The sequence below is a fragment of the Bos mutus genome, chromosome 18, assembly GCF_027580195.1.
Source record: "Bos mutus isolate GX-2022 chromosome 18, NWIPB_WYAK_1.1, whole genome shotgun sequence".
NCBI lineage: Eukaryota > Metazoa > Chordata > Mammalia > Artiodactyla > Bovidae > Bos > Bos mutus.
This window is the reverse complement of record NC_091634.1, coordinates 4,392,526-4,453,473: the sequence shown is the minus strand read 5'-3', so window position 1 is coordinate 4,453,473 and position 60,948 is coordinate 4,392,526. Positions and strand designations below refer to the sequence as shown.

Below are 60,948 nucleotides of genomic sequence, written 5' to 3'. Positions count from 1 at the left end.
AAACTGCAATCCTTTGGCCACCTGATGCAAAGAGCTGACTCATTTGAAAAGACCCTGATTCTGGGAAAGATTGAGGGCAGGAGGAGAAGGGGGTGACAGAGGATAAATGGTTGGATGGCATCACCAACTCAATGGACACGAGGTTGAGCAAGCTCCAGGAATTGGTGATGGACAGGGAGGCCTGGCATGCTGCAGTCCATGGGGTCGTAAAGAGTTGGACACGACTGAGCGACTGAACTGAACTGAAGCCACACCTGCCCACAGATCCAGCCTCACTCTCTCTAAACTCCCAGTGGGACTGATGTTGCCTAGGAGGCTGCTCAGAAGAAAGGTTAAAATTAAGGCTAACCAAGTAGGGATGTTCTAAACTCTGGCCTCCACCTGCTGGCCTCACATATCTTTGAAAAGCGGGGAGGGTGTAAATGATACCACCTGCTTCAGAGGGCTGAAGACAATCAGATCTTGCCTTAAATGCTCTTACCTGGAGGGCTTTTGCATTATTAGCATCCAGTGAATGTTAAAGCTGGTGGAGACTCTTGTGATTGTCCATGGTGGGTGATGGTGGTAAGAGTGATGCTGGGGCAAAGTCCCCACAAGTCTCAATGATGACCGTAATGGGGTATCCAGAGACACCTGTGGCGGAACCCTCACCTTTGAAAAAGAAGGAAATTCTGCCATATGCAAAAACATGGATGGGCCTGGAAGATGTGGTGCTCAAGGAAATAAACCAGCCACAGAAGGAAAAATACTGCATGATTCCACTGCTATGAAGTACCTAAAATAGTCAGACTCATAGAACCAGAATAGAACGGGTGTTTCCAAGGGCTGGGGCAGAGGGAGGAGGAAGTTGGGGGTAAACGTTCAGTGGGTATAAACTCTTGGTTATGCGAGATGAGTTCCAGTGTTCTGCTATTCAAAACATGCCTATAGTTAACCATACTGTGTCAGACACTTGAATATTTAAGAGTGGGACTTCCCTGGTGGTCTATTGGTTAAGACTCCACCTTCTGATGCAGAGGTTGTGGGTTCAATCCCTGGTCAGGGAACTAAGATCCCACATGCTGAGGGATGTGGCCAAAATTCAATAAGCAGTACATAAATTAAAAAAAAAACACATTTAAGATTGTAGGTCTCACATGAAGCGTTCTTATCACAATAGAAAAAGACATTTGCTAATTCTAATTTCTGCCCTTTCCATCTAGAGCTAGTTTACTCGGGAATATTCGTAGATTTCCTAATATATGAATGCTTCATCTAGGTGCTGCTATGAAAGTTGAGAGGACACACGCCATAGGCTCCCTTGGGAAGCACACATCTGAGAAGTTAGACACTCAGAGGATGAGCGGAAGGTTCCTGACACCAGTCTCCACACTTTCCATCAACGGTAGTGAGAGAAGACTGTTCAGTTCAGCCCAGTGATGAGATGGTAGAAAGAGAGCTGTGAACAGCTTCATGGGAATGAATATCCAGGAGCCAGCAACTCCTGAAGCAAGATCATTCACACCTGAGGTGGAAAAACAAGCCCAGTTTCCCATCACCTTCGGAGACTCGTCAATCAAGAGCCACGCCAGCCAATGGGAAGAGAGAGATTTTGTGACCAATCAGGAGCAGGCACAGCCTTTACGTCTCAGTCTCTACAGCTGCTCCTTGATGGCCAGTCAGGAGGATCAGGGACCAGACTGGGTGAGGAGGTCTTATCGCTGATCTTTCTTTTCCTTCATTTTCCACTCTCAGAGCTTACTGTAGGTCGGGGGGTGCTTAAAGGACAAGAGAGAGGGGTACCAGAAATGGCCAGGTCTCCCCCGCTTTGTTTTGGCAAGGGTGTACTAAAGTGAAAAGCATTTAAATTCACAGAGAGGTTGTGTATCCAGCACTTTCCCTCTTTAAATCTCCATGTTTCTCAACTTTTTTTTGCTGGTATTTACCTGTTCCCCGCCACCCCCACGCCCGCCCCAGGTAGTTCCGATTTTTATTTTAACAACACATCTTTAGGCTGACCCTTGCCTACATGAAACAAACAATGCTAACAAAGCAACACAGATTTCCATTTGTATTCTTATTTCTATTTTTAATTTGAGGATAATTACTTTACAATGTTGTGTTGGCTTCTGCCGTACAACAGTCCTCTCTCCCATGGACTGCAGCACACTAGGCTTCCCTGTCCTTCACTATCTCCGGAGTTTGCTCTAATTCATGTCCACTGAGTTGGTGATGCCATCCGACCATCTCATCCTCTATTGCCCCCTTTTCCTCCTGCCCTCGATCTTTCCCAACATCAAGGTCTTTTACAATGAGTTGGCTATTTGAGTCAGGTGGCCAAAGTATTGGAGCTTCAGCATCAGTCCTTCCAGTGAATATTCAGGATTGATTTCCTTTAGGACCGACGGGTTTGGTCTCCTTGCAGTCCAGGGTATTTGGTTTAGTATAAGCCACATTTTCAGTTGCTAGCACTGAATTCACATACGTGATTTTGGGATGTTGAGAAAGGATGGGGTACTCCCCCCCCCCCAACTGAAGCTGGGAAGATAGATTTTAAACAAGAAATGCATGATATGATATCCACATCTGTTGAGATTTAACTTCATCATGACACCCTTCTTCCCAGGTATCATATCACTTATTGCTTCTTTTTGAGAATTTCCCCCTCCCCCTACCGGCTGGAGAAGTCCGGCTCCGCAATCCCGTGACAAGATGGCCGAATCTTTTTTTTCTGACTTTGGCTTGTTGTGGTACCTGGAGGAGCTCAAAAAGGAAGAGTTCTGGAAATTTAAGGAGCTCCTCAAGCAAGAACCTCTGAAATTGAAACTCAAGCCCATCCCGTGGACCGAACTAAAGAAGGCTTCACGAGAAAATGTGTCAAAGCTGTTGAGCAAGCATTACCCGGGAAAACTAGCCTGGGACGTGACCCTGAATCTGTTTCTTCAGATCAGTCGGGATGATCTCTGGAGGAAGGCTCGGAATGAGATCCGACGTAAGTGTCCTGGGAGGGACGGGGAGCAGGGACCCCGGGGGTGGCTGGTTTACTGGGAGCTTCTAATGAAGGTCACTTCATTACTGAGCTAGTGGCCATGCCTCCATTTGTTGAGAATGTGTTACGGGTCAGTAGGACCCTTGGAAATAGTAGAATTTCAAGCCAGCTCTGGTCATTCATGGGCCAGAGTGGATGAATAATGTCCTCAGACCATTCATCTAAGTGTCTTCTCCTCGTTTTTTTGTTCCAAGCTGAGTCAATGCTAGTTTAAAAGATCCGCTGGAGAAGGAAATGGCAACCCACTCCAGTATTCTTGCCTGGAGAATCCCATGGACAGAGAGGAGCCTGGCGGGCTCATGGGGTTGCAAAGAGTCGGACACGACTGAGCACCTGGGGCTTAGTATCTGTGTCACCAGGACTGCTGAGATGGAATTTCATGAAGCTTCTAACCCACTCTTTTTTTTTTAATAATTTTTAAAAAATTTTATTTTTTAATTGAAGGATAATTGCTCGACAGTACTGTGTTGGTTTCTGCCATACATCAACGTGCATCAGCCATAGGTATACCCATGTCCCCTTCTTCTTGAGCCTCCCTACCACCTCCCACCTCATCCCACCCCTCTGGGTTGTCACACAGACCCAGTTTGAGTTCCCTGCATCACACAGCAAATTCCCACTGGCTATCTGTTTTACACCTGGAATGTTTTCATGCTACTCTCTCCATTTGTGCCACCCTCTCCACCTTTCTTTTGATTAAATATTTTTTTATTGGAGTAGAGTTGACTTGCAGTGTTGTGTTATTGTCTGCTGTACAGCAAAGTGACTCAGTTATACAAGTACATGTGTCCACTTTTTTAAAGGTTCTTTTCCCATTCAGGTCACATCTTTTTCACCAGACTTGCACAAGAAACTAGGCAGAATCCTAAGATGAGGAGATAGCAGATGCCCCCGCTCCCACAGGAAGCGCTTTTCATGTGTGATGTCGTTTCATTTTTACCATGACTCTGAGGTTTGCAAATGAGAAAAATGCAGACCTAACAGTGTCCCCGCATGTTAGATGACGTTTCCAAAAGGGACACATCTGATTCAGGACCAGTTATTTTTGACTCACTGAAGGGCTTTACATCCTCCTTTGGGAAAGTACGCTATTTTTTTCCCCCTCAGAGAATAAGATCAGTTGAATTGTAAATCCTGGCAAACAAAGTGACAAAATACCAGACAAATCACTCATTAATTTTTTTCTCTTATATATATATAGACACATATATTTAAATTTATTTTTGAGTGTTTGATCTTAAATTGGAGTTCATGAACATGGAAACTCTTCCAATATTTCTTTAGATTTTATTTTTCTGCTCTCAAGGTTCTCTTTTATCTGTTTTCATGGCTTTATTATGATTTCTTAAAAGGAATTATTGTTGATTTATAATGTTAGAATGTTGTGTTAGTTTCAGATGTATAGCCATGTAATATGTAATTTATATTATACATTAAATATGTTAGTAATAATTTGTTGTTGTTTAGTCGCCAAATTGTGTCTGATTCTTTGCAACCCCATAGACTGTAGCCCTTCAGGCTCCTCTGAACATGGGATTTCCCAGCCAACAAAAACTGGAGTGGGTTGCCATTTCTTTCTCCAGGGGATCTTTCTGACATATAATTTATATATTATGTATTATAATGCACAATATACATAAATATTATATGTACATAAATTATATAAGGTATATATATTTCATATTCTTTTCCTTTATAAGTTATTACAAAGTAATGAGTAAAGTTTCCTGTGCTATGCAGTAGGTCCTTGCTGGTTATCTGTTTTATACATGTTCAGTTGTGTCTGACTCTTAGTGACCCCATGTACCATAGCCTACCAGGCTCCTCTGTCCATGGAATTCTCCAGGCAAGAATACTGAAGTGGGTTGCCATTTCCTTCTCCAGAGTGTCTTTCTGACCCAGGGATTGACCATGTCTCCTGCATTGGCAGGTGGGTTCTTTGCTGCTAAGCCATCATGGAATCCCTAAATAGCAGTGCTTATGAATTCTTGACTGTGCAGATAGTGTTCTTCTAGTTTGAAATGTAATCCTCAGATGTTCATATTCTGTGTAAAATCTGGGGTAGATTTTTTGGGGGGGATTATGTTTTTGTCTAGGTCTATGCCCAGCAGTGGGATTTCTGGGCCGTGTGATAGTTTTATTCCTAGGTTCTTAGGACACATTGGGAGAAGGTGAGGGCGGGATGAATTGAAAGAGTAGTACTGACATATACACACCACCATGTGTAAAACAGACAGCTAGTGGGAAGCTGCTGTGTAGCGCGAGGAGCTCAGCTTGGTGCTCTGTGATGACCCACGTATTTAGGGATTCCATGATGGCTCCACAGCAAAGAACCCACCTGCCAAAGCAGGAGACATAGAACATATAACTAATTCACATTGTTGTACAGCATGAAATAACACAACATTATAAAGTAATTACCCTCTAATTAAAAAAATCCTATAAGCCATAATGGAAAAGAATATTAAAAAAGAATGAATATATAAGTATAACTGAATCAGTTTGCTGTACAATAGAAATGAACAACATTGTACATCAACTATACTTTAATAAAAATAAATAAGAAAAAACCCCAAAGTTTATGAGCCTGGTCCCCCATGGGCATACATCAGTCTTTGCGCATATGTTTGAGTAAATCCATAGGGTTTGTTCTCAGTACCAAATATGGGGTGTATTTTTTTTAATTGTCTTCTCTTCTGTCCCTGTTAATTCAGAGAAGATAAACCCATATAGAAGCCACATGAAGCAGAAATTCCAAGTCCTATGGGAGAAGGAGCCCTGCCTTCTGGTTCCTGAAGATTTCTACGAAGAGACCACAAAGATTGAGTACGAACTCCTGAGCACTGTCTACCTTGATGCCTTCAAGCCTGGAGAGTCCTCACCCACTGTGGTCTTGCACGGTCCTGAAGGGATTGGAAAAACAACCTTTCTGAGAAAAGTGATGCTGGAGTGGGCCAAGGGAAACCTATGGAGGGACAGGTTCTCGTTCGTCTTCTTCCTCACAGGCCGTGAAATGAATGGTGTGACGGACATGAGCCTGGTGGAGCTGCTCTCCAGGGACTGGCCTGAGTCTTCAGAGCCCATTGAAGACATCTTTTCCCAGCCAGAGAGAATCCTCTTTATCTTGGATGGCATGGAGGAACTGAAGTTTGACTTGGATTGCAACACTGACCTCTGTGAAGACTGGGAGCAGCCACAGTCCATGCAGGTTGTCCTGCAGAGCCTGCTGCAGAAACAGATGCTCCCAGAATGCTCTCTGCTCCTTGCACTCAGCAAGATGGGGATGAGAAAAAACTACTCCTTATTGAAGCACATGAAATGCATCTTTCTCTTGGGGTTCTCTGAGCACCAAAGGAAACTGTATTTCTCTCATTACTTCCAGGAGAAGGATGCATCCTCGAGAGCCTTCAGTTTTGTGAGGGAGAAGAGCTCACTCTTCGTCTTGTGCCAGAGCCCCTTTCTCTGTTGGCTGGTCTGTACCAGCTTGAAGTGTCAGCTGGAGAAAGGAGAAGACCTGGAGCTGGACTCTGAAACCATCACTGGTTTGTACGTGTCTTTCTTCACAAAAGTATTCAGATCAGGAAGTGAGACCTGTCCACTGAAGCAGAGAAGAGCCCGTCTGAAAAGCCTGTGTACCTTGGCTGCCGAGGGTATGTGGACTTGCACGTTCCTGTTTTGCCCTGAGGACCTCAGGAGGAACGGGGTGTCCGAATCGGACACCTCGATGTGGTTAGATATGAAACTTCTTCACAGGAGTGGTGACTGCCTTGCCTTCATCCATACCTGTATCCAAGAATTTTGCGCCGCCATGTTCTACATGTTCACACGACCCAAGGACCCACCTCACTCGGTCATTGGAAATGTGACCCAGCTCATCACCAGGGCCGTGAGCGAACACTACTCCCGCTTGTCCTGGACAGCAGTATTCCTGTTTGTGTTCTCAACTGAAAGGATGACCCACAGGCTGGAGACGTCCTTTGGTTTTCCACTGTCTAAAGAGATAAAGCAGGAAATAACGCAAAGTCTTGACACTTTAAGTCAGTGTGACCCCAATAATGTCATGATGAGTTTCCAGGCATTATTCAATTGTTTGTTTGAGACCCAGGACCCAGAATTTGTAGCCCAAGTGGTGAATTTCTTCAAAGACATTGACATTTATATTGGTACCAAAGAGGAACTGATAATATGTGCAGCCTGTCTGAGACATTGCCATAGTCTGCAGAAATTTCACCTGTGTATGGAACATGTCTTCCCAGATGAGTCTGGATGCATCTCAGAGTAAGTCCATGTATTAATTCCCTCTCTCCTACGTGCCAGATTTGTGCCAGTCCCAGATAGGCTTCCCTGGTAGCTCAGATGGTAAAGAATCCACCTGTAGTGCAGGAGACCGGAGTTCAATCCCTGGGTGGGACAATCCCCTGGAGAAGGGAATGGCAACCAACTGTAATATTCTTGCCTGGGAAATTCCATGGACAGAGGAACCTGGTGGGCTACAGTCCATGGGGTTGCAGAGTCAGACACAGCTGAGTGACTAACAGTCTCACTTTTCATTTTCTTTCCAGCCCCCAATGGGTATTTCATAAAACACTGTACTTCTGTACTTAAAAAACGTGACTTTTGTAGTCAAAGAGACATTGGTTAGAGTCCTTGCACTGCTATTTGCTAGTGTTGTGACCATGAACTGTAAGTCTTCAGTTTTTCCATCTGTTTAAATAGGGGTCAGCATCTTCATAGGGCCAATGTCAGGTTGAAAGGTAAGCAGTTTTTATTGTTGCCAGAACAATGCTTCTCCCTACCCCGCCCCATAGCATTTTAGCATATCCTGATAATTCCACTGGGAAGGCACACTTAGAAGATTGTGCCTGATTTCCTCCAGATTTTGCCAATGTGTCTTTTCTCTTTGCTGATTTTATTTATTTTTTAAAAATTGATTTATTGATTTTAATTGGAGGCTAATTACTTTACAATATTGTAGTGGTTTTTGCCATACACTGACATGAATCAGCCATGGGTGTACATGTGTTCCCCATCCTGAACCCCCCTCCCGTCTCCCTCCCCATCCATCCCTCAGGGTCATCCCAGTGCACCAGCCTTGAGCACCCTGTCTCATGCATCCAACCTGGACTGGCAATCTGTTTCACATATGATAATATACATGTTTCAATGCTATTCTTTCATCAACCCACCCTCGCCTTCTCCCACAGAGTCTGAAAGTCTGTTCTTTACATCTGTGTCTCTTTTGCTGTCTTGCATATAGGGTCATCATTACCATCTTTCTAAATTCAATATATATGTATCAGTACACTGTATTGGTGTTTTTCTTTCTGGTTTACTTCACTCTGTATAATAGGCTCGGGTTTCATCCACCTCATTAGAACTGATTCAAATGCATTCTTTTTAATAGCTGAGTAACACTCCATTGTGTATATGTGCCACAGCTTTCTTATCCATTCATCTGCCAATGGACATCTAGGTTGCTTCCATGTCCTGGCTATTATAACCAGTGCTGCAATGAACATTGGGGTACACATGTCTCTTTCACTTCTGGTTTCCTCAGTGTGTATGACCAGCAGTGGGATTGCTGGGTCATATGGGAGTTCTATTTCCAGTTTTTTAAGGAATCTCCACACTGTTCTCCATAGTGGCTGTACTAGTTTGCATTCCCACCAACAGTGTAAGAGGGTTCCCTTTTCTCCACACCCTCTCCAGCATTTATTGTTTGTAGACTTTTGGATCGTAGCCATTCTGACTGGTGTGAAGTAGTACCTCATTGTGGTTTTGATTTGCATTTCTCTGACAATGAGTGATGTTAAGCATCTTTTCATGTGTTTGTTAGCCATCTGTATGTCTTCTTTGGAGAACTGTCTGTCTAGTTCTTTGGCCCATTTTTTGATTGGGTCATTTATTTTTCTGGAATTGAGCTGCAGGAGCTGCTCATATATTTTTGAGATTAATTCTTTGTCAGCTGCTTCATTTGCTATTATTTTCTCCCATTCTGAAGGCTGTCTTTTCACCTTGCTTATAGTGTCCTTCGTTGTGCAAAAGCTTTTAAATCTAATTGGGTCCCATTTGTTTATTTTTGCTTTTATTTCCATTACTCTGGGAGGTGGGTCATAGAGGATCCTACTGTGATTTATGTCAGAGAGGGTTTTGCCTATGTTTTCCTCTAGGAGTTTTATAGTTTCTGGTCTTACGTTTAGATCTTTAATCCATTTTGAGTTTATTTTTGTGTATGGTGTTAGAAAGTGTTCTAGTTTCATTCTTTTACAGTGGTTGACCAGTTTTCCCAGCACCACTTGTTAAAGAGATTGTCTTTTCTCCATTGTATATTCTTGCCTCCTTTGTCAAAGATACAGTGTCTATAGGTATGTGGATTTATCTCTGGGCTTTCTATTTTGTTCCATTGACCTGTATTTCTGTCTTTGTGCCAGTACCATACTGTCTTGATGACTGTAGCTTTGTAATATAGCCTGAAGTCAGGCAGGTTGATTCCTCCAGTTCCATTCTTCTTTCTCAAGATTGCTTTGGCTATTCAAGGTTTTTAATATTTCTATACAAATTGTGAAAGTATTTGTTCTAGTTCTGTGAAAAATATCGTTGGTAGCTTGATAGGGGTTGCATTGAATCTATAGATTGCTTTGGGTAGTATACTCACTTTCACTATATTGATTCTTCTGATCCAAGAACATGGTATATTTCTCCATCTATTTGTGTCATCTTTGATTTCTTTCATCAGTGTTTTATAGTTTTCTATATATAGGTCTTTTGTTTCTTTAGGTAGATTTATTCCTAGGTATTTTATTCTTTTCGTTGCAATGGTAAAAGGAATTGTTTCCTTAATTTCTCTTTGTTTTCTCATTGTTAGTGTATAGGAATTTCTGTGTATTAATTTTATACCCTGAAACTTTACTATATTCATTGATTAGCTCTAGTAATTTTCTGATGGTGTCCTTAGGGTTTTCTATGTAGAGGATCATGTCATCTGAAAACAGAGTTTTACTTTTTCTTTTCTAATCTGGATTCCTTTTATTTCTTTTTCTTCTTTGATTGCTGTGGCTAAAACTTCCAAAACTATGTTGAATAGTAGTGGTGAGAGTGGGCACCCTTGTCTTGTTCCTGACTTTAGGGAAAATGCTTTCAGTTTTTCACCATTGAGGATAATGTTTGCTGTGGGCTTATCATATATGGCTTTTATTATATCGAGGTATGTTCCTTCTATGGCTGCTTTCTGGAAGGTTTTTAATCATAAATGGATGTTGAATTTTGTCAAAGGCTTTCTCTGCATCTATTGCTAATCATATGGTTTTTCTCTTTCAATTTGTTAATGTGGTGTATTACATTGATTGATTTGTGAATATTGAAGAATCCTTGCATCCCTGGGCTGATTTTAACTTGCATTCTTTCATTAGGCTCAGGCTCCCAGCTCACACTTTAGCTCTCAAACACATACCGTCTTTCATTGTCATTAAAAAAAATTAATGTATAGTTGAGGGACTTCCCTAGTGGTCTGGTGGTTAAGACTCCATGCTTCCATTGCAGGGGACATGGGTTTGATCCCTGACTGGGGAACTAAGATCCCATGTGCTGTGTGGCACGGCCAAAAAAATGTATAATTGACACGCAACATTATATTGGATTCAAGTATGCAGCATAATTTTTAATATTTGTATATATAGTGAAATGGTCACCACAGTAAGTCTAGTTAATATCTTTTACCATACATGAAAAGTGAAAGTGTTAGTCACTCAGTTGTGTCCAGTTCTTTGCAATCCCATGGACTGCAGCGTGCCAGGCTCCTCTGGCCCATGGAATTTTCCAAGCAAAAATACAGGGGTGGGTTGCCATTCCCTTCTCCAGGGGAACTTCCTGACCCATGGATTGAACCCAGGTGTCCCGCATTGCAGACAGATTCTTTACCATCTGAGGACCAGTTAACATCTGTCATCATACATAGTTACAGATTATTTTGCCCATAATGAGGACTTTTGTATCTACCCTAATGTTCGTAGCAGCCTTATTAAGGTATGGAAAGAACTTAGGTGTCCATCAACAGACGAATGAATAAAGAAGATGTGATATGTATACGTATGTATACTAACACATATATATGGAATCTAGAAAGACGGTACCAAAGAATTTATTTGCAGGACAGCAATGGAGAAACAGACAATAAGGGACAGACTTATGGACACGGGGGTGGGGAGGAGAGGGTGAGATGTATGGAGAGAGTTACATGGAAACTTATATTACCATATGTAAAATAGATAGCCAATTTGTGAATTTTCTGTAGGTCTCAGGGAACTCAAACAGGGTCTCTGTACCAACCTAGAGCGGGGAGATGGGGAGGGAGATGGGACGGAGGTTCAAGAGGGAGGGGACCTATGGCTGATTCATGTTGAGGTTTGACGGAAAACAACCAAATTCTGTAATGCAATTATCTTTTACTTAAAAAATAAATTTAAAAAGATGTGATATAGATAGATAGAATATTACTCAGCCATAAAGTCGATATCTTGCCAATTATGACAGCATGGATGGATCTGTAGGATATTATGCTTAGTGAAATAAATCAGAGAAAGATAAGAACTGTACAATTTCACTTATATGTGGAATCAAAAAGATAAAACAAATGAACAAACATATGTAGTAGTGTATATGTGTCAATCCCAAATTCCTTATTTATCTCCCCCCCTACATTTCCCCTTTGGTAGCAGTAAGTTTGTTTTTGAAATCTGTTTCTGTTTTGTAAATAAGTTCATTTGTATTATTTTAGATTCTGCATACAAGCAATATCCCATGATATTTGCCCTCCTCTTGCCTGACTTACTTCACTTACTTTGGTAATCTCCATGTCTGTCCATGTTGCTGCAAACGGCCTTATTTCATTCTTTTTTAATGGCTGAGTAATATTCCATTGTGTGTATCTGTGTATATGTATATACACTACATCTTTTATCCATTCATCTGTTGATGGACATTTTCGTTGCTTCCATGTCTTGGCTATTGTTAACAGTGCTGTGGTGAACATAGGAGTGCATGTATCCTTTTGAGTATATCTGGTTTTCTCCAGATATGTGCCCAGGAGTGAAATTGCTGGACTGTATGGCAACTCTATTTTTGGCTTTATAAAAAAATTAATTTGTTTATTTTTGGCTTTGCTGGGTCCTTGTTTGCTGCCCGCAGGCTTTCTCTCATTGTAGTAAGCAGGGGCTCCTCTCTAGTTGAAGTGTACGGGCTTCTCATTGCAGTGGCTTCTCTTGTTGCAGAGCACAGGCTCTAGAGCACGTGGGCTCAGTAGCTCAGACTTAGTAGTCATGGCACACGGGCTTAGTTGCCCCAAGGCACGTGATCTTCCCAGATCTGGGATCAAACTTGTGTCTCTTGCATTGGTGATTCTTTACCACTGAGCCATCAGGGATGGAAGCCCTATTTTTAGCGGTTTAAGGAGTGAGTTGAGTGGAGCCATGGAAGAATCATGGTATTTGTCTTCCCACAGCACCATCGAGAAGCTCACCCTCTGGCGGGATGTGTGCTCAGCATTCACTGCCAGCGAGGACTTCGAGATACTAAATCTGGAGAACTGTCAGTTCGATGAGGCCTCTCTGGCTGTTCTCTGCAGGACGCTATCTCAACCCGTCTGTAAACTCCGCAAGTTCGTGTAAGTTGGATCTTCACCTGTTCTTTAAGTCAGTAGCAGGGTGTCATTTTTTTCCCACTCTGTTTTCTTTTGAAAACCCGAGCTACAATCCCATGTGTCAAAAGCAAATTCTGAGCGCTTTTCTTGATTTAAGATGTTTCACTGAGTGAGACACAAACTGGGCAAACAGGAAGACTTGAAGACATTCGCTCAAGAAGCTTGGTTGCCAGGTTACAGAGCCTGGGTGAGAAAGGACAGATTTTCCTTTTTTCTGCTGTGAGTGGTCCCTAGAATTAGACCTTCCTTCCCACGGCATCACCTCACTTGTGTGCAGACGATTAGCTGTGGAGTTCATGCTGACTTGGAAAAATCTTGTTGTTGCTGTTTAGTCACTCAGTTGTGTCTGACTCTGCGAGCCCGCGGACTGTAGCCTGCTGCCAGGCTCCTCTGTCCATGAGATTCTCCAGGCAACCCACTGGAGTGGGTTGCTGTGCCCTCCTTCAGGGGTCTTCCCGACCCAGGGATTGAACCTGCGTCTCCTGCATTGGCAGGCAGGTTCTTTACCACTGAGCCACATGGGAAGCCCAGAGAAATCTTGTTTTGTTTCAGAAGCAGAATTGGCATTTTGGGGAACTTGGTGTTACCTCTGGGTGACACAACTGTGTGTTTTGGTCTAGTGGTGTGTTTGCACTGAGGCCCCCATTTCAGTTTCTCTGTCACACATGTTTTAACTGTGACATAAAACTTGCTTGGGGAGCCCAAGAGCAGATAGTCCTGATAGCTGGTGTTTGCTTGGATGCCAATGGATTGAGAATAGATGTTTCCCAGGAAATGGTGGAGGAAGGTGCTGAGGACAGGTGGTAAAAGAGCCTTAAGTTCATAAGAGAGAGAAATAATAAGAATAGCATAGAATGGGTAGTGTGTATAGAACAATTCTTAGGCCCGGAGCTGGTTGCTTTATATGCACCATCTCTGTCTTGTAATCCTTATAACAATTTCGTTATGACCTTTTTACAAAACAAATACCAGAAGCATAGTGAAGATCACAGTAATTCCCTGATGCTTTTCTTTCTATGGTGGAAAGACTGCTTTTTATGACAGCTAAGAAGTCAAGGAGAGGAGATGTTTCTCTAATGGAGAGCCTGCCTTTATGTACAGAATTGTACTTTTTTCTGTGTAATTTTTCAAATTTAACTTTTATATTATATTGAACTGTAGTTGATTCACATTGTTGTGTTAGTTTAGGTGCACAGCAAAATTAGTTAAATACACACACACACACACACACACACACATATACGTACATGCACACATACATGCATATACATATATCTTGGCTTCCCAGGTGCTGCTAGTGGTAAAGAACCTGTGTGCCAATGCAGGAGACGTAAGAGACTCAGGTTCGATCCCTGGGTTGGGAAGATCCTTTGAGGAGGGCATGGCACCCCACTCCAGTATTCTTGCCTGGAGAATCCCATGGGCAGAGGAGCCTGGCGGGCTACAGCCCCTGGGGCCACAAAGAGTTGGACCGGAGTGAAGCAACTTAGCACACAGGCACACATACATGTATCCACTCTTTTCAGATGCTTTTCCCATACAGATCATCACAGAGTACTGAGTAGAGTTCCCTGTGCTACACAGAGGGTCCTTGTTGGTTATCTATTTTGTAAACAGGAGTGCGTTTGTGTTAATCTCAAACTCCTAATTTATCCCCACCCCCCCCCGACCTTTCCCCTTTGGTAACCATAAGTTTGTTTTTGAAGTCTGTGAGCCTATTCCTGCTTTGCTAATAAGTTTCTTTGTATCATTTTTTTTTAAAGATTCCACATATGAGTGATGTCACGTGGTATTTGTCTTTCTCTGTCTCACTACTTAGTATGATCATCTCTAGGTCCGTCCATGTTGCTGCAAAGGCATGGTTTCCTTCTTTTTACGGCTGAGTAGTATTCCATTGTATATATGGACCACGTCGTCTTTATCCGTTCATCTGTCGATGGACATTTAGGTTGCTTTCATGTCTTGGCTATTGTGAATACTGCTGCTATGAACACTGGGGTACTTGTGCCTTTTCAAATTATGGTTTTCTGTGGATGCATACCCAGGAGTGGAATTGCTGGATCACATGGTAGCTCTGTTTTTAGGTTAAAACCTAAAATCTCCATTCTGTTCTCCTTCGTTCAGTTCAGTTCAGTCACTCAATCGTGTCCGACTCTTTGCAACCCCATGAACTGCAGCACGCCAGGCCTCCCTGTCCATCACCAACTCCCAGAGTTCACTCAAACTCACGTCCATTGAGTCGGTGATGCCATCCAGCCATCTCATCCTCTGTCGTCCCCTTTTTCTCCTGCCCCCAATCCTTCCCAGCATCAGAGTCTTTTCCAGTGAGTCAACTCTTCGCATGAGGTGGCCGAGGACTCCCTTCTCTCCACAGCCTCTCCAGCATTGATTATTTGCAGATTTTTTGATGATGGCCTTCTCTGATACTTTGAGTAACTTGGTTTGCCCTATGCCATCCTGTTGTCTTCAACCCCGCAAACTTATCACTTTCAAGCTAAATTTAACTCCTCCTTCAGCTTAAGTGTCGCTTCTTGCTATATACCAAAACTTGTGAGTCTAGGAACCCACCACAGCTGGGGGTGGTCTTGAGACACAGTGTTTCTCTGACTAATTCACCATGAAGAGGGAAAAGATCTCTCTCTTGTTTACCCTGATGTCTCCAGCAGCCAGCAAAATACCGAGTTTTCCAGGCGCTCTTTAAACTGAGGTCGAATGAATGTATGGATCCTTGCATTCTGGAAGTGGTTTATTCATTTCACAGAAAGAAATGGACTTATAAATGAATTGCTCTAGATCCTGCATGGATAGTAAAAAATGGACCTCATCGCAGTGTTGTTGTTTTATTTCTTCTGGAAGCTCTGCCAAAAATAAAGTAGGGGACTGACTTGCTCATACTTCAGTTCAGTTGTTGTTGTTCAGTCACAAAGTCGCGTCCAACTCTTTGAGACCCCATGGACTGCAGCATGCCAGGCTCCCCTGTCCTTCACTATCTCCCGGAGTTTGCTCAAACTCATGTCCATTGAGTCGGTGATGCCATCCAATCATCTCATCCTCTGTCGTCCCCTTCTCCTCCTGCCTTCCATCTTTCCCAGCATCAAGGTCTTTTCCAGTGAATCGGCTTTTCACATCAGGTGGCCAAAGTATTGGAGCTTCAGCTTCAGCATCAGTCCTTCCAGTGAATATTCAGGACTGATTTCCTTTAGCACTGACTGGTTTGATCTCCTTGGACTCTCGAGAGTCTTCTCCAGTATATACAGTTTATTGAAAAACGAGGACTAGTGGTCTTATACGGAGAAGGCAATGGCACCCCACTCCAGTACTCTTGCCTGGAAAATCCCATGGACGGAGGAGCCTGGTAGGCTGAAGTCCATGGGGTCGCTAAGAGTCCGACACGACTGAGCGACTTCATTTTCACTTTTCACTTTCATGTGTTAGAGAAGGAAATGGCAACCCACTCCAGTGTTCTTGCCTGGAGAATCCCAGGGACGGGGGAGCCTGGTGAGATGCTCTCTATGGGGTCGCACAGAGTCAGAAACAACTGGAAACGACTTAGCAGCAGCAGCAGCAGTGGTCTTCTAATTGAGAGATTGGTTGTTGATTTTAAACGGGGCAGATGACTCTGTAAAGGAGGAGACCAGGTTATCTGAAACCGCCTGAGTGAAGGTGTGAAAGAAAATGTGCATGTCCTTCCAAGGACCCTGGGGTTCCAAAATGAGGAAAACAGTTCCTCTTCAGCGTACACAGAAATGAATTATCATCATACCTAGAGTTTTTTTTTTTTTTTTTTTTTTAAGAACTTTTTATTTTGTGTTGGGGTAGAGACGATTAACAATGTTGAGGTAGTTTTAGGTGAACAGCAAAGGGACTTAGCCATACAGATACAGGTATCCATTCTCCCCCAAGCCCCTTCCCCTCCAGGCTCCCACATAACACTGAACAGAGTTCCTTGTGCTCTACAGTAGGTTCTTGTTGGTTATCCATTTTAAATATAGCAGTGTGTACCTGTCCACCCCAAAGTCCGTAACTATCCCTTCCCCTCTGGCAACCATAAGTCCATTCTCTTAAGTCTGTGACTCTCTTTCTATTTTGTAAGTAAGTTCATTTGTATCATTTCTTTAAGTCTGTGACTCTCTTTCTATTTTGTAAGTAAGTTCATTTGTATCATTTCTTTTTAGATTCCACATGTAAGGGATGTCATACAGTATCTCTCATTCTCTGTCTGACTGACTTCACTCATTATGACATGCCCTGGCTCCATCCATGTTGCTGCAGATGGTATTATTTCATTTCTTTTTAATGGCTGAGTAATATTCCATTATGTATATGGAATGTAACACATCTTCTTTATCCATTCCTCTATCAGAGGGGAGAATAAATGGTAATTTCTGAACCATCATGATCTACTTGTTTTGTGATGAACCTTCACCATTAAGTTAATTTACCCAACCTTCAGAATATCCAGGAGAAAAACAAATATTTGAATCCAGTTTTCTCAACCTCAGGAGCCTGGGTCTCCAACCAGGGCATATACCATCTTTCTTTAATTTGTTTTATTTTTTTAAAGAAAACTTTAAAAAATTGTTTCCTTTTTAAAAAACCCTTAAAAAATTTTAGACCAAAATGATCTTTTCCTTGGGGAAGACAATCTTGTTTGGACATGGGAGGTATTGCCAGATATAGGAGTGCAGAGAGGCACAGACATGGTGCCTGGAATTTAACATGGGCTCAGTCTGGCTTCCTTATAATATCTGTGGTGGAATGCAGAAGTGGAGGGACTAGGCAGAAACAGGAGACCTCTAAGCACCTGATGTCCGAAGATCCCAGAAAGAATTCATAGGCGGGAATAACCAGAAGAAGGCTTCCCAGATGGTGCAACTGGTAAGGAACCCGACTGCCAGTGCAGGAGACATAAGAGACACGGGTTCAATCCCTGGGACAGGAAGGTCATGGCAACCCACCCCAGTATTCTTGCCTGGAGAATCCTACGGACAGAGGATCCTGGTGGGCTACAGTCTGTGGAGTCGAAAAGAGTCAGACATAGTGAAGTGACTTAACGCACGCACACACACATTCACAACCAGAAGAGCCAAATTATTGGAAAAAATTCTGAAGCTGGGAAAGATTGAAGACAAAAGGAGAAGAGGGCGGCAGAGGATGAGATGGTTCGATAGCATCACCTACTCAATGGACATGAATTTGAGCAAACTCTGGGAGATAGTAAAGGACAGGAGAACCTGGTGTGCTGCATTCCATGGGGTTGCAAAGCGTTGGACATGACTTAGTGACTGAACAATAACAAACCAGATATTAAAAAAAACGTATTAGGAGCCTAAGCATGACAAGTAGGAAGAATTGTGTAAGAGGTATCTTGCTTTGGACTTCATTGCATGAGTTACTGTGTCTCTTCCTCTTTTGTAGGTGTAACTTTGCTTCGAATCTGGCAAATAGCCTAGAATTATTTAAGGCCATTCTTCATAACCCTCATTTGAAGCACCTGAACTTCTATGGCAGCAGCCTCTCCCGTATGGATGCCAGGCAGCTGTGTGAGGCGCTGAAACACCCAATGTGCAACATAGAGGAACTCATGTAAGTCTTGGGGTTGTCCTCTGTGATGTAGATTTTTCCCTGTGTGAACTCGGCAGATTGAACACGCCTATCTCCCTTCCTGCCGTGGTCTCTCGCATGTTTCACCACGTCCATCTCAGTATCAGTAGACCTCCTACTAAGATGAGCATGGATGGGTTCTCAAGGGCAAAGCTTCCTCTCAGAAGGTCTGTCCCATCTTTTCTTTTGTGCTCACTTGAATGACCTCACAGATGCCTTATCTGATGCTCCTTGACTCTCCTCTCAACCAACCCTACCAAAGCCATAACTCCCATTTCTTTTCCCTTGAAGACAGTCACAGAGACTTAAAATGAGAAAGGTTTGTGGATGATCACAAATGTCATCTTGGAATCTGGCAGATAATAGAGGATAGAGGGAAAGTAATTTCCCCCAAATCATTGCTTTCTCCTGAAAATTATCTGGGATGCCTTTAGTCTCATTGGGGGATTTCTCAACAGACTCAGTCTTTTTTTCAGCAGGAAGAACAAAGAGAAGTAGTAGAAATAGCAATAAACAAAAGCAACTTGTTAAATCCACCAAGAAGACACACTCTTCTCTCCACCAGTAATATGACTGACAGATCACGTGCACTTGGTTAATTTCACCTATCAAGATTCATCAGGAGGGAGAGGAAGGGTCCATGCATAAGGGTTGTTTGAACATACAGGCTTGCTTTGTTGTTGTTGTTCAGTGGCTAACTTGTGTCCGACTCTTTGCGACCCCATGAACTACAGCACCCCAAGCTTCCCTGTCCTTCACTATCTCCCAGATCCATTCTTCACTATCTCTCTCATGTCCATTGAGTCGGTGATGCCATCCAACCATCTCATCCTCTGTTGCCCCCTTCTCTTCCTGCCTTCCATCTTTCCCAGCATCAAGGTCTTTTCCAATGAGTTGGCTCTTCACATCAGGTGGCCAAAGTATTGGATCTTCAGCTTCAGAATCAGTCCTTCCAATAACTATTCAGGATTGATTTCCTTTAGGACTGACTGGTTTGATCTCCTTGCTGTCCAAGGGACTCTCCAGAGTCTTCTCCAGCACCACAATTTGAAAGCATTTGTAATTTGAGTGGAAAGCAACAGGGATTCATGCAGAGAATCGTGTAATTACCTCTGCTTTTTAAAGAGTCTGGAGTTGGCAGGTGTGGATTGGGGGCCCTGATGTGGTCCAGGGCCAGTTGCCCAGACACCCTGTAAACATCCCGGCCGCCCCCCACCACCCGTCTCTCCCGCAGGCTGGGGAAGTGTGATATCACGGGTGAAGCCTGCGAAGACATCGCCTCTGTTCTCGTCCACAACAAGAAGCTGAAGCTTCTCTCCTTGTGCGAGAACGCCCTGAAGGACGATGGGGTGCTGGTGCTGTGTGAGGCCCTGAAGAACCCAGACTGTGCCCTGGAGGCGCTGCTGTGAGTCGGTGTCGGGGAGGGGAGCCTGCAGGGGACGGCCGCGGACCGCCCTCACACCACGGTCCAGCGAAGCGGGCTTGCCCCGCAGGGGAGCCTGGGGTTGAACTGATGAATTCTAGAGACGCAAGACGAGCCCTTAGCATCCAGCTTGGTGCCCTGGTTATCAAAGACGGTTGGTGCTTCTGTAGGTATACTGGGTGCTTGGTGGGGGGGATTCATCTGATTACTTGCAGGTGTGGGGCTTCACACGTCCTCGGTTATCACTGGACCCCTCCCCACCCCCAGTGTCCCCACCTCTTTCTTGCCTGGAGTTTCTATAAACCACACTGATTCTTTGTCGGTGGCAATAGAAAGGGTTGTCTATTTACCCAGGGGGGCCACAGGAGAAACTTAGTGTTAATTTCAAAAGAATACCTTAAAGTGGGGGAAGGGAGCAAGCACGCCCAAGTGTATGGAAGTGAATAGTAGGCTAGAAACAAAGCTTTTGTGTGTGTGCGTGGTGTACACAGGTGTGTGTATAGACATAAGTATTACATGCACACACAAAGTGGCATTTACAATAGAAGGCTAGAATATTGTTACTGAGATGATTTTTTTTTAGATTATAAAAAAGTCAATACTAAAATAAGTTCCAGGAACATTAAACATTAAAACCAAACTATTAAAAAAAAATAAGGGAAAACTCTGAACTATAACGATTTAGACCAAGAAATATTTAGAGGCACAAAAGAAATTACATATTGGAAGATGAAAGGACTTGGCTATTAAATCTTGCCTGGTATTATTCAGTAAATTAAAGCGTATTCAATAGCTGGTAATTTAAGTGGGATATATTTATCTAAGAGTTCTTTAAAATACATCATTTAACTTTTTTTGTTTTTAAAGTTGAATCTTTATTCCATAAAAATGAAAGACTACTGAAGATGCAAGAAAGTCACTAGTAATTTTAAAAGAAAAAATGTTCAACCTATTTCTATACTTTTTATTTTGAACTAGTTTTAGGCTTGGAACAAAGTTGGAAAAATAGCACAAAAATTCTCTTATAGCCCTTACCCCATCTCCCTAATGTTAAACCTTTTTTTTTCCCCCAAATAGTTAATATTTTTAATATTTAAATGTATAATACCATTTTAAACAAATGTGCAGATTTTAAAAATATATTCCACTAGGTCAGAATTCTGCAAAATGGGCAAATTTATAGTCTAATAGAAAGCATTGAGTTTTTTGTAAAGTCAATTGGCTAATAAATAAAAAAAAATATGAAAAGTCTATTTATAACAAACCTTAGAACTTAAAATTTTTGATGCAAGGTATTAATTCAGTATAACGTAAAATGGCAGAAAGTGGAGATATTTAGGGAAGGCATAATTGTAGAGTCATGGAACATTTGGAGATTATATTAAGTGACCGTTAAAGTCTTACATTTTCTTTTTTTAACTTTTTATTTTGTATTGGATTATTGCTGATTAGCAATGTTCTGATAGTTTCAGGTGGACAGCAAAGGGACTCAGCCATACATATACATGTATCCGTTCTCTGCCCAAACCCCCCTCCCTTCCAGGCTGCCACAGTGTTCCCTGTGCTCTACAGTAGGCCCTTGTTGGTTCTCCATTTTAAATACAGCAGTGTGTACATGTTTGTCCCAAACTCCCTGATTATCCCTTCCCACCTGACCATAGTTCTTTCTCTAAGTCTGTGAGTCTCTTTCTGTTTTGTACCTAAGTTCATTTGTATCATTTCTTTTTAGATTCCCCTTGCTACACATTAAAAAAAATTTTTTTAATTTATTTTTGGTCATGCTGGGTCTTCACGGCCCTAGTGACGGTGAGCAGTGGCTTCTCTTGTTGCGAGCACAGGCTCAGGAGTTGTGGCTCACAGGCTTCATTGCTCCGAGGCATATGGGATCTTCCCGGACCAGGGATCAAACCTATCTCCCCTTCATTGGCAGGTGGATTCCTGTGCACTGTACCCTCAGGGATGTCACCTCTGCTACACATTTTAATCTTCTTATTTTTCTAAATGACCACAGAGTACAAGAAAGTTTTTACATGTAGTTTCATGAAAAGATTACCCTATCAAGCTTATGTGGGCCTGCCAGGTGGCGCAGTGGTGAAGAATCCGCTTGCCAGTGCAGGAGACTTGGTTTCTATCCCTGGGTCAGGAAGACCCCCTGGAGGAGGAAATGCCAACCCACTCCAGTATTCTTGCCTGGGAAATCCCATGGACAGAGGAACCTGAAGGGCTACAGTCCGTGGAGTTGCAAAGAGTAGGACATGACTGAGCGAGTGAACGAGAACATAGAACTTGCGCAGGTTGACGGACGATGTGTGTGTCTTTGCAGATTGTCGCACTGTTGCTTCTCCTCCGCAGCCTGTGACCACCTCTCCCAAGTCCTTCTGTACAACAGATCCCTGACTTTTCTCGACCTGGGGTCAAACGTCCTGAAAGATGAGGGAGTGACAACTTTGTGTGAATCACTGAAGCACCCAAGCTGCAACCTACAGGAGTTATGGTACGCCTGGCTGGGGTTTGTTTGAATGTCAGTGTTTGATTTTGATTTTTGGCTCTTGGCAGCCCAGGAAAGGAACAGGAAGAGAGGAAAAGCATGGAGTCTTCTGAAAAAAAAAAAAAAAAAAAAAAGCAAGGCTCAGTGATTACCCCACCTGATACTTCTGGGGCTTCCTGGCTGACAGATGTGTCTACTTTTTTTTTTTTACTCTACCTCTTCAAATTGATTTTTTTTTATTGCAGAATAATTGCTTTACAGTATTGTGGTGGTCTCTGCCACACATCAATGTGAATCAGTCATAATTATATATATAATCTCCTTGCTCTTTAGCCTCTTCCCCTCATCCCACCCACCTTGGTCATCACAGAGCGCCAGGCTGAGCTCCCTGTGCTATACAGCAGCTTCCCACTAGCTATCTGATTTATACATGTTGTGCTTGCTTAGTCGCTCAGTCGTGTCCAACTCTTTGCAACCCCATGCACTGTAGCCCGCCAGGCTCCTCTGTCCATGGGGATTCTCCAGGCAAGAATATTGGAGTGGGTTGTCATGCCCTCCTCCAGGGGATCTTCCCAACCCAGCAATCGAACCCAGGTCTCCCGCGGTGCAGGCAGATTTTTTCCCGTCTGAGCCACCAGGGAAGCCCGTTTTATACGTGGCACTCTATATGTCGGAGAAGGCAATGGCACCCCACTCCAGTACTCTTGCCTGGAAAATCCCATGGACGGAGGAGCCTGGTGGGCTACAGTCCTTGGGATCGCTGAAGAGTCGGACACGACTGAGCGACTTCACTTTCACTTTTCACTCTGATGCATTGGAGAAGGAAATGGCAACCCACTCCGGTGTTCTTGCCTGGAGAATCCCAGGGACAGAGGAGCCTGGTGGGCTGCCGTCTCTGGGGTCGCAAAGAGTCGGGCACGACTGAAGTGACTTAGCAGCAGCAGCAGCAGCAGTCTATATGTGTCAATGCTTCCTTGTCAGTTTTCCCTACCATCCTCTCCTTGTGCCCACCACTGTGCCCACCAGGCCATTCTCTCCGTCTGCATCTCCATTTCTTCTCTGTAAATAGGCTCATCAGTGCTGTTTTTTCTAGATTCTTAAGATGTGCATATATTATTTGATACTTGTTTTTCTCTTTCTGACTTACTTTACTCTGTATATCAGGCTCTAGGTTCATCCACCTAATTACAACGGACTCAAATGCGTTCCTTTTTGTGGCTGAGTAATATTCCATTGTATATATGTACCACAACTTCTTTATCCACTCATCTGTTTTTTTTCAATTTTTATTATAGTATATTTGCTTTACAATGTTGTGTTGTTTCCTACTGTAAGAAAAGTGAGTCAGCTAAGTGTGTGCATATATCCCCTCTTGGATTTCCTTCCCACTCAGGTCACCACAGAGCGCTGAGTGGTTCCCTGTGCTGGAGAGTAGGTCTTTGTTAGTTGTCTGTTTTATATATGGTAGTGTGTACATGTCAACAATTTGAGCACACTCTGGGAGACAGTGAAGGACAGGGAAGCTTGGTGTGCTGCAGTCCACGGGAACACAAAGAATCGGACACAACTTTGCAACTAAACAACAAGAACAACAGCATGTCAACTGTTGACATTTTGGCTGAGACAGTTTTTTCCTGGGGAGGGCGACTGTCCAGTGCCCTGTAGGATGGTGGTAGCTCCCTGTCCCTGTGTGGCAAGCCAAAAAATGTCCCCAGGCACTGCCCAGTGTTGCCTGGGGGCAGGAAGCAAAAATCATTCCTGCTTGAGAACATAGACACACATATACACACTCTATATGTATTCCATATATGTACATAGCAGACATATATGTGTGTATAAATGTGTTTATACATGTGTTCACGTGCTTGCCTACACAGATACATGTTTATCAGATTTACAGTATGTACATATGTATGCATGTATGTTCTGTATACACACTTGCATACTGTGTGGGTGGGGCACAATACTGTGAGGAGCCGTGAACTTGGAGACAGGAGATACACAGGAGACATCAAATTATGTGAGATATTCAGTGAAGTCCTTCCCAAAACGTGCTGTGTATACAGAGACTTGAAGGAAGTAGGGGGATAACTCGGCATATACTTGGATAAAGAGCATTAGAACCAGCAAGAACAGAGGTCCCTGAGGGGAGAGACTGGGCAGGAAGGAGAGTGCAGGGAGCCCAGGGTCGGGCAGAGGGCAGAAAGTGGAGGAGCTGCGTTGTGTCTCATCATCATCTCTATCATCACCTCTGTCGTCGTCTCCATCATCTCTGTCATCATCATGGCCATCTCTATCGTCTTTCTCATCTGTCATCATCATCACCGTCTTCTCTATCGTCTCGTCGTCGTCTCTGGTATCATATCCATCATCATTGTTACCATCGTCGTCATCTCAGGAACACTTGAGTATTTCTTCCTTTACAGGAATAAGTGAGCGTAAGTGAAGCCATTTCAGATTGGACCTCAGGGTCAGATACGTTTGTGTTTTTTTTCCCTCTAGGTTGATGAATTGCTACTTCACTTCTGTTTGCTGTGTGGACATCGCTACCGTTCTTATCCACAGTGAAAAACTGAAAACCCTGAAACTAGGCAACAATAAGATATACAATGCTGGCGCCAAACAGTTATGTAAAGCTTTGAAGCATCCTAAGTGTAAATTAGAGAACCTTGGGTGAGTGTCCATGGATGGTGGGAAAGCTTACCTATTTCAAGAAGAAGAAAAGCTGGAGAATGAAAGGGACGAACGGGATGCAAGTTTAGAAACAAGTGCAGTGAAGCAATAAATGCCAGCCATGAAACCAGGGTTTGCTCCAGCTTGCCACGGGCTGACTTGTGGGACTTGGTGGTTTTGTTTTTCATATATAGTTTTATCTGTTTATTTGGCTGCTCTGGGCCTTCATTGCTGTGCACGGGCTTTCTCTGACTGCAGCCAGTGGGGGCGAGCGGGTCCCACTCTCTACTTGGGGTGCACGGGCTTCTCTTTGCAGTGGCTTCTCTTGTGGAGCACAGGCTGCAGGGCACACAGGCTTCAGCAGTTGTGGATTCCAGTCTCGATAGCACAGGCTCAGTAGTTGTGGCTCACAGACTTGGTTGCTCCGTGGCATGTGGGATCTTCCTGGACCAGGGATTGAACCCGTGTCTCCTGCATTGGCAGGCGTATTCTTCACCACTGAGCTACCAGGGAAGCCCTGGGACTGGGTGGTTTCTTGCTGGGGTGGGGAAGTGAGCTGTCCTGTGCATTGAGGGAGGTTTCGCTGTAACTCTGGCCTCCCTCCACCCACGGGAGGCTAGCAGGACTCCTCGCATGTGTCAGATGTCTGCAGGCACACATGTGCCCCAGTTGAGACCCACTTGTCCAGACTGAATGTCTCTTCTCAGAGGCGTGGCCTTGGCACCTCGAGGTGGTGTGTACGCCAGCCCACCTCATGCTGGTGTGTCCCCCTGTGCAGGCTGGAGGCCTGCGAACTCAGCCCTGCCTCTTGTGAGGACCTAGCCTCGGCTCTCACCACCTGCAAATCGCTGACTTGCGTGAACCTGGAATGGATCACCCTGGACTATGATGGGGCGGCGGTGCTGTGTGAAGCCTTGGTCAGTCTGGAGTGCAGCCTGCAAGTGCTCGGGTGAGTGGATGCTGTTCCCTCGGTGATGAGTGACCCCCGAGGGAGGTGGGACCACCGTAGGTTTGTGCAGTCTCGGCACCATTGACATGAGCTGGAGACTTCTTTGCTGGGGGTGGCTGTCCTGTGCATCGAAGGATGTTGGTCGAGCGTCTCTGGTCTCAACCCACTCGTTGTGTTCCCTGGAGCACCTCCTTGAGAGATGATGACCAGAAATACAAGCTTTAGGCACTCCCATGCTGCTCTGGTGATTAGGCTTCTGCACTTTCATTGTTGTGGCCCGGCTTCAATCTCTGGTCAGGGAACTGAGATCCTGAAAGCCACATGCCCCTCCAGCACCAGGAAAAAAAAACCCTTCAAAATTGCTGAGACAAGATTTTAATTGCTCTCACCGCCCAAAGAGAGAGATTGTGTGATGTGGTAGAGACGCTAGCTAACGCTCTGATGGTAAGCACTTTGCAGTGTATAAACATATCAAACCAACGTGTTGCAACCTTAACCTTACACAGTGTTGTATGTCAGGTATATCTCGTAACATTTGAATTAACTTTAAAAAAAGAATGTCCATCGTATCTATCACCTGAAGTTTTTTTAAAGGCTCCTGGTATTGTCAAATGTCCCCTGACAACCAGAATCACCTCCAGGTAAGAATGACTCCTTTACTAAAAACACCATCTCCTACTTAATTTGCCTGAAAAAGTGCAACTGCAGCTCAGAGCCAGGAGGGTTTCCATCAAGGACAGAGCAGGGTCTTGGCACAGAAGTACATTTCCTGAAGAGCAGGAGTCAATATTGTTTGGAACATTATGTTTTTTTTTCCTTTTAAACTTTGTATTTTGTACTGGGGTACAGCCAATTAACAAACGTGATAGTTTCAGGTGAACAGTGAAGGGACTCAGCCATACATGTACACGTACCCATCCGCCTCCAAACTCCCCTCCCATCCAGACTGCCACGTAGCACTGAGCAGGGTTCCCTGCGCTCTACAGTAGGTCCTTGTTGGTTCTCCATTTTAAATATAGCGGTGTGTACATATCCATCCCAAACTCCCAGACTATCCCTTCCCTCCATCCTTCCCCTCTGGCAACCATAAGTTTGAGGAACATTATGTTTGCATTTAGAGTGTGTGTAGCTGACTTCCATAGGATGAACATCTGAGTGCCTTCCATTTACCAAGACCCTGATGACCTGCAGGGGAGGGACAAATGGTTCACACCCCTCTTGCTCACTCTCCTAGTCTCTAGGAAGGATTTTGTGCATCCTTGGTACAACTCTCCCAGGAAAGAGTGAAGGGAACTAGCTATTGGGGTGTAGAGAGGGCAGCAATCATGTATCAAGTCAACACAGCTTTTCTTTTTGTATTTTCTCAGCCTGAACAAATCTTCATATGATGAGGAGATTAAGATGATGCTGACGCAGGTGGAAGAGATGAACCCCAACCTCATCATTTCACACCATCTCTGGACTGATGACGAGGGCAGACGCAGGGGTATACTTGTCTGACAAGAGCATGTCCTGAAGTAATCTTCTCACAAAGGTGTCCCCCTCGGTCACTTTGGCATCTCCCCTCCTGACACACCCTGTCATGTAAATGGTTCATCAGGGCCAGTTGATGATTTTGAAGCTCTTCCTTCACAGTATTGTAGTGATACGATTGTGGGGTTGACTATCTGTGCCTAAATCCTCTACCTCCCATTAAAGTTCCTATCCTGCCTTGCAATGTGTAGAAGAAAAAAAAATACATTACATGTAAACACTTGGGAAAGCATGACTTTATTTTCTTACCAGATTTCTCGGGAATGTAGGAGCTTGGGGTTGAAGGAACCATGATCGTCTGACACTTCTGACATAGAACTGCTGCTAGGATGTGTCTCTAGATTTTAGAATTTATTCCCTACATCTAACATCCCACTCACGCCTTTCACTTTGAGTTTGTCCAAATTTAGTGTTTTTGTTTTTATTTATTTTAATTGGAGGATAATTACTTGACAGTATTGTGATGGTTTCTGCCATATAGCAGTTTGAATCGGCCACAGGTATACATGTGTCCCCCTCATCCTGAACTCCCTCCCACCTCCCTTCCCCCCATCCCTCAAGGTTGTCACACAGCACCGGCTTGGGTACCCTGTGTCATACCCCAAACTCCCACTGGTTATTCTGTTTTACGTATGGTAATGTATATGTTTCAATGCTATTCGCTCAAATCATCCCACCCTCGCCTTCTCCCACTAAGTCCAAAAGTCTGTTCTTTACATCTGTGTCTCCTTTGAGTTTTCTGGTTTAGTTAAAAAAAAAAAAAAGTGTATTTCCATATCTCTACTATCTATTAGTACATGCCACTCAATTTTCTTAATTCAATATTTTTCAAATGTATCTACACAGTTTAATATTTCTTTTTCAAATATACATCAATACCTCACTGACATCATTAAACATTGTTTAGTTCTCTATTGCCAGTACCATAAATTATTAATGCCTTACTGGTCCTATATAGAATTTTATTTTTGTTGAGTATAATGCATTTTAAAAACTTAATTTACTGAAGTAGAGTTGATTTACAAAGCTGTTTTAATTTCTTCTATACAGCAAAGTGACTGAGTTATAAATATATATATATATTTATATATATATATTTATATTTCCTAGTTCTTTTCATTAAGGTTTATCACAGGATACTGAATGTAGTTCCCTGTGCTATATAATAGGACCTTGTTGTTTATACATCCTGTATGTGCTAGTTTGCACCTGCTAATCCTAAACTCCCAATCCATCCCTCCTCCATTTTTAATAAACTTTATTTTTAGAGAAGTTTCATATTCACAGCAAAACTGAAGGCAGGCACAGAGGTTTCCCCATGTTCCCCCTGAACCTATGCACTCTTAGTTGATCTAAAGAGTGGACAGATCCCAAAGAGTCCAGTCCTGCTTGTGTTGTTTTTATTTTGCTGCCATTGTTTGAATTGGCAAGCTTATTCTAAAGATATGAAAATGTAAAAAATATAGAATACCCAAAGCAATCTTGAAAAATTGAATGACTTGTTATAATTAACATATGATTCAGGGTCAGTCTTTTCATTTATCTTGTGAAGTTTCTCTCTCTCTTTCCCCCCACCCCCCCAATTTGCCATTGGTTTTTGGCCTTTATCTCATTCTTAAAGAATTCTGATGCTCTCCTTCTGTTGTTGTTCAGTCCCTAAGTCCTGTCTGAGTCTTTGAGACCCCATGGACTACAGCACACCAGGCTTCTCTGCCCATTATCTCCCGGAGCTTGCTCAAACTCATGTCTGTTGAGTCCATGATGCTATCTAACCATCTCATCCTCTGTTGCCTCCTCCTCCTCCTGCCTTCATTTTTTTCCAGCATCAGGGTCTTTTCCAATGAGTTGACCCTTTGCACCAGTATCTATATATTACTTTTTGCTGAATCCTGTCTGTAGGTCCAGAAATATCACTCATGGAGATAAGTCCTCAAAATAAAGAAGGAAAGTTTGGTTGTCCCACAGGAACCAAGGAGCAGTCCGTCCTCCACCAGGGACCCATGCCATCATACCCTGCGAGCCTTGTGTATGTCTGGGATGCTCACAGATGCTGAGGTGGGATGGACTAGCTTTCAATGGGACACCCTCCAGGTTTAAGAGACCTCGAGGCTACATGAAGCAACAACTGTGGTGCTTAAGGCCTTTTGACTAAGATCAAGTGTAGTATGGGGGCTTCCCAGGTGTCATAGTGGTTAAGAATCTGCCTGCCAATGAAGGAGACGCAAAAGATGCAGGTTCAATCCCTGGATCAGGAAGATCCCCCGGAGAAGGAAATGGCAACCCCCCCAGTGTTCTTGCTTGGGAAATCCCATGGACAGAGGAGCCTCATGGGCCATAGTCCGTGGGGTTGCAAAGAGTCAGACGTGAGTGAGCAACTGAGAACACAAACACAGAGCATAAGTCAAAGGAGAAACCAGATTCCAGATCGAATGGAAATGCTCAGTAAAAGCTGATCACAGGTGTCAGCTTGACTCTAGAAACATTAGAGCATTGACAGAAATGGCCAATGGGAGTTACGGTCACATTATTCACAGTAGCCATGATGTGGAGCGGCCTACACATTGCACTGACAGTTGAATGGATAAAGAAGATATGGTGCGTATATACATACAATACAGTGGAATACTACTCAGGCATGAAAAATGATGAAGTAATGTCATTTGCAGCAACATGGATGGACCTAGAGATTGTCATACTAAGCAAAATAAACCAAAGACAAATATGATAGTCAATCAAGTTCAAGAGGTGCAAAGAGTTCCATATAGGATAAACCCAAGAGGAAACATGTGAAGACACATACTAATCAAAGATTAAACACAAAGAAAGACTATTAAAAGCAGCAAGGGAAAAGCAACAAGTAACATACAAGGGAAACCCCATATAGCTAATCCTTCAGCAGAAACTCTGCAGGCCAGAAGGGAATTGTAGGATATATTTAAAGTACTGAAAGGGAAAACCTACAACCAAGATTACTGTACCCAGCAAGGATCTCATTTGAAATTGATGGGGAAATCAAAAGCTTTTCGGACAAGCAAAAGTTAAGAGAATCCAGTACCACCAAATAAGCTTTACAACAAATGTTAAAGGGACTTATGTAGTCAAGAAACACAAGAAAAAGATCTACAAAATCAAACCCCAAACAGTTAAGAAAATGGCAAAGAACATATATATCAATAATTACTTTAAATGTAAATGGATTAAATGCTCCAACCAAAAGGCACAGACTGGCTAAATGGATACAAAAACAAGACCCGTATGTATGCTGTCTACAAGAAACCCACTTCAGACCTAAAGACACATATAGACTGAAAATGAGAGGATGGAAAAATATATTCCATGCAAATTGGAAGCAAAAGAAAGCTGGAGTAGCAATCCCCATATCACAAAATATACCTTAAAGAAGATTATAAGAGAGAAGGAAGGACACTACATAATGATCAAGGGATCAATCCAAGAGGAAGACATAACAATTATAAATATCAATGCACTCAACTGAGGAGCACCTCAATACATAAGACAAACACTAACAGACATAAAAGGAGAAATTGACAGTAACACAATAATAGGAGACTTTAACACTCCATTCACACCAATGGACAGATCATCAAAGCAGAAAATTAATAAGGAAACACAAGTCTTAAATGATATATTAGATGAGATGGATCTCATTGATATCTTCAGGACATTCCATCCAAATGCAGAAGAATACAGCTTCTTCTCAAGTGCACATGGAACATTCTCCAGGATAGACCACATCTTGGGTCACAAGTCAAACCTCAGTAAATTTAAGAAAATTGAAATTGTATCAAGGATTTTTTCCAATCACAATGCTATGAGACTAGATATCAATTACAAGAAAAATCTAAAAAACACAAACACGTGGAGATTAAACAATACATTTCTAAATAACCAACAGATTACTGAAGAAATCAAAAAGGAAATAAAAAAATTTCTAGAAACAAATGACAATGAAAACACGACAACTCAAAACCTGTGAGATGCAGCAAAAGCAGTCCTAAGAGGGAAGTTTATAGCAATACAATCCTACCTCAAGAAACAAGAAAAACATCGAATAGACAGCCTAACTTTACACCTAAAGCAACTGGAAAAAGAAGAACAAAAAAACCTGAAAGTTAGCAGAAGAAAAGAAATTATAAAGATCCAAGCAGAAATAAATGAAAAAGAAATGAAAGAAATAATGGTAAAAAATAATAAAACTAAAAGATGGTTCTTTGAGAAGATAAACAAAATTGACAAGCCTTTAGCTAGACTCATCAGGGAAAAAAAGAGAGAAGAATCAAATCAACAAAATTAGAAATGAAAAAGGAGAGGTTACAACAGACAATGCAGAAATACAAAGGATTATGAGACTATTATGAACAACTATATGGCAATATGTGAACCGTGAACTTCCTGATGTTCAAGCTGGTTTTAGAAAAGGCAGAGGAACCAGAGATCAAATTGCCAACATCCACTGGATTATCAAAAAAGCAAGAGAGTTCCAGAAAACATCTATTTCTGCTTTATTGACTATGTCAAAGCCCTTGACTGTGTGGATCACAATAAACTGTGGAAAATTCTGAAAGAGATGGGAATACCAGACCACCTGACCTGCCTCTTGAGAAACCTATATGCAGGTCAGGAAGGAACAGTTAGAACTGGACATGGAACAACAGACTGGTTCCAAATAGGAAAAGGAGTACGTCAAGGCTGTATATTGTCACCCTGCTTATTTAACTTATATGCAGAATACATCATGAGAAATGCTGGGCTGGAAGAAGCACAAGCTGGAATCAAGATTGCCAGGAGAAATATCAATAACCTCAGATATGCAGATGACACCACCCTTATGGCAGAAAGTAAAGAGGAACTAAAAAGCCTCTTGATGAAAGTGAAAGAGGAGAGTGAAAAAGTTGGCTTAAAGCTCAACATTCAGAAAACTAAGATCATGACATCCGGTCCCATCACTTCATGGGAAATAGATGGGGAAACAGTGAAAACAGTGTCAGATTTTATTTTTTGGGGCTCCAAAATCACTGCAGATGGTGATTGCAGCCATTAAATTAAAAGACACTTACTCCTTGGAAGGAAAGTTATGACCAACCTAGATAGCATATTCAAAAGCAGAGACATTACTTTGCCAACAAAGGTCCATCTAGTCAAGGCTATGGTTTTTCCAGTGGTCATGTATAGATGTGAGAGTTGGACTGTGAAGAAAGCTGAGTGCCGAAGAATTGATGCTTTTGAACTGTGGTGTTGGAGAAGACTCTTGAGAGTCCCTTGGACTGCAAGGAGATCCAACCAGTCCATTCTAAAGGAGATCAGTCCTGGGTGTTCTTTGGAAGGACTGATGCTAAAGCTGAAACTCCAGTACTTTGGCCATCTCATGTGAAAAGTTGACTCATTGGAAAAGACTTTGATGCTGGGAGGGATTGGGGGCAGGAGGAGAAGGGGATGACAGAGGATGAGATGGCTGTATGGCATCACTGACTCAATGGACATGAGTTTGGGTGAACTCTGGGAGTTGGTGATGGACAAGGAGGCCTGGCATGCTCCAATTCATGGGGTCGCAAAGAGTCAGACACAACTGAGCAACTGAACTGAACTGAACATTCAGAAAACTAAGATGGCATCCGGTCCCATCACTTCATGGCAAATAGGTGGGGAAACAGTGGCTGACTTTATTTTCTTGGGCTCCCAAATCACTGCAGATGGTGACTGCAGCCATGAAATTAAAAGACGCTTACTCCTTGGAAGGAAAGTTATGACCAACCTATATAGCGTATTCAAAAGCAGAGACATTACTTTGTCAACAGAGGTCCATCTAGTCAAGGCTATGATTTTTCCAGTAGTCATGTATGAATGTGAGAGTTGGACTATAAAGAAAGCTGAGTGCAGAAGAATTGATGATTTTGAACTGTGGTATTAGAGAAGGCTCTTGAGGTCCCTTAGACTGCTAGGAGATCCAACCAGTCCATCCTAAAGGAGATCAGTCCTGGGTGTTCATTGGAAGGACTGATGTTGAAGCTGAAACTCCAATATTTGACCACCTGATGTGAAGAGCTGACTCATTTAAAAAGACCCTGATGTTGGGAAAGATTGAAGGCAGGAGGAGAAGGGGTTGACAGAGGATTAGATGGTTAGATGGCATCACCAACTCAATGGACATGAGTTTGGGTAAACTCCAGGAGTTGGTGATGGACAGGGAGGCCTGGCGTGCTGTGGTTCATGGGGTCACAATGAGTCAGACACGACTGAGTGACTGAACTGAACTGAACTGATATGGCAATAAAATGGATAACCTGGAGGAAATGGACAGATTCTTCGAAAATTTCAATCTTCCAAGGCTGAACCAGGAAGAAATAGAAATTATGAACAACCCAATTACAAGCACTGAAATTGAAGCTGTGATCAAAATCTCCCAAAAAACAAAAGCCTAGAATGAGATGGCTTCACAGGAGAATTCTATCAAACATTTAGAGAAGATCTAATGCCTATCCTAAAACTTTTTCAAAAAATTTCAGAGGAAGGAACACCTCCAAACTCATTCTATAAGGCCACCATCACCCTGATAACAAAACCAGACAAATGCAACACAAAAAAGAAAACTACAGACCAATATCATGATGAACATAAATGCAAAAATCCTCAACAAAATTTTAGCAAGCAGAATTCAGCAACACATCAAAAAGCTCATACACCTTGATCAAGTTGAGTTTATTCCAGGGATGCAAAGATTCTTCAGTATATGCAAATCAATCAATGTGATACACCATATTAACAAATTGAAAGATAAAAACCATATGATAATCTCAATAGGTGCAGAGAAAGCCTTTGACAAAAGTCAGCACCCATTTATGATTAAAACTCTTCAAAAAAATGGGCATAGAAAGAACCTACCTCAACATAGTAAAGGCCATATATGATAAGCCTACAGCAAACATTATTCTCAATGGTGAAAAGCTGAAAGCATTCCCCCTAAGATCAGGAACAAGACAAGGGTGTCCACTTTCACCACTATAAATCAACACAGTTTTGGAAGTCCTAGCTACAGCAATCAGAGAAGAAAAAGAAATAAAAGGAATCCAGATCAGAAAAGAAGTAAAGCTCTCATTGTTTGCAGATGACATGATACTGTACATAGAAAACCCTAAAGATAGTATCAGAAAATTACTAGAGTTAATCAGTGAATTTAGCAAAGTTGCAGGATACAAATCAATACATGAAATCACTTGCATTTCTATATAATAACAATGAAAAATCAGAAGGAGAAATTAAGGAATCAATCCCAGTCACCATTGCAACAAAAAAATCAAATATCTAGGAATAAACTTACCTAACGAGATAAAAGAACTGTACATGGAAAATTATAAGACACTGATGAAAGAAATCAAAGATGACATAAACAGGTGGAGGGATATTCCATGTTCTTGGGTAGGAAGAATCAACATTGTGAAATTGACTATACTACCAAATGCAATCTACAGATTCAATGTGATCCCTATCAAATTACCAAAGGCAATTTTCACAGAACTAGAACAAAAAATTTCACAATTCAAACACAAAAGACCCCAAATAGCCAAAGCAGTCTTGAGAAAGAAGAACGGAGCTGGAGGAATCAACCTTCCTGACTTTAGATTATACTACAAAGCTACAGTCATCAAGACAGTATGGTACTGGCACAAAAACAGAAATATAGACCTATGAAACAAGATAGAAAACCCAGAAATAAACCCATGCACCTATGGGTACCTTATTTTTGACAAAGCAGGCAAGAATATACAATGGGGCAAATAGAGCCTCTCCACTAAATGGTGCTGGGAAAACTCGACAGCTACATGTTAAAAAATGAAATTAGAACACTTCCTAACACCATACACAAAGATAAACTCAAAATGGATTAAAGACCTAAATGTAAGACCAGAAACTATAAAACTCTTAGGCAGAACACTCGATGACATAAATCAAAGCAAGATCCTCTATGACCCACTCCTACAGTAATGGATATAAAAACAAAAGTAAACAAGTAGGACCTGTTTAAACTTAAAAGCTCTTGCACAGCAAAGGAAACTATAAGCAAGGTGAAAAGACAACTCTCAGAAAGGGAGAAAATAATAGCAAATGGAACAACTGACAAAGGATTAATTTCCAAAACATACAAGCAGCTCATACAACACAATACCAGAAAAACAAACAACCCAATCAAAAAGTGGGAAAAAAACCTAAACAGACATTTTTCCAAAGAAGACATACAAATGGCTAACAAACACATGAAAAGATGCTCAACATCACTCATTATTAGAGACATGCCAATCAAAACTACAATGAGATATATCATCTCACATCAGTCAGAATGGCCATCATTAAAAAGTCTACAAACAATAAATCCTGGAGAGGGTGTGGACAAAAGGGATGCTCTTGCACTGTTGGTGGGAATATAAACTGATACAGCCACTATGGGAGATGGTATGGAGATGCCTTAAAAAACTCGGAATAAAACCACCATATGACCCAGCAATCCCACTCCTAGGCATATACCCTGAGGAAACAAAAATTGAAAAAGACATAGGTATCCCATTTTTCATTGCAGCACTGTTTACAGTAGCTAGAACATGGAAGCAACCTAGATGTCCACTGACAGATGAATGGATAAAGAAGTTGTGGTACATATACACAACGGAATATTACTCAGCCACAAAAATGAATTCATTTGAGTCAATTCTAATGAGGTGGATGAACCTAGAGCCTATTATACAAAGTGAGGTAAGTCAGAAAAAGAAAGGTAAATATCGTATCAGTTCAGTTCAGTTGCTCAGTTGTGTCCGACTCTGCGACCCCATGAATCGCAGCACGCCAGGCCTCCCTGTCTATCACCAACTCCTGGAGTTTACTCAAACTCATGTCCATTGAGTCGGTGATGCCATCCAACCATCTCATCCTCTGTCATCCCCTTCTCCTCCCGCCTTCGATCTTTCCTAGCATCAGGGTCTTTTCAATGAGTCAGCTCTTCACATCAGGTGGCCAAAGTATTGGAGTTTCAGCTTCAACATCAGTCCTTCCAATGAACACCCAGGACTGATCTCCTTTAGGATGGACTTTTTGGATCTCCTTGCAGTCCAAGGGACTCTCAAGAGTCTTCTCCAATACCACAGTTCAAATGCATCAATTCTTCGGTGCTCAGCTTTCTTTATAGTCCAACTCTCACATCCATAATGACTAATGGAAAAACCATAGCTGTGACTAGATGGACCTTTGTGGCAAAGTATTGTCTCTGCTTTTTAATATGCTATCTAGGTTGGTCATAACTTTTCTTCCAAATAGTATGTGTATTTTAATTTCATGGCTGCAAGCACCATCTGCAGTGATTTTGGAGCCCCCCAAAATAAAGTCAGCCACTGTTTCCACTGTTTCCCCATCTATTTGCCATGAAGTGACGGGACTGGATGCCATGATCTTAGTTTTCTGGATGTTGAGCTTTAAGCCAACTTTTTCACTTTCCTCTTTCATTTATACAGAATCTAGAAAAATGGTACTGAAGAATTTATTTTCAGGGCAGCAATGGAGAAACAGACATAGATAATAGACTTATGAATGTGGGGAGAGGGGAGGAGAGGCTGAAAGGTATGTTGAGGGTAACATGGAAACTTACATGACCATATGTAAAATAGATAGCCAATGGCAATTTGCTGTATGGCTCAGGAAACTCAAACTGGGGCTCAGTATCAACCTAGAGGGGTGGGATGGGGAGGGAGGTGGGACAGAGATTCGAAAGGAAAGGGATATATGTATACCTATGGCTGATTCATGTTGAGGTTTGACAGAAAACAAGAAAATTCTGTAAAGCAATTATCCTTCAATTAAAAAATAAATTAAAAAAAGAAGGTATGGTGCATATATACGTACAATACAGGGAATACTACTCAGGCATAAAGGAAGAATGAAATAATGTCATTTGCAGCAACATTGATGGATCTAGAGATTGTCATACTAAGTGAAGTAAGCCAAAGGCAGATACCATGATTTCACTTATATGTGGAATCTAAAATATGACACCAACGAACTTTATGAAACAGAAATAGACTCTCAGAGTTTGAAAACAAATTTATAATTACCAAAGGGGAAGAGACAGGGAGGGATAAATTAGGAGGTAGGGATTAACATATACATACTGTGTGTGCTCAGTCACTGAGCTGTGTCCAACTCTTTGTGACCCCATGGGCTGTGGCTCCCCAAGCTCTTCTGTCCATGGGATTCTCCAGGCAAGAATACTGGAGTGGGGTGCCATTTCCTCCTCCAGGGCATCCTTCCTCCTCAGGGATAGAACATGTGTCCCTTGCATCTTGGCTTTGGCTGGTGGACTGTTTACCACTGCACTGCCTGGGAAGCCCTCGTTGTAACACAAAAATATACACACTACTGTGTGTAAAATAGAAAATGAACAAGGACTTGTTATACAGCACAGGGGACTATATTCAATATCTTGGAATAACCTATAATGAAAAGAATCTGAAAAAGAATATATATGTGTGTGTCAGCAGTGGCCACAGGATGGAAAAGGTTAGTTTTCATTCCAACCCCAAAGAAAGGCAATGCCAAAGAATGCTCAAACTACCGCACAATTGCACTCATCTCACACACTAGTAGAGTAATGCTCAAAATTCTCCAAGCCAGGCTTCAGCAATACATGAACCATGAACTTCCAGATGTTCAAGTTGGTTTTAGAAAAGGCAGAGGAACCAGAGATCAAATTGCCAACATCCACTAGATCATTGAAAAGGCAAGAGAGTTCCAGAAAAACATCTATTTCTACTTTATTGACTATGCCAAAGCCTTTGACTGTGTGGATCACAATAAACTGTGGAAAATTCTGGAAGAGATGGGAATACCAGACCACCTGATCTGCCTCTTGAGAAACCTATATGCAGGTCAGGAAGCAACAGTTAGAACTGGACATGGAACAACAAACTGGTTCCAAATAGGAAAAGGAATATGTCAAGGCTGTATATTGTCACCCTGCTTATTTAACTTATATGCAGAGTACATCATGAGAAACGCTGGGCTGGAGGAAGCACAAGCTGGAATCAAGATTGCTGGAAGAAATATCAGTAACCTCAGATATGCAGATGACACCACCCTTATGGCAGAAAGTGAAGAACTAAAGAGCCTCTTGATGAAAGTGAAAGTGGAGAGCGAAAAAGTTGGCTTAAAGTTCAGCATTCAGAAAACTAAGATCATGGCACCTGGTCCCATCATTTCATGGGAAATAGATGGGGAAACAGTGGGAACAGTGTCAGACTTTATTTTTTGGGGCTCCAAAATCACTGCAGATGGTGATTGCAGCCATGAAATTAAAAGACACACTCCTTGGAAGGAAAGTTATGACCAACCTAGTGAAAGGTTGTTGTTGAATCACGCGAATACACCGGGATTCTTGGCCCCCGGAGGAGAAGAATTCAATCTGGGGCCAGAGACGAGGCTTGATCGCTCAGAGCTTTTGTGTAATAAAGTTTTATTAAAGTATAAAGGAGATAGAGAAAGCTTCTGACATAGGCATCAGAAGGGGGTAGAAAGAGTACCTGCCTGCTAGTCTTCAGCTGGGTGTTATATAGTCACTAGCAGTCTGTTAATGAAAGAAAGGAATGTCTTAAAATTCAGAATGGCACCAGGCCCCTCACCCATAAGATGCATTTTGGGATAGTCTTGGCACCAAATGGTTTATCCTGGGCCATAAAATGATTAACTTGAATCTTGAAGAAGGACAGATCACCATACAAATAGTTTCATTTACATAGATTAGGAGAACAATATCCATACTGGTTTGTCAAGTAGGTTCTGGGCCAAGAGGCGGAACCGACTTGGAGACAGAGTTTGGGGTAAAGGCATAGCACATTAGCATAGCTTAAGACGAACATTTCCATAAGAAAAAGGCATTGATTATCTCTAGGCTTGAGAATAGCTAACTTCAGGTGAAACCAGGTGTCATTATGGCAACACAGTATTTTAAGAGAAACCTCCCTTTAAATTTGTATAGAGAAGGAAGAAATATTGCTAGTTTGTTTCCTCCTGCCGCTTAAGAGAGATAAAAGTGTCTGACACTTGCAGGCTATTTCCTCCATTTGGAGAACCCTGGCCTTCCTGCCTGTTACCCTCTCACTAGATAGAATCTTAGAGCAGAAACATTACTTTGTCAACAAAGGTCCATCTATGGTTTTTCCATTAGTCATGTATGGATGTGAAAGTTGGACTATAAAGAAAGCTGAGTGCCGAAGAATTGATGCTTTTGAACTGCGGTATTGGAGAAGACTCTTGAGAGTCCCTTGGACTGCAAGAAGATCGAACCAGTCCATCCTAAAGGAGATCAGTCCTGGGTGTTCATTGCAAGGACTGATGTTGAAGCTGAAACTCCAATACTTTGGCCATCTCATGTGAAGAACTGATGCATTTGAAAAGACTCTGATGCTGAGAAGGATTGGGGGCAGGAGGAGAAGGGGACGACAGAGGATGAGATGGCTGGATGACATCACTGACTCGGTGGACATGAGTTTGGGTAAACTCTGGGAGTTGGTGATGGAAAGGGAGGCCTGGCATGCTGTGATTCATGGGGTCGCAGAGTTGGACACGACTGAGCAACTGAACTGAACTGAATACACACACACACACACACACACACACACACAGACACGTGGAGCTTCCCAAGTGGCACTAGTGGTAAAGAACTCACCTGCCAGTGCAGGAGACATAAGAGATGCCAGTTCAGTCTCTGGGTTGGGAAGATCCCCTGGAGGAAGGCACGACAACCCACTCCAGTAATATTTTGCAATAACCTATAAAGGAAAATAATCTGGAAAAGAATATATATATATATACACATATATATATATATACATATATACACACACACACACACACATATATATATATATAGAGAGAGAGAGAGAGAGAGAAGAGCTGAATCACTTTGCCATACATCAGAGACTGACAACCTTGTAAATCAACTATATTTCAATTAAAAGAAAAACAATGCCCATTGAGAAATATCATACAATTGCATACGAATATAATAGGAACCCTAGACCCAATCTTGAGTTCCAACCCCACCACAGATGACAACTCTGACTCTGAACTTCCACAGGGAACATGGAAAACTCTCCCTGCCCTCTGCTCGGCCGCTCACGGGGACCTTCTCAGTAATTGCCAGGAGTTGTCAGTAGTCCCCAGGTGTGGGTGAGGGTGACGAGCACTGGGGGTAAGATCTGCCCCTCGCTGGAGACGCCCCAGACTCTCCATGCAGACAGTGTCACCTCCGCTCCAGATGACATGATAATGGCTCCTCTGTGGGGAGAGCGGGCCCAGGGACCCTGTCCCTATAACTGGGGCCCATCCTGACTGACACTTCCTGCACAGAGTGTGGCGCCAAGTGCAGGCAGGTGAGTGCTCCCTTGTGTTCAGTCTCAGGGCAGGAAACAGGAGAGCCGGCTCTCAGCAGGAGAGGAGCTCAGAGCTGGGCAGGTGGAAGGTGGGAATGTGCTGGCGTGTGTATCTGAGTGGGATCACAATGGTGAGATTTACTGCAGGTTGTTGGGTCTTTGGGTACCCAACAATGAGGGAAGTAAGTGTGGGGGTCTCTTTGGAATCTGAGCCAATCTTGGGTGACCTGCCCCACTGAGCAACCCAGCCATGGACAAAAGTGTCTGTTTATTTCCTCAAACCTAACATACTGTTTAGGCTTGAGTGGGGACACATAAGGGCAATTGATGTGCAGAGTTTGGGTTATAACTTCAAACTCCTGACACATCAGATAAGGTCTATTGATGTATAGTTACTTACATCAACATCAGGGCAGACTGGGGTGTGTGTGTGTGTGTGTGTATGTGTGCATGCGTGCACGTGTGTGTGTGTGTGTGTTTGCATGGTTTCAGGTGCTTAGTCATATCTGACACTTTGGGATCCCATGGGCTGCAGCATGCCGGGCTCCTCTGTCCTTGACTGTTTCCCAGAGTTGGCTCAAACTCATCTCCATTGAGTCGGTGATGCCATCCAGCCATCTCATCCTCTGCTGTCCCCTTCTCCTCCTGCCCTCAATCTTTCCCAGCATCAGGGTCTTCTCCAATGGGTTGACTCTTCCTGTCGGGTGCCCAAAGTATTGGAGTTTCATCAGTCCTTCCAAAGAATATTCAGATTTATCTTATATATATTATTTTTCAACAGCATACTCTGAATATGTGCAAGGAGATCAAACCAGTCAATCCTAAGGGAAATTAACCCTGAATCTTCATTGGAGGGGCTGATACTGAAGCTGAAGCTGACTTCTCAGCAAGTTCAGATCTGTGGAATTATTAATAATTAAAACTCATTGGCCAATGAGGAGCTTTTCTATACTGAATAGAATATCTGCAGGGCATTTTAGGGTCATACTGAGTATTCAAAAGGCTACTGATCTTTTAGAAGGTATTTTGTTATCACTCAGATGAACAATGTTAAGAGTTCTCAAAGCCTATTGATTCCCTTGCAATTTTAATGAGTCAGAGAACCAGGTATATTTTTTTCTTTTTAGTGCGCCACGCAGCACCAGAGATCTTAGTTCCCTAACCAGGGATTGAACCCGGGCCCTTGGCAGTGAAAGCGTGGAGTCCTACCACTGGGCCATCAGGAAATTCCCAAGACCCTTATAATTTGGATGATAGTTTGCATGGTCCCATGTCATTAACTTAGGTTAGAGTGCTTTGGATCTGCTATGAATGACAACTGTCAGAATAACTCTAAGAGAAATCCTATGCTCCTGTCTCCCTTTCACTTATTCATTTATTAAGTACATAGTATTTAATATTTATTACAGGCCATTCATATTTTTGAACACGACATGCACGGTTTTTAAGTTCATGCTGTCTTACATTCTAGTGCTGAGTCAGACTCTAAAGGTGAGTGCGTGTCTACTCAGTCCTGCCTGATGCTTTGCCATCCCATGGATTGTAGCCCGCCAGGCTTCTCTGTCCAATAGAATTCTCCAGGCAGGAACACTGAAGTGGGTTGGCGTTTCCTCTCCAGGGGATCTTCCCCGTCTAAGGATCCAATCCACATCTCTTGCGTCTCCTGCACTGGCAAGCAGATTCTTTACCACTGCACCACCTGGGAAGCCCATAAAAGTAAATAAAACTAAATAAAAAATGATAATGGTGAAATATGATTAATGTCCGTAATGTGATCTCCAGGTCACCCCCAACCCCCCACTACCCCATGGAGCATGACGCTGTCTCACGTTTCAGAAGAATAAAAGGCCCAGGATCCTTGTTTCCAGGTTATGTAAGAAGAGTCCTCATGCCTGCACCGGCTAATCTCACTCCTTTCTTTCTCCAAGCCACTGTGAAGCCCTCTCCATTTCTGCTCAGAACAATGCCCTGAGAGCCCCATGGGCAGTGACTCTGAAAACCATCTTCCTTTTCCAACTGAGGGGTCTCAAATCTGGCCAACGTTATTCTCTTTTGCTATAGCATCACTCCGATCTTGCTTGGCCACAAGAAGAGACCCACAGAGTCAGCTCTTCACATCAGGTGGCCGAAGTATTGGAGTTTCAGCTTCAACATCAGTCCTTCCAATGAACACCCAGGACTGATCTCCTTTAGGATGGACTGGTTGGATCTTCTTACAGTCCAAGGGACTCTCAAGAGTCTTCTCCAACACCATAGTTCAAAAGCATCAATTCTTCAGTGTTCAGCTTTCTTTATAGTCCAATTCTCACATCCATACATGACTACTGGAAAACCATAGCCTTGATTAGACAGACCTTTGTTGACAAAGTATTGTCTCTGCTTTTTAATATGCTGTCTAGGTTGGTCAAAAGTTTCCTTCCAAGGAGTAATATTAGGAGATCGATTTTAACTGATGCTGTGTGGGAAAAGCTGAGTCTATACATGAAATTACTAGACAGAAAAAGATTAATAACATTATTAAGGAGATCAATTTCTTCCTCAATGAGTACTGCCATCTGAAAGACATTTCATTTCTTCAGGAACAGTTGAAGTGTTTCCATAGTTTTCTGTCCATGTGAGTGTGATCAGTACCTAATATATGTTTGCACATAATCTAATATTGGTCCAGATAACCACTACTCCAGGGTGGGCAAGAATTTTATTTCATAGATGGAGGTAACACACGTGGAAAATTAAGAAAAATAAGGTCTTTTCCCCTATTATTTTGTATCTTTGTTTTCCTCATATTTTTCAAATATGTTATAGTATTACATAGAAAAATCAGTGTTGCCCAGTGGGTTGCTTCCTTTTTAAACCTTGCAGATTTTTTTTTATGTGGTTGACCCTCTGTGAAGTTTACTGATTAGTTGGATGCAGTAATAAGAAGAGGGAGAAAAAACTGTCACCTGCGTAATTTTTATTCAAATAGCTAGATTTCATCATTGAAAAGCAGAAACCAGAGACTAAATTTTCTGTTTGTCCTATTTGCTTTTTTCTCTCCTTGATTTTACTTTTGTCTTCTTTTAGGGGGCCGTGTGATATTTTAATTTATTAATTATGAAATTATTGCTTAAATGCATTCCTTTTTATGGCCGGGTAACATTCCATCGTGCATCTGTACCACAGCTTCTTTATCCATTCATCTGTTGATGGACCTCTAGGTTGCTTCCATGTTCCGGCTATTGTAAATAGTGCTGCAATTATCCTTCAATTAGAAAACAAATACTTTTTTTAAGTACTATTTAATTTTTGGCCTGCTGAGTCTTCGTTGGTGCAAGAGCTTTCTCTAGCTGTGGTGAGCCGGGGCTGCTCTCTAGTAGTAGAGCACGGGCTTCTCACTGCAGTGGCTTCTCTTGTTGCAGAGCACAGGCTGTAGGGCGCAGGCTCAATAGCTGTGATGCACGGGCTTAGGTGCTCCATTGCATGTGAGATCCTCCTGGACAGGGATGAACCGGTGCCCCCTGGACTGGCAGGCAGATTCTTAACCACTGGACCACCAGGGAAGCCCCCTCTGCCTATTTCTTAATCAGATTGCTTGGACGGCTTTTGCTTGTTTGTTTTCTCTTCTTTTGTTTTTGCCTCACCACATGGCATGTGGGATCTTATTAACTCGGCCAGGGATGGAACCTGCAGCTTCTACACTAGAAGCACAGAGGCTTCTCCTCTGCACTGCCAGGGAAGTCCCAATTTTGCTGTGTTTTTTTTAGTTTTATTATTATTTCTCACCTTCTCTCCAACGGTCAGAAGGTCTCAGCATCTTCCGAAGAGCTGTGTGAGGAGGGAGCCAAGTGGAGTCGTCGGCCTTTGGGGCAGAGGGTTTATTTCTGAGTCTCCTGTGGCCCCATCCTGTGGCCCCCATCAAAAGTAGAGACATTACTTTGCCAACAAAAGTCTGTCTAGTCAAGGCTATGGTTTTTCCAGTGGTCATGTATGGATGAGAGTTGGACTATAAAGAAAGCTGAGCACCGAAGAATTGATGCTTTTGAACTGTGGTGTTGGAGAAGACTCTTGAGAATCCCTTGGACTGCAAGGAGATCCAACCAGTCCATTCTGAAGGAGATCAGTCCTGGGTGTTCATTGGTAGGACTGATGTTGAAGCTGAAACTCCAGTACTTTGGCCACCTGATTCGAAGAGTTAAGTCATTTGAAAAGATCCTGATTCTGGGAAGATTGAGAGCAGGAGGAATAGGGGACGACAGAGATGGGATGGTTGGATGGCATCATCAACTCAATGGACATGAGTTTGGGTAAACTCCGGGAGTTGGTGATGGATAGGGAGGCCTGGCATGCTGTGGTCCATGGGGTCGCAAAGAGTCGGACCGACTGAGTGACTGAACTGAAATGTGGCCCCATCCACACAGTCACATCAGGACAGACAGGTCAAGGCCCCCTCCTCATCAATGGATTAGGTGGAGATGTCGCCAGTGCAGCTAGTCCTTCCACCCCGGCCCTCTGAGCCTGGCCTCATCGAGCTCCGGGTCTGAGTCACTACAGTATCCAAGCCCATCCTTTCCTGTGTCCACAAGAATCCCTTCCTCTGTCTTGACTTCCAGAGTTAACCCCCTCATCCAGAGACCTCTGACACGTCTTTTCATATTTTCTACAACTCAGAGAATGGGAAGGACTGAAATGCAATTGCTTGTTGTTCATTTACAGAGAGGGTAGATGCAAAAAGAAGAAAAAGATACTTTACTATTCCAACATTATTCTGGGACACGTCAAATCACCACCATTCAGGTGTATATTCAGTGTCTGTATTTTGACAAAGTCTGTCTCAATTGGACAATTTTGAGGAAAATCAACACCCAGGGACTTTTTTTTTTTTTTGGACGCATATCATGTTCTAAACAGAAGGAAAGTCTTGAATCAAATAATCCAATTAATGCAAAGAGAACATGGGCATGAATGAGAAAGACCGGTTCCATTTTAGTCATTCAGTTTATACATGGAATTGTATCTCTTTAATCATTCAGTTTATACGTGGAACTATCTCATCAGGCTCAGGGGAGCGTCGGCAGGAGCCCTCTGCTTGGGTGAGAAGTGCAGAGTTACGGAAGTGAAGTGAGTGAGCCACGGGACCCCCCAGAGGGCAGGAAGTGCAGTGCCCAGTGTCCCTGCCTGCTGACCTTTCTGCCCGCCGTGGACGTGCCCTTGGACGTTGACACGGCCACCACGCACCTCATCATTTCTGAGGACCTGAGAATTGTCCGGGCGGGTTTACAAGCAGCAGAAGGAGCCGAGACCTGAGAGGTTCACCGCACCACTTGCGTCCTGCGCTCCCCGCGGTTCACCTCCGGCGCCACTCCTGGAGGTGGAGGCGGGGTCCGGCCGAGGGGACCTGGGCGTCGGCCGCGAGACTGCGCGCCGCCGACGGGAGACGCGGCCGACTGCGGGCGCGGCTTCTGGGCCGTGAGTTTGAGAAGGAGCCGCGTTCTCCGCCTGCACCGAGCCTTCCTGCACCGCGCTCACGGTGAGCCCCCGGCTGCACCGAGCGGGCGTCTTCCTGAATGTCGGGGTCGTTTCCTTCTACCACGTTGGCGAGGGGTCCCATATCTTTACATTCACTCAAGTTCCCGCTGCGGGGCCGCTGTGTCCGTTTTTCTCTGCACAGCATCCGAGCCAGGACGACCAGAGCTTCCTGAGGATCTACCCTGTGAGTCTGGGCACTGGCGGTCCTCGCTGAATCCGGGGCAAAGCGAGTGACACCGACCGCTGAATCCGGGGCAAAGCGAGTGACACCGACTGCCTGCCGAGGCGCGGGGAGAGAACTCTCGAGTGCGCGTGGCTGTGGCCGGGATGTCCCCGTTTGCTGCCCGCGTGGCGCAAAAGCGCAGCAGAGAATTACAGAACAGTTCATTAATCACTAACACAGATTGTATGAGAGAAGCTTACATTTCCAGAAGTAGTGTTGTGGTTTCCTGACTTATTTCTATTTCAATTATTGGTTGTTGTTGTTTTTTTTTTCCAGATCAAGTTCCAAATGTTTTCTGTTAATTTTATGTAAGCGTAACCTAGTGTGTGATGGAGGTTCTTTATATGATGGAAACAAGACGTGTTTCACGAGTAAAAATGTGTGCATGTAATCAGTTTAATTTAACAGCTGAAAAACACATTCATTTCAGGTGCACATTGAACTAGGCCGCAAACCGTTTCTACTGCACGTTGCTGAGCCTTCTGACCCCAGCAGGAAGGACCCACCTGGCCATGAGAGGAGGCCTGGCAGGACCTGAGAGGTTGATTAAGTCAGTGGGGAAAAGTCACCATCTTGCCTAAAATGTGAAGCTGTGATGATAAAGAAAATGAAGAAGACCCTGCCAGGGTCAGTTCACTCCTCTCAGGACAGAGTCTCTGTCCAGTGCCTCTAAATGGACACACACTGCCCGGCACTGAGCTGACCTCCAGAATATTTGCTGAATTAACAGATGCCTCCATACTGCAGACCTTGTCTTTCAAATCTGTCTTTTGGAGAAATCGGAGACATGAAGAAATTCCATCAGGTGGACCCACCTCAAGTCCACTAGGTTCGCCTGTGGCCTCCACGTGCCCCCACTGCCACTCAGCTCCCCTGCAAGGGGATTTTAGTGAATATGGTTCCCATTTCCTCCTTATTTACATCGCGCCTGCTTAATCCCATCAAATGTTGACTTATTTCTGGAATAAGTGAGGTTTTATTAAGGATGGGGGCTTCCCTGATAGCTCAGCTAGTGAAGAAACTGCCTACAACACAGGAGACTCAGGAGACGGAGGCTCGACCCTGGGATCAGGAAGATCCCCTGGAGGAGGGCATGGCAACCCGCTCCAGTATTCTTGCCTGGAGAATCCAATGGACAGAGGAGCCTGGTGGGCTACAGTCCATGGGGTTGCAACGAGTCGGACACAAGTGAGTGACTGAGCACAAGCTACAATCAATTCTGAAAAGTTCTTGAAAAGGTAGTTTACTGTCTGTCTTAACAGATGCTTGACGTCCAGTGTGTGTTTACAATCAGAGCATCTCTCAGACGAGCCCATTTCAGGTGCCTAGTAGCCACATGGAACTGGAGCTACCTTAATAGTGAAATCAAGACCAGTTCACCAGTTCAGTGAAGAGTCTGATGATGAACCTTGTCCTTCATGTAACCAGCATCTCATAGCTCAGGACAAGGACCATCATTACCTAGTACTAGGGACAGCACACAGTAGGTTCTCTGTGTTTAAATGTGTGGGGGCAGGTTCCGAGGAGGAATAATCAGTCAACACATTAAATCATTATCATTCATATTTTCTGAAGACAGGGACCACAGTTGAACACTTTAAAGAGGCAGTGGCTGTCTTATCTGCCTTCTTTTCTCAAACCCATGTACCTGAACTGTGGACAAGTCCACTGGCCACAGTGCATCAACTCCCTGCAGAAGGAGCACAGTGGGGATGAATGATTGTACCCCTTCTGCTCTCTGGGCTTCAGAAGGATGAACTCAGGGTTATTTCCCAGCTGAGGGACCTGGTACCCAGGATCCAACTATCAACTGATGATTGCCATGATCAGTTTAAAGTATTCTAATGCTGTTGTTCAGCCACTAAGTCAAGTTGGACTCTGTGACCCCATGGACTGCAGCATACAGTCTAATGTCACCTCTCTGTTTGTTTTCATCAGTGGTATTTCTTAGTCCCTGTGAGTCCAGAAATCTTTCCTGCAGTCATGGCCCAGGACACAGGGACAGGCTGGAGGTCCAATGAGAGGCTCAAGGAGGGGGCTCCATGGGTGACTTGGAACCAAGGACAAAGTCCTTCAGAGTCACGTGGACACAAGGGAGACCTGAGGACTCTGAGGGAAACTCTGGCTTCAAACGGGGCGTTTTCCAGATTAAACAGACCTGAGGCCATAAATAGAAAGGGCTGTGGTAACAAGTGGTGCTGGGAAATCTGGTCAACCACGTGTAAAAGAATGAAACTAGACCACTTTCTAACACCATACACAAAAATAAACTCAAAATGGATTAAAGATCTAAACGTAAGACCAGAAACTATAAAACTCCTAGAGGAGAACATAGGCAAAACACTCTCTGACATACATCACAGCAGGATCCTCTATGACCCACCTCCCAGAATATTGGAAATAAAAGCAAAAATAAACAAATGGGACCTAATTAACCTTAAAAGCTTCTGCACATCAAAGGAAACTATTAGCAAGGTGAAAAGACAGCCTTCAGAATGGGAGAAAATAATAGCAAATGAAGCAACTGACAAACAACTAATCGCAAAAATATACCAGCAACTCCTACAGCTCAACTCCAGAAAAATAAATGACCCAATCAAAAAATGGGCCAAAGAATTAAATAGACATTTCTCCAAAGAAGACATACAGATGGCTAACAAACACATGAAAAGATGCTCAACATCACTCATTATCAGAGAAATGCAAATCAAAACCACTATGAGGTACCATTTCACACCAGTCAGAATGGCTGCGATCCAAAAGTCTGCAAATAATAAGTGCTGGAGAGGGTGTGGAGAAAAGGGAACCCTCTTACACTGTTGGTGGGAATGCAAACTAGTACAGCCACTATGGAGAACAGTGTGGAGATTCCTTAAAAAACTGGAAATAGAACTGCCTTATGATCCAGCAATCCCACTGCTGGGCATACACACTGAGGAAACCAGAAGGGAAAGAGACACGTGTACCCCAATGTTCATCGCAGCACTGTTTATAATAGCCAGGACATGGAAGCAACCTAGATGTCCATCAGCAGATGAATGGATAAGAAAGCTGTGGTACATATACACAATGGAGTATTACTCAGCCATTAAAAAGAATACATTTGAATCAGTTCTAATGAGGTGGATGAAACTGGAGCCTATTATACAGAGTGAAGTAAGCCAGAAGGAAAAACAGAAATACAGTATACTAACGCATATATATGGAATTTAGAAAGATGGTAACAATAACCTGGTGTGCGAGACAGCAAAAAAGAGACACTGATGTATAGAACAGTCTTACGGACTCTATGGGAGAGGGAGAGGGTGGGAAGATTTGGGAGAGTGACATTGAAACATGTAGAATATCATGTAAGAAACGAGTTCCCAGTCCAGGTTCGATGCGCGATACTGGATGCTTGGGGCTGGTGCACTGGGACAACCCAGAGGGATGGTGTGGGGAGGGAGGAGGGAGGAGGGTTCAGGATGGGGAACACATGTATGCCTGTGGTGGATTCATTTTGATATTTGGCAAAACTAATACAATTATGTAAAGTTTAAAAATAAAATAAAATTTAAAAAAAAAAAAAAAAAAAAGAAAGGGCTGTGGGACTTCAACTCAGGAGAAAGCCCAGCCTCCAGGTCCCATGCTGATGATCTGTGTGAACACACTTTGGAACAGTTTGGAAAAGTGAGACCACAAAGGAAAATGCCCAACGGGAGACACAGTGAAGGGACCCCGGTGCTCTGTGAGTGTCCCTCCCCCAGCTATGACTTTCACTGTAAACTTGGGCTCTCCCACAGGGAACTCAGAAAACTCTCCCTGCCCTCTGCTCAGCTGCTCACGGGGACCTTCTCAGTAATTGCCAGGAGTTGTCAGTAGTCCCCAGGCGTGGGTGAGGGTGACGAGCACTGGGGGTAAGATCTGCCCCCCACTGGAGACGCCCCAGACTCTCCATGCAGACAGTGTCACCTCCACTCCAGATGACATGATAATGGCTCCTCTGTGGGGACAGCAGGCCCAGGAACCCTGTTCCTATAACTGGGGCCCATCCTGACTGACACTTCCCTGCACAGAGTGTGGAGCCAAGTGCAGGCAGGTGAGTGCTCCCTTGTGTTCAGTCTCAGAGCAGGAAACAGGAGAGCTGGCTCTCAGCGGAGAGGAGCTCAGAGCTGGGCAGGTGGAAGGCGGGAATGTGCTGGGGTGTGTATCTGAGGGGGACCAGAGCCATGAGTTCACTGTAAATCTCCTTCTGAGATTACTTCCACATCAGCATCCTCTGATTTACTAAGAAGCCCATCAAAGTCAGTCTGGAATTTCTGCGACAGTGTTTTGGTCTCCAGCATTTCTTCCTAATTTAGAATTCCCCTCTCCTGCTCTTGTTGCCCAGCTGTTCTCACACCTGTCTGCTTTATCCACTAGAGCCCTCAGCACAGTGATCATAGCTGATTTAGGTTCCTGTTCTGACCATTCCAACTTTCCTGGCATGTCTGCATCTGATGCTCGCTCTGTGTCTTCAAACTGTTTGGGTTTGGGGGGTCTTTTGTTTGTTTTTGCCTTTCAATGCGCCTAGGAGTTTTTTCTTGTTATCTGGATGCATTGTAGTGGGTAAAGAGAGTGCCTGTTAATAAACCTTTGGTGATGTGGTGGTGAGCTGTGGGGATGACCTCAGAGAGATGGCAGTGAGAGGTTCTGAAAAGAGATCTTCGTTCCCTGCCCAGGAATTGAACCTGGGGCGCCTGAATGAAAACCAGGGGTCCTACTTGCCAGAACACCAGGGGCCTGAGGCTAGAAGCGAAGTGACCCTGGTTCTTTCCCCCATTAGAAAGCAAGAATGTCTCAAGAAGGCAAAAACTGTTTGAAAAAAAAACAGGTATAAAGTTCATTATTAGAGACACAGCAAAGCATGTGGGCGAGCACACGGAGAAGAATTTAAGACAGAAGTGGGGCGAAATCCACCCAGAGAAAGGGTGTGGGTGTCCTGAATGAGGAGCACAGGAAGGGGTGATGGAAACCCCTCATTTAGGACCATCCTTCCAGGTCTTTGTCTGACCTTTAGCTTTAGTCCATCAGTCATGTCCAACTCTTTGTGACCCCACTGGACTGCAGCCCACCAGGCTCCTCGGTCCATGCAGTTCTCCAGGCAAGAATACAATGGAGTGGTTGCCATTTCCTTCTCCACGGGATCTTCCCAACCCAGGGATTGAACCTGGGTCTCCTGCATTGCGGGCAGACTCTTTACCATCTGAGCCACCAGGAAGCCCATGTATAACTATCACCACCATCTATTCCCAAAACTTCATCATCCCAACAGACACTTGCTACTCATTAAACAACCTTCTTCCCCTCAGTAGAGCTGAGGGGTTCTGCTTTTGGGTTCAATGAGTTTGCCTACTCCAAGTAACTATTATAAGTGGAATCATATTCTGTTTTGCCATCTGTGCCTGACTTGCTTCATTAAGCATGTTTTCAAGGTGCATGTGTGTTGTAGCATATATCAAATATGCTACGTATTTCCTTTTCACAGCTGAATACTATTCCTGTGCGATATAGGATGACATTTTGCCTATCCACTCATCTACTGATGGACCTTTGGGCTGTTTCCACTTACTGGTTACTGTGAACGATGCTGCTGTGAATGGTGGTGTGCACATACGCCATGTGTTTTTAGAAATCCAGTTTCATTGTGAACACAGCTATGCTCACCTGTTAATATATTGTCCGTGGCTGCCTTCCCAGCTGCATAAAGACATGGAGTTGCTCAGTTGCATCTGGACCTACGAAACCTAAAATACCACTATCTGTCCCTTTACAGAAAAAGTTTGCTGATCTTTGGTCTATATGATGGGATTTCACTCAGAGAAAATGGGATTCAACTATAGTGGAATTTTTCTCTTTGAAAGAAGGAATGATTTCTGAGATTACCAAATGATGGTTTTTACCAGCAAAAAGGACATTTGTCAGTAGGTCTTTAAAAACTCCACAAAAACAAATGAACCAAACTTCTGTTGGTCTAAATTCTAAATAATTGCTGTGGTTACTGTACAATTTCATAATATATACTTAAAATATTGTCTTTGTTTCCCTTTGGCCAATTACCTTGTCTCTTTCTTGACACCTGACTGATTCCTGAACCCTCTGCAACATGCATGGGCAACGTTTTGCTAAGAAGGATCCCACCGCAGAGGCCTGTGGGTGCATGTCCACCCTTATTATGGGGTGGGGCCCTCCTCCCTTTTCGGCCCCTGGGAAGCTTTCCTGCTCTTGTACAGACAGGGAAGTCTTCCTTGACCTCAGGCGTGGGCACAGTATCTCTTTACCCCAGCAGGACTCAGCTTCTGCCACTAGCTTTGTCCTTGGAGTGTGTGCGTGAGAATAAACCTTCAGTTTTACTCCACTCGATGAACACCAACTGTCCAGCCCGGGGGCCCCTCTGTCTCCTCCCTCGGGGAGAAGGGAGGTTCCACCTCTTACGATGAGGTCTCAGTCGGTCCCTGAGCCTGTGCCTCTGGACTGTGAACCCCCTGTTTCTCCATGTTTTTCTCACCCTTGGGTGGGACGGCACAGCTGGAGTGGGTGGGAGCTGGAGATTTCCCTTCCCAGGTGAGTCAGGCTCTGTGCAAACCCTGCTGGTTAGGCTCTAGGTAACTACCTTCCCAGGAAAGCAGATTCAGTTAAGAAGAACCCAGTGCTCTGATGTATTTGAAAATGTTTGCTTTCCTCTCCCAGTAGTGGAAGCAGAAGGGGATGGATTTCTCTCTGATATCAACTGAGGGAAATATCACCAGACTCACAGGACTGTGGGATGAGTGGTCCTCCTGGAGGTTCTAACTGTCAGACTCCTACACACTGAATCCCCATCGATCCATCGTTACGACGAAGGATTTCCTACCCAGGGCTTCTTCCCGAGGGCTTTCTGCTCAGGAATCTCTGCTCCAATATGTTTTGATTCCTTCTCTTCCCCCACTGTCTCTTCCCTAGTGGAGGCAGTGATTCCCCTGTCTCTCACCTCTCTTACTGATCCAAGAATTTTTAGTCTATTCGGTGTTTTCCTTGTTTTTAGGACATAGAGGTGACTCCCAAGCTCCTCACACGAGGATCTAGAAAGTGCAGGTCCACAGCTGATTTTTTAAGTTATACTGTGTGTGGTAATTCTGATGAAATATGAGTTTCAAGTGTGAATAACTCACTCTCCTGCAACTGTGTTTAAATTAGTTGTGCAGTCTTAAAGCTCACCGGCATTGTGCATTTTCCATTTCTTTCTTAATACATGCCTACAATACGCAGGAATGTCTCTAAGGGGTTAGTGTATCTGCTAGTCTGTCTCCTGTCACATCATCATACACTTAGTACAGATTTTGCAACATCTATTATGCATCACACCATGTTACTGAACAAGTGATGTGGTTCTTAACTTCATGGACCTGACCTGCTGGTGGAGAATAAGGAAATGCCAAAACAATAGAATTAAATATAATCAGAGTGAAACGGAGAAGGCAATGGCACCCCACTCCAGTACCCTTGCCTGGAAAATCCCATGGATGGAGGAGCCTGGTAGGCTGCAGTCCATGGGGTCACTGAGAGTCCGATATGACTGAGCAACTTCACTTTCACTTTCCACTTTCATGCATTGGAGAAGGAAATGGCAACCCACTCCAGTGTTCTTGCCTGGAGAATCCCAAGGGCGGCAGAGCCTGACGGGCTGCTGTCTATGGGGTCGCACAGAGTTGGACACGACTGAAGTGACTTAGCAGCAGCAGCAGCAGAGTGAAAAGTGTAACCGGTATCATGCATGTGTTCTTCAGGTTGAGCCCCTCCTGTGGAGCATGACCGTGTCTCCCTTCTCAGAAGAGGAGAAAGGAATTCTTTCCCAGTGTTGGTTCTGGGGGACGCCTCCTGATGTTGACACCAGCTCAGCCCCCTTTCTACTCCAGGCCACTCTGACGTCTTCTCCATGTCTGTTCATAAAGATGCCCTGAGAAATGCAGGGGAGGCCACTGTGAAAACCATCTTTCTGTTCCAGGTGGTGGTTGGGGCTCTGGGCAATGCCATCCTTTTCTCCCGCAGCATCTCTCCAGTCTTACTGGGCCACAAGCAGAGACCCACACAGATGGTTCTGCCACATTTGGCTGTGGCCAACCTCCTGGTTCTTCTCTCCCCTGGGGTTCCCCACACAATGGCAGCTTTTGTGTCAAGGAAGCCCCTGTCGGGTCTTGGGTGTAAGCTTGTGTATTACGTACAGAGGGTGGCTCGCAGCACCACCCTGTGCTCCACCTGCGTCCTGAGCACCTATCAGTCCTTCACTCTCATCCCCAGGAGAGCGGAGTGGGTGATGCTCAGAGGAAGGGCCCCCAAGGTCATTGGTCCTTCCTGCTGCACCTGCTGGGTGTTCAGTCTCTTGATGTACATCCTTGTTCCTCTGAAAATCACTGGTCCTTGGGATACACACAACTATACTGATACTTGGGGCAAGTGGTTCTGTTCACCCTTAGCTACTAATGCAGGCTTTTTCTACCTGTGGTCTGTCTCGGATGTCGTGTTTCTTACCCTCATGGTCTGGTCCAGTGGCTCCATGGTGCTTCTCCTGCTCAGACACCGCCAGAGGGTGCAGTATATTCACACCCCCACTGGACACCACAGATGCCCCCCAGAGACCAGAGCCGCCCACACCATCCTGATGCTGGTGGTCACCTTTGTCATCGTTTACATACTGAATTCTACTTTTTCTTTTTATCTCACTGTTGTTTTAGAGTTTCGTCTGTGGTTGATACAGACTTCTGATGTCTTGGGTTCATGTTTTCCCACTGTTTCCCCCTTTCTTCTGCTCCTAAGGGATCCTAAAACTCCTAGGATCTGCTCTGGAATCAATAGAAATAATGCTTAATGTGATAAATATCCAGTAGATGCCTTCAATAATAACTAATTCTCTTCTTTAAGTATTGAGTGACTATTTTTATTAAAGTATAATAAGTGTGACATTATATCACTTCAGGACTTACATTATGATTGAATATTTGTATACATTACAGAGGATGAGTTCAATAAATCTAGTTAACATCTACCCACTTCCACACAGTACTGTACTGATGGAACTTTTTTCTTGTGTTGAAACCTTTGAAGATTGATTCTCTTACCACTTTTCAGCATGTGACACAGTATACTTAACTACTGAATCATGTTGTACATTACATATCTGTGACTTACTTACTTTATAACTAGAAGTTGCTACTGTTGAAGTCAGTGCTGTGCTGTGCTTAGTTGCTCAGTCATATCCAACTCTGCGACCTCATGGGCTGTAGCTCGTCAGGCTCCTCTGTCCATGGGGATTCTTCAAGCAAGAATACTGGAGTGGGTTTCCATTTCCTTCTCCAGTGATGGAATATTACATAGCCATAAAAAAGAATGAAATCATGCCATTTGCAGCACCATGGATAAACCTCAAGAGCACTATGCTAATTGAGATAAACTGCACAGAGAAAGACAAGTACTGTGTGACAGCTTCTGTGCGTGGAACCTGAAGAAGCTGAACTCAGGAGCAGAGAGTGAGATAGTGGTTTCCAGGGGCCGGGAGGTCAGGGGAATGAGGAGATGTTGGTCAAAGGGCACTGAGTTCCAGTTATAAAATGAGTAAGTTCTGAGGATCTGATGCACCGCCTGGGGCCGGTACCTACCAGTGCTGCACTATACACTCACCTTATCCTAGAAAGTCAGTGAGAGAATACATCTTCCATGCTGTCACCACCAGCTGGGAGAAAAGTTAATTCTCTGAGGCGATGGAGGTGTCAGCCTTCCTGTGGTAATAATTTCACAGTCTATTCCTGCATCAAAGTACCATGCTATACACCTCACACTCACATATTTTCCATGTCAGTGATATCTCAGTAAAGCTTCCTGAACCAGTCAAGATGCTGGGGCTTCCCCGGTGGCCCAGTGGTTAGGACTTCGCCTTTCATCGCAGGGGGCGCGTGTTCCATCCCCAGTCGGGGAGCTAAGATCCCACATGCCTCTCAGACAAAAGTGAAAAACGTAAGACAGAAGAAATACTGTAAGAAATTCAGTAAGGACTTTAAAAATGGTCCACATTGTGGTGGGGGGGGGACTCTTTAAAAAAAAATAAAGGCCCTGTGACGTTCTCCGTGCTTCCTGCTAGGGGACACACCACATCTGCCTGTCCCAGCCCTGTCATGGGCACCTGACAGGTGTCTCCATGTTACACGGACCATGGGCCTTGCAATCGGTCAGCGAGTTCTTTGCTGGGAGACGTCCTAAGACTGTCCTAATATGCGGCTGCTCATCCCGGCACACCTCCTCAGCTCCCACCCCAACGCCCTCCCGAGTCAAAACACACGCAGTGGTCTCATTTCAGCCTTCAGCGTTTACTGGTAGGAGTCTGTTGAAGGAAGAGATTTCCCTTCACCCATGTGTGCGTGCAATTATTTGCTCTTTCCCTCATTCATTTTTACTCAGGCCAGATAAACTCCTAAAGCAGAGGGGCCCCAGCAGCCTCTGAAAGCTTGAGGAGAGACGCGGACGCTGAAGGGCTCTTTGTTTGTTTTATTTGGAGGATAATTGCTTTACAATGTTGTGGTGGCTTCTGCCATACATCAATAGGAATCGACCATATGTATACACATGTCCCCTCCCTCCCACCTCCCACCCCTTAGGGAGCACTGGGTTGAGCTCCTCGCGTCTTACGTCAAACTCCCACTGGCTCTCTGTTTTACATACGTTAATGTGTATGTTTCAGTGCTATTCTCTCAAATCATCCCACTCTCTCCTTGCCCCGCTGTGTCCACAAGCCTGTTCTCTCCATCTGCATCTCTATTCCTGCCCTCCAAATAGGTTCATCAGTTCCATCTTTCTAGATTCCATATACATCTATTAATATGTGATACTTGTCTCTTTCTGACTCACTTCACTCTGTGTAATAGGCTCTAGGTTCAGTCACTCCACTAGAAGTGAATCAATGTGCTCCCGTTATTGCTGAGTAATATCCATTACACACACACACATATTCCACAACTTCATTCACCTCTCAATGGACATACAGGGCTCTTAAAGCTCACTCTGAGTCCAGAGCAGGAGAGGAGAGACGTGTTGAGCAGAGGCTGAAGTGTTCAGCATCCTGGTTGTCAATCAGTTTTCGGCCATTGCTTGTCGTGTGTCATCTGGGGTGGATGACCACAGCCCACACTGAGCCTCCTGGGGGCCTAGCCAGCACCCAATGAGCATCTGTAGGACTGGGTTGAATTAAGCAAGCTGGCGGTGGGTTTCATCCCCAAGTCACGTAGCAAAGTCACCTTGCTTGCTTAAAAAAGCAAGCACTTTTCTAACTCAATCTACACAAACGTTATGATGATCAACAACTTGTTACTGGGCTTCCCTGGTGGCTCAGTACTAAAGAACCTGCCTACCAATGCAGGAGACACAGGTTCAATCCCTGGGTCAGGAAGATCCCCTGGAGAAGGAAATGGCAACCCACTCCAGTGTTCTTGCCTGGGAAATCCCATGGGTGGAGGAGCTTGTTGGCCTACAGTCCATGTGGTCACAAAAGAGTCGAACACAACTGGCCAACTGAACAACAAAAACATGAGTTAGTCATGATTCCTCCAATGAAAAACTGAACCTACCCTTAAAGGTTCATCCTACCCTTAAGGGCTTATCCTACCCTTCCCCTCTTCTGTGCTTATAAATATTTCACCAACAGTGAGAAACCTGGACCACATCCACCTCAGTCTATGTATCATCTGCTCAAAGGTGGCTTCAGATCAAATCAGATCAATCACTCAGTCGTGTCCGACTCTTTGCGGCCCCATGAATTGCAGCCCGCCAGGCCTCCCTGACCATCACCAACTCCCGGAGTTCACTCAGACTCACATCCATCCAGTCAGTCATGCCATCCAGCCATCTCATCCTCTGTCGTCCCCTTCTCCTCCTGCCCCCAATCCCTCCCAGCATCAGAGTCTTTTCCAGTGAGTCAACTCTTCCTATGAGGTGGCCAAAGTACTGGAGTTTCAGCTTCAGCATCATTCCTTCCAAAGAAATCCCAGGGCTGATCTTCTTCAGAATGGACTGGTTGGATCTCCTTGCAATCCAAGGGACTCTCAAGAGTTTTCTCCAACACCACAGTTCAAAAGCATCAATTCTTCGGCCCTCAGCCTTCTTCACAGTCCAACTCTCACATCCATACATGACCACTGGAAAAACCATAGCCTTGACTAGATGGACCTTTGTTGGCAAAGTAATGTCTCTGCTTTTGAATATGCTATCTAGGTTGGTCATAACTTTCCTTCCAAGGAGTAAGTGTCTTTTAATTTCATGGCTGCAGTCACCATCTGCATTGATTTTGGAGCCCCCGAAAATAAAGTCTGATATTGTTTCCACTGTTTCCCCATCTATTTCCCATGAAGTATTGGGACCAGATGCCATGATCTTCGTTTTCTGAATGTTGAGCTTTAAGCCAATTTTTTCGCTCTCCTCTTTCACTCTCATCAAGAGGCTTTTTAGTTCCTCTTCACTTTCTGCCATAAGGGTTGGCTTTAGATGCTTATTAACCCAATGGCTAACCACCCTGCCTATCTTTTTTGCCTATATTGTTGGGTTGGCCAAAAAGTTCATTCAGGTTTTTCCATACATCTTTCAGAAAAACCCAAATGGACTTTTTAGCCAACCCAAGACATAACTGAAGAGAGAAAACAAATACCGTCATGTAAGGAGAAGAGCTACTGTGAACAGGAAGATTTTGTTCCAATTATACCCATTCACTCTGTATATAAAAAGTTTCACCTACTCAGGGTCCAAGTAAGTTTCCCCAAGAAAATTCTGGTTTGGGGAAGAAGTGGAATCACAGAAGTAAAGTGAATGAGCTATTTGCGCCTTTGCAGTAAACGTGAAGAAGATGCCTATAGGGGTGTGGGGTTTGGGGTCCTTGACCTGAAACGTGACACTGGACAGGACTTGGGTGTTGACAGTTCCTCATCCTAAATGGTGACTTGAGAAGACTCTGAATTAGCCCTAAAAGAAGAATGAAGACGTGAACACAGACCCAGTAGGAAGCAAAAGACAGCAAAAGAGAGCAACTTCGCAGTGGAAAGCCTGTCGGAAGGCCATGGGGATGTGTGGTTGGCCCAGGGCCGGGGCGTTTCGGACCATCACGTGGGGTGGGTGTTGGCCAGGGCCGGGGCGTTTCGGACCATCACGTGGGGTGGGTGTTGGCCAGAGCCAGGGCGTTTCGGACCATCACGTGGGGTGAGTGTGGGGCAGTAGAAGCACTATATACAAGGAGGCGCTTGAGGCAAATCTCCTTAAATATATGTTTAGTTTTTTAAATCATGAAAGTATGATGACACACTTACAGGAGACCTGGAAAATACAGAACAAGGTTACATATAGTTCCACTATATATTACAATTATTTTTAAGTGGGTAAATTAAGATTTTTTATTTGGAGTTTCAATATCAAAAATTAGTAGAATGAATATACGAAGAAGTAGAAAGAGTAGATCCGAAGAGCACTGCGAACCAATTCAACATAATTAAGATTTACATAATTTTCACACAGCAACAGGGTACCAATTCGATTCAAGTCCCATAGACTGTAAACCAGGAGACACTGGAATACATCCTGGCGCATAAAACAAGGTGCCAAAATCTCGTGGTCTGCAGGTGCTGACGTCACAGAGTCTGTCCTCTTACCACTTGGATTACGTTAGAAACCAACGTCAAAGATATTTGGAAACAACCCACATATTTGCTGGGGGAAACTGAGGGCAGGAGGAGAAGGGGGCGACAGAGGATGAGGTGGTTGAATGGCCTCAGTGGCTCAATGGGCATGAGTTTGAGCAAATTCCAGGAGATGGTGAGGGACAGGGATGCCTGCTGTGCTGCAGTCCATGGGGGCGCAAAGAGTCAGAGACGACTCAGTGACCGAACAACAACACGTATTTTCAAGTGCAGTGTGACATTTACCAAGAGAGATCTTCGACTTGGCCATCAAAAGGCACGTGAGGCAGATTTTTATAAAGCATCAGCGAGTAGGTGTTTTAAAGTCATGGGCTGTGTGGTCTCTGCCACACCTATCAAGGCCACCTTTGCAGGTAGACGCTGTCCATAGACAATGTGAAAACAGGTGTGACTGTGTCCCTACGAAGCACTCGAATAACTGTCCCAATAAAAGGCACCGTCCTCCCGTGGAGGCCTGGGGGCATTAGGGATCCACAGCATTTTGAGGTGGGAAAGATGCCTTCAAAATGGGCTGCTTTCCAGATTAGAAAAAGAGCTCCGGCCGTAAAGAGCAGGAACCATGGAGTGTGAAGTCACTGGAGCCAGACTCCTGACCGGGATGGAGCTCAGAGCTGTGACGAGATGACGCCGCCCCGAGGAGCACGCCCAGGAGAAAGCGCAGGAAGGAAGTGACTGGT

General features: G+C 43.9%; 1 protein-coding gene across 1 annotated transcript; it reads left to right on the top strand.

Moving 5' to 3' along the window:
• The first annotated feature begins 2,620 nt into the window (after window positions 1-2,620).
• NLRP9 (NLR family pyrin domain containing 9) lies at window positions 2,621-27,536 on the top strand. Its single transcript, XM_005902693.2, has 9 exons — window positions 2,621-2,971; window positions 5,743-7,306; window positions 12,525-12,686; window positions 18,141-18,308; window positions 19,561-19,731; window positions 22,073-22,243; window positions 24,740-24,910; window positions 25,689-25,859; window positions 27,227-27,536. Exons 1-9 carry the CDS (start codon window positions 2,692-2,694, stop codon window positions 27,357-27,359), a joined length of 2,991 nt encoding a protein of 996 aa, XP_005902755.2. The 5' UTR covers window positions 2,621-2,691; the 3' UTR covers window positions 27,360-27,536.
• Window positions 27,537-60,948: the final 33,412 nt, after the last annotated feature.

Excerpts from the sequence above, each read along its gene's own strand:
- NLRP9 (XM_005902693.2), top strand. The coding sequence starts at position 2,692 with ATGGCCGAATCTTTTTTTTCTGACTTTGGCTTGTTGTGGTACCTGGAG. Across the intron at positions 7,307-12,524 it reads GAGTCTGGATGCATCTCAGA|CACCATCGAGAAGCTCACCC; the intron begins GTAAGTCCATGT and ends GTCTTCCCACAG. Across the intron at positions 18,309-19,560 it reads TGCAACATAGAGGAACTCAT|GCTGGGGAAGTGTGATATCA; the intron begins GTAAGTCTTGGG and ends TCTCTCCCGCAG.